Raw genomic sequence first — 60,948 nt, 5'->3', positions numbered from 1 at the left:
AATAAATAAATAAATGAATAAAAAGACCCTGGGGATGTGGCTCAGTGGTTAAGCACCACTGGGTTCAATCCCCAGTACCAAAAAAAGAAAAAAAAATTGTTTCTGTTACTTGCCAAGTTATTGATGGCAGATAATATTACTCCCATTTTACAGATGAAAATAAGGAGAACAAATGACCTGTATGAGGATACACAACTGCACAATTGGCCTATGAGCAGTCCCAGACCCAAATCAGGATTTCTGGTTTCAAATTCTTATTCCTTTCAATTCATTGATTTACTTAAAGTTTATTATTGGACCTTTAGGTGCAGTATATAAGGATAAAAATGTCAATCCATGCATGGTGGTGCAGGTCTATAATCCCAGTGGGCTGGGGAGGCTGAGGTAGGCAGATTAGGAGTTCAAAGCCAGCTTCAGCAACTTAGCAAGGCCCTAAGCAACTCAGTGAGACCCTGTCTCTAAATAAAATTTTAAAAAGTGCTGGGGATGTAGCTGAGTGATTAAGCGCCCCTGAATTCAATCCCCCATACCAAAAACAAACAAACAAACATAGAAAAAAAATCAATAATCTTTGTCTTCAAGTAGTATGAGTGAACAGTAATTGAGAACTGCAATAAAGTTCAAGAAAAAAGAGGTGCTATCTTGTGAGCAAGTAACGACAATTAATCAAGAAATCAAAAAAATTAAATTTGGTGCTACTAAAAGATATCATGGAAAGGGAGAAACTGAAGTCCCAGGAAATATTTCTAAATTTGAAAGTAGTCTTGGGGAAGAACCATAAAGGCATCCAAATAGCAGCAGAGGAGTGCTATGCTAGGATAGAGACGGTCATTGAATGAAGAGGGGATGTTCAGAATGTCCACCTGTTGCCATAGTTATGAGTCTTTTAAAATGGTTTGCCATCTTTTAATTTTTGTTTGGGAAGGGAATTGTCTAATTTAAGCTACTGCGAGTATCAGAAATAATAAAATTTGTTCAAGCAGTTTGTGTATATTTTCAAAGTAATCATTTTATAAGATGTGCATTTAATATAGACTTTAGTTAATTTGTAATTACATAACTTGTGCAGCTACGAAGTAAAAAAAAAAAACAAAAACCCTTTCTCTTGGGGTTTTCAACTGAAAAAAATAAGTGTAATACAGGTACTTGGGGGAAAAAAATCAGTACAGTAAATGACACGCTTCTCCAGAGGCCCTCCCGCCCCCAAATCCCTTTTTCCTATTGCTGCTAAGGATAAGTTCCCTCTATCTGGAGCAAGGGCCTGCCTGGAGATGGGGACTGGACTTGATGGCGCTGGCTGACTCAGCTCCATCCAGTGGACGGCTGTGGCACAGGTTGAGCCACGCATGGTAGCAAGGCTGCTGCTCGCGGTGTGGGGGCTGCGGAGCGGAAAGGCTAGACTTATTGGAGAAGGCTCCCACAGGGCGCAGGCAGAGCCAAGTCTGCTGTCCCGAGGACCTTTGCACCCTAGAGGAGGTCCAGCGTAGCTGTCCCGCCGGGTTCCGGCTAGCCCGGCGCGCCGGGCGGGGCGGGGCGGGGCGGGGCGGCGCGCGGCGACGTGGCAGCCGCAGGGGCGCGCGCCGCCGGGGGCCATCTTGGAGGCGGGGACGCGCAGAGGTGAGCGCCGCAGTGCATCTTCCTTGTGCTGTTCAGCTGTCGTCCTACACCTTGACCTTTTTATTCCTCACTTTGCGGCTGCTACACACGCGCTCGCTTGGGACCCCAGGTGAGTGACACCCCAGCAACGACGCGTGTGCATGGGGCGGTGGAGTGAGTTGCTGGCGCCAAAGCCGGACCCGGAGTCGCGCCCTTGGGAGGTGGGCGGGCCGCCGGCGCCGCAGGATGTGAGGGTCGTTTCCCAGCCCCCAGGATGCGCAGGTCTAGCGCCCCTGTGGGAACTTGAGGTGGGCAGCCGGCAGGGGTGCGCATCGCAAGAGGTCAGCCCCTGCAGCGGCTTGCACGGTGCATGCAGTTCGGGGGTCTCTTCCCAGACATTGCTCCTGTCCCAGACCGAGGCCGCAGCCTCTGGGCAGCTGACATCACCATCCAGAGTGGTGGCCACAGGGGAAAGACCGGCGGCTGGCGTCCTCGGACCTTAGCCCGTCCCAGCCTGGCCTGGAGACGTGGCAGAACCTGGGGGAAGGCCGCTGTCTCCTACAATAGGATTTCGGCCTTCGTGGCCTTGGAGAATTTGAGAGTTAACAAACAGGGACAGGCATTGGGAGAAAGCATATTTTTCTTGATGTTTCCCTGTAGGTGCATACCGCCGCTCCAGAGGGCCTTTGCACTCTCTCGACCCTTTGTTTGGTCTTGGAACCTGTTTCAGTCAAGTTTGTAGGATAGCCTGTTTCCAAGATTGGCAGAATTTATACACAGGGGAGTTTTTTTTTTTTTTTTTTTTTTAATCAAAAGTAGTTATTTTGAGAGACAGCATGGACATTTCTGCAATCGTGACACATTTTGACATTCCAGGCCTGTGCAGCCACTATTTAAGTCAGTGAACATTTAGGGCAGCCACTATTTAAGTCAGTGAACATTTAGGGGAGTTTATTTTAGGAACTGAGCTGAGAATACAAAAGAAACACAATTCTCTAGCGCTCACTGTCTGGTAGTAGAAGCAGTCATGTGGCACCAGTACATCAACAGCAATAATTTTTTTTAATGCTTTGAAGTTCATCACAGCTCCATTATTACATTGCTTTTCTTATAAGTAGTTATCCACTTTTTAAAAACAGAATATCAAGACCCAAGCAAATCAGAATAGCAGAATTCGGGCAGAGATGGAGGACTTAATTTTCTAAACCATTCCCATCATGTTGTCTTGCATATTGATATACTACTACTACTTTTTGTCCCCTAAAAGCTGTACCAACTGATGCTTCAGTGTTATTTTATCATAATAGTTTTTTTAGTACAAGATATGATATTAAAAATTTACCCCAGTATTCCCAGTACACCTCTTCTCAACTAGTAAGACTTTTAAAAAGTGAAAGAAATTTATTATTTATTCCATGCAGTGACTTTATATTCATTGTACCAATTCTTTTGCCAGTGCATTTGCTATTGTTAGGGATCGGCATTGTTTTAAAATACAACCTCCACTACTCATTGTAAGAATTCAGTTATGTTGTAGGAAGAGGAATGACTGATGAAAAAGTGATGAAAAATGGTAGGAAGAGATAAGACCCCTGGAGGGGTATTTCTGTCTCAGGTTACTAACCTTTGGAATATAGATATGGAATTAAAGGATTTACCTCCCTGGATCCCTGTCTTCCATTAGTGCCACAGATCTTTCCTCTTTGTCCACAACCAAACTTTGAAAGTGTTTTTCCTATTTGTCTCATCTCTCCCCCACCCTCAATCCTCAGTCCAATTCAAATTAGTTTCTATCCCAACTCTTTCCTTAGAATCAGCTCTCACAAGTTCATCGCTAATTTGCAAATCATGAACCTTTCAGATCGTATCTTTTTTGGCTTTGTGCTGCATTTAATACTGTTGTCCATTCCTGCCTTGAAACACTTGTCTTTTGGACACCACAGTCTCCTCATATTCTTCTTATCTTGCTGCCCATTTCATTTCCTGCATATTGGTTTGCTACCTGACTGAACAAGATTAAATCAAGTCACAGTCTCTTTTCTCTGAGATAATCTCATCTCAGAACCTGATTTTAGATTCTACCAGTACATTGATAACACCCACATTTATATGGTTTCTGCACTCCAGACCAACTCCATGTCCCTGTTTGAATGTGTCAAGGAGTTTGAATTGCGTGTCAATTGTGAATCCCAACCTTCTTCCTCCAAAGATAACATCAACTTTGACCTCTTACAGTGTTCCCTATCCAATTTTGCAAACTGTGCCTCTCACCCTGTCTCCATAGCCAGTCATTGAGTTTTATCATCTGCACATTTCATAAATCTATCTACTCTTATCCATCTCCATCATCATCTCCTTTGTCTAGGCCAGAGTTTCTCAACCTTCCACTACCAACATTTGGGACCAGATAATTTTTGTGGGTAGGTTGTATATTGAGAGATTTTTCACAGTATCTGTAGCCTTTACAAACTAAATACCAGCAGTACTCTTCTGGTGATGACAACCAAAAAATATCTGCGGAAGTTGCTAAGGAGATACTAGGGTAGGGCATGATCACCCCCTGCTTGTTATGAAAAAATCATTATTCTGTGTTACTAGCACCTCCTGTTTGAACTACTTCTGTGTCTCTCTGAGTAGTCTCTGCATTTGCTTTGTGAGATGACCCAGAGAAGGAATTTTTTCAGTGTATAAATAATGAATTGTCTGTAACTGGAATCAGTGTAAATGACCTTCATGGACAATTTACTTGGATAAACAGTGACACATATATACAATGGAATACTATTCAGCAATGAATAGAACCAACTATTGATACATGGCAACAGCTTGGAAGAATCTTAAAGGCATTATGCTGAGTGTAAAACAACCAATCTCAAAAGGTTACATGTTGTATGATTCTGCTTATATTTATGAAATGAGAAAGAGAACAGATGAGTAGTTGCCAGGGTTCATGTTTGGTGGGAGGATGTGAGAAATGAATAACATGAGGAAGTTTCTTTGGAGTGATGGAACAGTTCTGTATATTAATTGTGGGGGTGATGATATGAATCTGTGCATATGTGTGTGCATAAAAACAGGCAAAATTGAAATAAGGCCTATAGGTTAGTAAATAATGCTGTAGCCAATTTCCTGGTTTGATAATGTGTTTTAGTAACAGGATGCTGTTATTGAGAGAAACTGGTTTGGGGATAGTGAAGAACTCTACTATTTTTGCATCTTACTGTGAATTTAAAATTTCAAGGAAGTTAAAAGACAAATATGCTACCTCTAGCTTGAATGTTTTACAGTGACATTCTATTCTTAAAACAAAACAAAATAAAGCTTAGTTTCTTAACCTGTCTGATAGGGCCCAACAGAATCTTGGACCCTGCCTCTCTCTCCAGTTCTCATTCTTTTTTTTTTCCCTTGCCACATAGGTTTTCTTGAATGTGTTTTGCCTTTTTGGCCTTATCTTGTATTTAGACCTGCTGTATGGTCACTGTAAGCCACTTTTCATGTCCCCTTTCATTGCCCATTATAGTTCTGCTTATTCTTCAGATCTTAACTCTGTGACTTTGGGGGACCCTTTCCTGGCCTGCAAGTCAAACAACTATTTTCTTACCTCATAGCACATAATTCAGACTACACTAGTACATTGGTATTATTATAGAGTATAGGTATCATTGTATATTGGCATTATTGTTTGATTGTTTTTGCTTATCATTGTATTAGAGATACCAGTATAGTGCTTGGAAAGCAGTTGACTTTTGTTGAATATCTGTTATGTTAATAAAAGCATTAAAAACAAATTAGGCATATTTAGAGATTGGTTTTGTACTTGAGATGAACTTTAAGATTTGTGAAGGAAGTTTTACCATGTTTTATAATCCACTATCATCTGTTGGGAGTCTGCTCTCTAGTGGTGTTTTTTTCTGAAGTTAACATTTCTAAAACCTGAGACGTGTAATTTAGTTGTTACTAGGGGTCCTTTAAAATGTGAACTAGGGAAATGAGAAATTAATGCACTTATCAAGTTGAGCACTTTATGATTTTTTAAAATGTTAAGAGGTGTGGGAAGAGATTAATACATTTATCAAGTCAAGCACATTTAGAAATTTTTATGTTTAATGTTTAATTAATACATTTATCAAGTCAAGCACATTTAGAAATTTTTATGTTTAATGTTAATAGGGGCAGCCTAAATAGACAGCTTTATAAGGGAAGAGGATGGATTTCAAAGTTACATTTTGTTTTATTTTTATTTTAAATAAAATAGTGACTGGAATGTAGGCAGAACTCTCATATGCATTCATGTGGCAGAAATCAGGATAATGGTGGCAATTTGTATTTGAAATGTTGGTTAATTATATAGTTAACATAAAATTATTTTCTAATTATAAAGTATACATGGAGATATCACAGATTGTTTGCATATTAGATAATTTCATAGACCATGTTCTTAGGAACTTTGATAAGCCCTTCATTGGCAAAAGTTACATTGCAAATAGTAAAGGCAGACATTTGTCTTTTAATGATGACTGTATGCAAGCTTTAAAAATATAATTTTGGTTACTGTGTAAAATTCATTACTTTTTTATATTTTTGCAGCATACCATAATTGAAGAAAAATGATGGAAGAAAGTGGAATAGAGACAACACCTCCTGGGACTCCTCCACCGAATCCTGCAGGACTGGCTGCTGCCACCATGTCTTCTACCCCAGTTCCTTTAGGTGTGTGTGTTTCATACCTAGTGTGTTTTGAGGATAGTGAAGATACTGTTATCTTGTCTCAGTCAATTAAAAGAAGAATATCTATACTACACTTTCTCTACTGTTTGTCAGGATGAAAGGAAATAGCTTTTTAAACTTAAAAATGGAAAGAAATAGTCTTTATAGATATTTTTGAAAATACCAATGTTTTATTTTAGGTTGGCTTTTGTTCTTTTATATTCATATTGCCTACAAGTCATCTTTTTTACTATGACAAAAGTGTCCTAAAAAGCATGTATTTTATTTGTCTGGTGTTCTCTGTGATTTTTTGAGCTTTCTGTGTGTAGGTTTTCATCCACAAGCCAGGGATGAAAAATAGTTTTATTTTATTCAAAACACACCAAAAGAAGCAAGAAAACCAGATCTACTTATAAATAATGCCATAATTCATTTCAATATTGTTGCTGCTTTTAGTTAAGGGAGTTGACAGTCATTTGCACTCAATCTTATTTGTTGCATATCTGAAATTACACATTTTAATTCTTGGGATATGGTCTGTTAAATTAAAAAAATTTGCAAGACACTAATGAGAGTTTGATGAATAAATGAAAAGCATTTTCAGTTTTGTGATTTTTATCCTCTCCACTTTTTTCCAGCCGCATCCAGTTCTTTTTCTTCCCCTAATGTGTCTACGGTAGAGTCCTTGCCACCACACGTCTATCCCACTCCTCCACCAGCCCATCCTCCTGTGCAGCCTGCGGCACCACTACCTTTTGTGCCTCCTGCACCAGCGCCTTCGGTTCCACCACTTGGTACTTCTGGGCCACCTCCTGTTTCTCCATCAACTGCTGCTGCCTTCACCGGTCCTCCTTTACCCCACTTTCCACCTTCAACTTCTGCCCCAAGTGCTCTCTTACCTACACCTCCTTCGGGTCCTCCTATATCAGGATTTTCTGTTGGTACAACTTATGACATCACAAGGGGACATGCAGGAAGAGCTCCCCAGACACCTCTGATGCCGTCATTTTCTGCACCTCCAGTAACGGGTAATTTTCTCTTATTAATGCTTTGAAATACAAGGTTTTAGTAAACATTTTATTCTTTTTAAATTTGCAGCTTTATTGAGATATGGTTCATATAATCACTAGTTTTTGTTTGTTTATAAAATTTTGCATTCATTGCCGTAATCAGTTTTACAACCTTCTGTCACTAAAAAGAAACTTCATATCTATGACTAGTCACTCCCTGCTTTTCTGTAGTCCTCACAGCCTAGGCAACCATTGATCTTTTTTTCTATGGGTTTGTATATTCTGGGCATTTCATATAAATGGAATCATGTGATAAGTGGTCTTTCTGACTGGCACCAGTTTAGCTTCAGATATTTTCAAGGTTCCTACATTTTATAGCATGTATCTGTACTGTATTCTCTCATGGCTGAAAAATATAGCCAGTGTATTTTATTTATTCAATTCATCAGTTGATGTTAGGTTACTTCCATGTTTTGGCTATTTAGGTAATGCTGCTTTGAATGTTTGTGTTCAAGTTTGTGGGGACATGATCCTTGTCATCTCTGCCTGTTGTTTCTCATTTTAGGGAAAATAAGCAACATTGCTGTGATTTTTTTTTTTTTTTTTTTTTTTTTTTGTTATCCAACTGTGCTAACCTGCCTTTACAAATAAAACTTATTACAGAGTACAGGTATTATACCTTTGTGTTTATGTAAATTTTCTTTTTGTGTTAAAATGAAATATATGTACTGATTATTGTGTGTTTTTAATAATGGGCTTGGTACCTAATTGTTTTTGTGGATTAAGGAGATTAGAACTACAACTGTCTGTATCCAAGTGCTGAATGGGACAAATATTTTAGGATATTTGGTGTAAGCCTATGTAAAGGGAAAGAATTTTTTTGGAATTGCATAACTTAATCTTGAAATGCTTAAGTATATGGTTACGTTATTAAAATTATTTTGAGCTACTTATTTGCTTTGTCTTGTTACAGGGAGAAAGTTTCTGGAATAAATTAACATATTAAAATATTTGCTGTTGACTAGGTATTTTGCCAACTCCTATTACTCAGCAAGCCAGTCTGACATCTCTGGCACCGGAAACTGGAACCACATCAGCCATTACTTTTCCAGAGGAGCAAGAAGATCCTAGAATTAATAGAGGTCAAGATGAAGCATCTGCTGGTGGAATCTGGGGTTTTATTAAGGTAAGGAATATTTACTTATAAAATTATATTTAATTTTCTAATTATAAAACTGATAGGTGTTCATTAGAGAAATTTCTGAAGTACAAAGTGGCATAAGGAAAGAATAAAACTCTTGTCAGTTTTCTGTGGTTGCTGTCATCTTTTGTGCATATTTATGGAGATGTACCTATTTTGTTAATAAAAATCAAATGGATAGTGATGTGGGCATTTTTTGTTTTTTGTCTGTCTTTACCTACCTATTAACATCTTCTCATTCATAAAATATTCTTCAGAAGTGCATTTTTAATGTCTGTTTTACTATACATGCTATTGCATTTCCCATGTTTCATTTTACAGATCTGCTACTGACATTTTCTATTGTAATTATTAAAAATAATTTTAGTTCTGAAACAAATTATACAGATTTATCATATATAGCATGATGTTTTAAAATATGTAGGCATTATAGAGTGACTAAATTGAGTTAACTAACATTTGCTATTACTTCATATACCATTTTCTTATGAGCAAACTTGAAATCTATTCTGTGATTTTTCAAGAATAATACGTTGCTGTTAACTATAAGTCACCATGTTGTCAGTGATCTCTTCTAATTGTAATTCTTATTAATAAAACTATGATGAGCATTCTTTATGTAAATCTTTATGGGTATCTGTTTCAATTTCTGATGAATTTCCAAGTGGAATTTTTAAAATCATGTATTATAACAACATATACTGTGCAGTATTTCTCATTTGGCAGCACTAGCTGTAATTTTAAATAGAATATTTCTGATTTGATAGGCAAACAATTTTGAAACCTCATTTTAATTTGTATTTCTTTGCTACTGAATTTGAACATATTTTCTTGAGATTTTATGCCATTTGTAGTGTGTGTGTGTGTGTGTGTGTGTGTGTGTGTGTGAGAATTCTGTATTCATGTTGTTTACCCACTTTTAAATTGGAATAATTTTCTTCTCTTAATGAGTTTGTAAGAATTCTCAAGATTTGTGTGTGTGTGTGTATATGTGTGTGTGTGTGTGTGTGTGTGTGTATGTATGTGTGTGTGTGGTGCTGGGATCCAACCCAGGACTTCCTGCATGCCTGGCAAGCACTCTGCCTCTGAGCCATATCCTTAGCCCAGTAAGAATATTTTTTATATAATATCATATGTTGCAGTTTTCTTTATTTTAATCTTATTATCCTTTTTTGACACAAAAGTTCTAAAATTTTCAGAGGTCATTTCATTGAATTTCTTTTCAATATTACATTTTCTTTTTTTTATTATTATTATTGTATACAAATGGGATACATGTTGTTTCTCTATTTGTACATGGAGTCAAGGCATACCATTTGTGTAATCATACGTTTACATAGGGCAATGATGTTTGATTCATTATTTTTTTTCCCTTCCCCCCCACCCCTCCCACCCCTCTTTTCCCTCTATACAGTCCTTCTTTCCTTCATTCTTACCACACTCCTTATCCCTAACCCCAAACCTAACCCTAACGTTCCTGGATAGGCAGAATTAATATTGTCAAAATGGCCATACTACCTAAAGTGCTATATAGATTCATTGCAATTCCAATTAAAATCCCAATGATGTACCTTGCAGAAATAGAGCAAGCAATTATGAAATTCATCTGGAAGAATAAAAAACCTAGAATAGCTAAAGCAATCCTCAGTAGCAAGAGCGAAGCAGAGGGTATCGCAATACCAGATCTTCAACTCTACTACAAAGCAATAGTATCAAAAAACGGCATGGTATTGGTACCAAAATAGACAGGTAGATCAATGGTACAGAATAGAGGACACGGACACAAACCCAAATAAATACAATTTTCTCATACTAGACAAAGGGGCCAAAAATATGCAATGGAGAAAAGATAGCCTCTTCAACAAATAGTGCTGGGAAAACTGGAAAACCATATGCAACAGAATGAAATTAAACCCCCATCTCTCACCCTACACAAAACTCAACTCAAAATGGATCAAGGACCTCGGAATCAGACCAGAGACCCTGCATCTTATAGAAGAAAAAGTAGGTCCAGAGCTTCAACTTGTTGGCTTAGGATCAGACTTCCTTAACAGAACTCCCATAGCACAAGAAATAAAAGCAAGAATCAACAACCGGGATTGATTCAAACTAAAAAGCTTTCTCTCAGCAAAGGAAACTATCAGCAATGTGAAGAGAGAGCCTACAGAGTGGGAGAATATCTTTGCCACTCAATATTACGTTTTCATGCTAAAAATAAATGACGTTTTCTTACTGTAATATATGGTAAATGTTTTTCTGCAGTATCTTCTAAATCTTTTATCATTTCATTTTTTACGTTTAACAGTTTACTATACTATATGAGGTAGAGCTCAGTTATTTTCCAGCTACTTAATGGACTGTTTGAACCTCATGTCCCCAGTGACTTGAAATGTCACTTTATTTTAGTTATTGAGTTATATGTTAATGTCAGCTTCTGAACTCTGTTCTACTGCCCTCTGCTTTTCTTTTCAGTAGAAGCATACTGTTTATTTTTTTCCTACATGAATATTAATAGTAGCCATCTTAAACATCCACTGTATTCATCTACTGTATGTTGTTTTAACAAAATACCCATTGCTGGGTACTTTACAAGGAAAACGGGTTTATTTAGCTTATAGTTTTGGAAGCTGAAAGTCCATGATTCAGTGGTTCCATCTGTTCAACCTCTGGTGAAGACCTTCATCATAACACAGCAGAGTAATACACGTAGAGGGGGCTGAGCCAATGGAATGGCCTTGCTTTATAACAACCTGTTCTCACAGGAACTAACCCACTTTATGAGACCAGTATCAATCCCTTGTGAGGCAGAGCTGCCCTGACCTAATCACCTCCTAGGCCCCAATTCCTAGAGGTTTTACCATTTCCTTTCCATTGCACTGGGGACCAAGTTTCTAGCACATGAACCTTTGGAAGACAAATCACTCCAAATCATAGCATCTACCAACTGCTGAATGGATTGAGAAATTGTGTATCCATACAATGGAACACTCCTCAGTGATTGGATTCTTCCAATAACAGATGAATTTCAAAAGCATTTTGTTAAGTGAAAATAAAGCCCTATTTTATTTCATATATGACATCCTAAATAGGACAAAACAATAGAAAGAAATTAATACAGTAGTTGACAGAGGCTAGGGTAGGGGCAGGGGTCCCAATAAGATGATATATATAAGAGGATCTCGCACAATAATAAATAACATAGTTTTAATTTAACTCTCAGCTCATTTATTATACTAGTATGTGCTGAAAGCCTGCTGTGTGCTGAGGTGGGCATGGGGAGCATTCAGTGACGCATAAGATAGAGCAGTTAAAGTCAGTATTCAGTTGCATAAGCTTGCTCATTTGCTTCAAATATTTTGTCTTGTCTGTGCTCAGTGAGACAAAGCATTCATTCATTCATTCAAGTCTTTCCCGCTTATTTTTATCAATGAATTTTGGAATCATTCTGCCAAATTTCTCCCAATATTCTGAAGACTTATTTACAATTTCATTACATATATTAAATATTTTTAAATTGGTAAGTGGTTAAATGAAATTTTGCATTATTTGAGCTTCATATTTTAAGGATATGGTGTTTTTATAAGCTTATTTTTTAAAAAGTATTTTGTAATTTTAAAGTTTTCTTTGTACATAGACTAGCTTTTTTACCCCTTGCTAAGAGGGTGTCTCTTTCCACTTCTAATATCCAGCTTAGCGCTCCAGGGCTTGGGATAGTAATAGCTATGCTGTTCCTAGCATGCAGCTGGTAGGTAGTCTTAAATTTTGGTCTCAGGAGCTCATCTTGTCTGGAGTCACCTTAGTTTAATGGTAGGTTGGAAGAAGGGGCATCTGGCTTGTTACTCACATGCCATCTCAGGAGGCCCTGCTTCCTCAGGTGCTTTCATTCTTGGAGGAGCAGAAGGCAGGAACACTCAGTGTGGTTCCTCTGTCAAACAGTGTGGTTCTGAGGTTCCAGAGGAAGAGGTCTGGCTGAGAAGAAAATGGGAATAAACAAAATGAGAAACTGGAAGTAGGAAAAAAGGAAACTTTAGAAGCACATAGCCAAATGTTACATATTAAGGTAATAGGGAGCCATTCTGGGGGATGCAGATGAAAAGTATTTTTTTACTTTTTTTGTTTATTAGGAAACACAATATGGATATATATAGACCTCTGATTCCAGTTTGTATTTGAGAACCTAGGATGTTTCACCTAATATTTTAGATAAATAAGTAGAGACGAAGTATATAAATATATTTATAAATGAAGTGTGCGTAGGATATCGTGTATGCTATTATGCTATTCAAAGTGTGGCCTGCAGATTGCTGCTGGTCTACACACTGCTATGGATCTGTGATGCAATGGGAAGAGAACTTGAGAGGACCATTTAGACACATAATAACAATTTGACCTTGCTCTGGCCTCATTTTTTAATATTTTACAAAACATACTGGTCTGAGATGCATTGGAAACTTAAAAATTTTCCTTATAGTCACAAAGATCATGGTAGTAGTCTTTGCTTAGAGTGAGTATCTATGAATTTATATACTAATTTGTTTTATGCAGGGGGTGGCTGGAAATCCTATGGTGAAATCTGTGCTTGATAAGACAAAACATTCAGTAGAAAGCATGATTACAACGCTGGACCCTGGCATGGCTCCATATATCAGTATGTACTTAAGTTAAACACGTGTCTGCCATGTTTTAAAGTGTGCATGAATGTCAACCACTAATTGTAATTCTCAAGTTCATTTCCATCGGTCATGTAATCAGTGGAAATTCCTCTTATAGTCTTGTATTAAGCAGCCAATCCTAGCTTTAGTGTTATTAATTCATCCTTTTCTTAGTCACCATTAAATAAGTTTTGAAAACTCTGCAGAATGGACTTTGGAGCAGTAAAAATAATATGAATTATTAGTATTATTACTGATTTACTTGTAAATATGGGTTAGTATGCTTTATACTAATTTGCTTTATTCACTGTTGACATTTGGTCAACATTTAGTAAGATTCACTATGATGCTTTTGTTCATACTTGGTTTGGGGATTTTTCCAGTTATTTTAGTTAAATGTATTCATACTTAACTCAGGAATAATATTTTTAGAGAATGCTAATCTAGTTATTAATAATAAATGTTTACTAGGTGTGTTGGGAGAACTATTTTAAACTCCTTTGAGCTCCTATCATCAAGAATCCTTCAGATAGTTGGCATGGAGATACTGTCAGTTATTTAGCTTTTCATGTTCAGTATGTAAAAGAAAATATCATCACTTACCTAGGTCAGTGACCAATTATTAGTAATACTGTAGAAAATCTTTGGTAAGCCAGAGCTGTGTTACAGATACTTGAACAGAGATTTGGGGTTTTTTGTTTTGTTTATATCTTATATATTATTTAACTGGTTATTTTTAGTTATACCTGACAGTAGAATCTATTTTTATATAATTATACAAGCATGGAATATATCTTATTCTAACTAGGACCCTATTCTTGGTGGATGTACACGATGGTAAGATTCACTATGATATATTCATATATGTACATAGGAAAATTATTTTTAATGTTAATATAAAACCAAAAGTGTTCATAGTTCTTAACTCTGTTGCTAGTTCACTGTCTAGTACATGTCAGTGGACAAGACCTAGCAATGATTAAATACCATTTATTGAAAGCTTATTCTGCCTGGTACTAATTCTCCTAAGAGCTAGGTGAGGAACTTGAGTTCAAAGAGTGTAAGTTATCATCCTGGATCACATAACTTGGTGGAGCTAGAGCAAATCCAAATTTGGTTTTTTACATTTTAGCCACTTTGCAACCCTTGAAGATGAAAATTGAATAAAAAATTAGATCAATTAAATTGTTCTTTGTTTCTAACAGTCCAAGAATTGAGAATTTGACTCTACTATATATATATTTGGTTTTGTATGTTCATAATAACATTATTATGTTTGACATACTTAATGTATCATATATATTCTTTCCTTTTGAAGTACATAATTGAATGAAGGACAGAAATGTTGGAGCTTTTGCTATTTTAATGGATGTACTCTGTGTTAGACTGTGAAAGCAATTCTTTAATCCTTACAGCAGGCTCTGTAAGGTGGCAGGTAGTTTTCTACAAAGAAGCTGAGTGACTTCCCCAAAGTAAAAAAGCTAATAAACAATAAAGCCAGGACTCAAACCCAAGGTCATTTCCCAAGCTAGTAGTCTATATACAACATCAAGAAAAAGGCATAAAATCAAGGGGGATATACAGAAATGAAACATCTGTTATTATGATAACATATAATCAATTACCTTTAATATGTAGTGAAACTGTGTAAAAACGGACACTTTACTGACAGCAAAAGCAGTATCATTCTGATCTAACAAAACTCAATAAAACAGCATTTTTATACAAATTCTAGAAATCACTTCATATGAAATTTCAAATATATCAAAGAATTCATAAGAACTATGAGAAATAGATTTCAGTTGCATCCCAAGTGGATTTTTCTACATTCTTTTAATTAGTACTCTCTCCATTATCAGTAAAAGCTCATCACACATTGAAAAGCCTTTGAGCTGCAGCTGAACAGATCAGTGCTTAGCTAGGGTCAAGATATTTCAATTATATTGATCTATCGTGTACATGTGTGAATATATAATAATGAGTCTCACTATTATGTATAATTTTCACTCACCAATTAAAAAAAAGATATGTCCCACATGGAGGAAAAAGTAAGAAAGAAATATATTCTCCCTCTTTGCTGTGTAACCCATTGCTTGTAGGTTCTGATAATTGCTGAAATTCTCAGTTGATAAGTGATCTGTGGAATATTATGTAATCAAGGAAAAGGGGTCCATGATAAAAAAAATAACCTCCAACTGTTCCACAGATATTTAGTTGGGAAAAAATAGTCTTGCTTTTGAAGGAAAATGTTTTATATTACAAACAACTTTCATGAGAAATCTCTTTTACCAAGGATAGCCATTAATTGCTGTTAAGTATCAGAATATGCTTTGCTTAGAACCAGGCCTTTGAATTCACCATTCTAGTTGATCATCACTAATCCTGAAATCTGAAGTCTAAAATGCTCCATCTGACACTTTGAGCACTGACATGATGGTACATGTAGAAGATTCCACACCTGATCCATGACATGTCACAGTCAAAATGCAGACTTGGTAAAAATAGTATATAAAATTACCTTCAGGCTGTGTTTATAAGGTATATATGGAACAGACATGAATTTTTTGTTAGACATGGTTCCATCTACAAAATATCTCATTATGTATTGGCAAATATTCCAAAATCTGAAAAATTTTGAAATCCAAAACACTTCTAATCTCAAACATTTTGGATAAGGGATACTCAACCTATATCACAAAATATTAGGTTAAGATTTTTAAAAATAATGAAACATACTTGGTCAAATAGTTCTGTGTAGAAATAATGCACAGATTTTTAAAATAATTGAAAGTGCTGATAAGTAAAATGTGGTACATTCAACTTTTTAAAATTTCGGATTTCAAAAATGATTTCAGTTTTCAGATATGCTTAAATGTTTTTATTAGGACAGTAATGCATGCATAATTTACAAATTAATGTGTGATAAATGTTCTTTGTTTAAATGATGAGGATGTAGAATAAAAAATTTGACGGTCTCCACACTTAAACTATGTTGTCAGTAAAAAGTATATTTCTTGGTAGTCCTTCTTTGGTCCATAGTTTTTAGGCAACTCTTGACACATCACTTGCCATCAGTAATAGTTTTTATTTTTATTTTCCAGAATATCACAAATGTGTAACCTACTTCACAGGCTAGAAGTTTAATTCTAGGATTGCTCCATAACTGAAGGACTACAAACTGGCACATGGTGTTAGACGTTTGCATATAATGAGAATCTGTCTTTATTAACTAGCAGCAGAATAGTTATTTTTATTTATATTCTTAAAAATGCAATAAGTGTCTCCACCCAAAATTAAATTAGAAGAAACTTAGCTAAATTAGTATAGTAGACAAATAAGCTGTTTTCATATCTGTTGTGTCATCATTTCTGAAATTGATATCTGTGGAATACAGATTTAAGAGTAGGAAGAATTGGTTAAACTCATAATCTGACATTTCTCAGAATCTCTACTATGTCAATATATGTTGTGAATTTCCTAGAAGGGAATGCAGTTTGCAGTATCTCCCATAGTGTTTGACCTCAGAATACTGTTTTCATGTAAACTACTATTATATTCTGGAACATTTCATAGAATGCCAAAAAATACCCTAGTTGTGACAGATATGATGCTCATAACTATTAGAAGGTGTGTACCATCTAAGACTTCTTCAGATACTATATTAAATTCCCATTTTTAGAACTCAGAATAAGAATCACACATTGGAATGAGATTCTTTTACACTTGATGAGAGGGTGGAAAATGTATCTGGTTACATGAAATGGTGTAAAAAGAGGGTTCAGGGTCTGACAGGCCTTGGTTTGAGTCCTGACATGAGCACTAAACATCAGCATTGCCTGTGGCAAGACTTCGTCAGCTTCAGTTTCCTTAGCCATACAAAAATGGTAATGATTTTTATCTTGCCTGGTTTTATGAGGTTGGTAATTATAAATGTTAGCATGTGGTTTGGTAGTAATTATGAGAATTTCATTATTTTAATTTGGAACTGTAATTTTCTTTTGGTCTTTGTAGAATCTGGAGGTGAGCTGGATATTGTAGTGACCTCAAATAAAGAAGTAAAAGTGGCTGCTGTCCGAGATGCCTTCCAGGAAGTCTTTGGCTTAGCTGTGGTTGTAGGTGAAGCTGGGCAGTCTAATATTGCCCCACAACCAGTGGGCTATGCAGCTGGATTAAAAGTGAGTAATAACACCTTTTTCAGGATATGGAACCTGGCAGTTAATTTTTCATCATTGTGATAATGATTCTGTGATTTATATGGAGCTAACTGTATTTTTATATACTGAAGTAATGATTAGCTTCAGTTAGAAAACTTAGGTATTACGAAGATATAGTGGAGTTTTAATTTAAGAAATCTCAGATAGGTTTTAATTATTGGAAGAGGAAGGAAATATACTCAGCACAAAGAGAATCCTAGAAGAAATCTTTTAAACTCAATATTAACATTCAAATCAGCACCTAGAATTATAATATCTCTTGAATTGCATAAATTTGTTATTATCAGTGTTAATAATCCTAAAAATGTTAAAGTTCCAGGAATTTTGCCCTTTCTTTTATACATTTTTTTTCCCTTTGCTCTGTGTTGTACTGTTACAGATGAAACAGTGGCATTCAAACATCTCTTTCAACTTAAAAAACAAATAAGCCAAAGGAAACCCCAGCAAATTCTTTGACCTCATTCCCCTATACCTTGCCACTTTAATTTGCTTCCTTTGAGAGTTGCCAACACTTTTCTCTAATTCCTCTCTTGCATTCTCTTAAACCTGCCCCGGTCGGGTGTTTGCCTGCACTACTCTCCTGAGAATCCGCTCAGTCACCAGGGTTCTCCATCTTGTTTGACTTACCAGTGACTTTGAGACAGTTTTTCCATTTGTCTTAGTGTTTTTTCCTGGATACCACACTTCGGCTTCCTAATTCATTGTTTCCTTGTTGCTTCTGTGCCTCTCCTCAGGCTCTGCTTGGTCCCCTTCTCTGTCTGCTCCCTTCATGATCCTGTGCCTTCCTTGGCCTTAAACCTATTGGTGTACCAACAGTTCTGTTTCTGTCTTCACTGAGACCTAAACTTCTGATTTATATCAAAGTTGCCCTTTTGATAACTTTCTTGAATATCTCAAATTTAATGTCTACAATTAAACTTTTTATATCCTCTAGCCTTGCTTCCCAACTCCTATCTCATTTGATGGCATTTCTGTCTTTCTGTTTTCTCAGGCAAGAAACCTTGAAATCATTCCTAACTTATCTTATTTCTCATTTATAATTCATTAAGAAATCTTGTTTTTAAGACAGACAGTTCTTGGTTTTTGCTCTGGTTATGTCTTAGGAGGTTGCCTCAGACACTGAATTAGGGAATACTGAACCATTGTTTGCAAGGCCTATCAGTACATGTTTTATGTCTTCTGTTTAAATACATCTTTATAACATTTTTTTTGCTTCACTATATTGAAATGTTACAGCCAACAATATTAAAACTCATGCTTGAATGAAGTTTATTTAATACACACGTTTTCTCCATAAGTTACATCACAACCTCCTTGTGCTAAGGAACACTAGGCAGCATATCAGCACTACACTTGGGGACCATTTGAAACAGAAATCAACAACAAGCACAGAAATGCCAAACCAGGGCACTGATATAAAAAATACACTTGTTTCCAGTATATAAACTGAAACAAGAATGCATAGTATCTATCCCTCGTTCATGTAGCTGAAAGTGTGCATATCAGGAAATGTGCATATCAGGCAATTCAAATTTCTTGTACTTCTATGTATGTTTGATTTTGAGATTACAAATAAATTTTAATGATAGTAAAATTCACCAATGAAGGATTCACAAATAATGAGAATAAATACATTCTGGCATGACATGCTGGCATAAGGAGTATGTAGTAGTGTACATTACTGAGAGCATCCTGAAAGCCACTTTACCTTATTCACTCTTTTCTTGGCCGAATGAGGTAACTGGCATAGCATATTTCATCGGGCAAAAACTCAAGTTTTGATTATAATTAGCTACTAAATATTGCTTATAATTAACCCACATTGATACTAGATTGTTTTAAATTCTACTGGATAGTGCTTTATGAATTTGAGATACTTTTCCAGTTATGTTTAGTGCTTTATTTAAATAGAATATGAAGCCCTTTTACCACCCCCCCCCATCACCCAAAGCCACTTTTCTGAATTTGGGGCTGTCAGGCAATAGTTATACTATATCTAATAGAGTAGATTATATATAATACAAATCAAATTACTTTTCATAATGATCTGTTTTTACAGAAGAATGCTATGAAGAATACGTGCACTTTAAAATGTTTCTACTTTCCAAGGAATTTCCCTTGAACTTGACTTTCAGTACACATTTTCAGTAAGACTTTCTATGGTGGTAGAAGTTTAGTCTTTATGAAATAGAGCAAAGCTAACTATTGACTGTAGGGTTTATATTCAGTCTAATCTAGAAAAAAGTGTGGTAAGTTATATATATACACAAAATAATTGTACATTACCAGTTATGCACAGGTAAATATTAGCATTTTAAGGGTGATATTTACTTTAAAGACACAAGTCACATACCTAGACTGAGTTTGTACTTTCAAAAATTTCAAGAGTGCTTTTGCAAGTTGGAAGGTGTTAATGAATCTGAGGTGGAAAACTTTTCAGATATACTTTTAGAGGATATCTGGAGAAAAATCCTAAAAAGAATCACATTATTGAACAAAGAAAATGGTGCATACATTTCTTTGAACTTTGAGACTAAAGCAAGGGCTTTGTGTATTGTGAAGCATTAAATAAATATGGAGGTCAGTTCTGGTATTACTGCATAGGTGTGATGGCAGGAGAATTTATTAATTTAATTCTGTAGTAGGGTTTTTTTGAATTTGGGAGGTTAGAGCTTGATGTTGTTATATTAAGCAGTGAGAATGTATGCCTTTGGGTTTCATGGCAGAGGTGGTAAAGATTATGGCGGTTAAAGCAGGAATGGATGCTGAGATTGCAGATATTCAGAAAGATGACTGGGTACTGAAGTACGAGCTTGACACTGGGAAAAAGAAAGGGAGCAAATATGCAGCATATTGGGCTGGAGATATAACTCAATTGGTAGAGTGCTTGCCTTGTAAGCACAAGGCCCTGGGTTCAATCCCCAGCACCACCCCCCCAAAAAATTATATACATATGTATATATATATATGTATATAATTTAATAATTATGTACATACATATATATATGTATATACACATAGCATATTTAAAAAGATGACATGAGATGTATTAATGATGACAACAAGGGGACGGTTTAGAAAATTTTAGCAGTACAAAAGAAAATAAATTTAGAAAATTGACTTGATTATGTGAAAAGCCTGCTTTTTCATTATGGTTTTTAACGGGTCTCAAAATGTTTTGTTTCATTAGATATTATTACACAGAAGATGTTTTTAAAAGATACTGAACTTGAAAGGCTGATGGGGAGTTTTCCCTCAAGAAAAACCTAATTTGATGGATATTATTGGTAGTTTGGTTTATTTTGTGATTTTATTCATATTTGACAGATGTACTTCTGCTCTTGATTTTCACCTTTAAAATTTAGATATATGGATTTTTTTTCACAATCTTCTAAATAAAACTCAAAACTAAAATTCTTATAAATTTGTCAGGTGTGCGTGTGTGTGTGTGTGTGTGTGTGTGTGTGTGTGTTAGAAACAGTAAAGGGAGTTAATGAGAATAAAAATAATGTACAATCTTAAAATACAAAAATTTTAACCAGTTTTTTTTTTACCCTATCAGATTTTATTTGGAGTGAGTGGTTTTTCTGAACTAAACTTAATTTGCCCTTTAAACATATGAAATAATTTAAGAAAATAAATCAGTTCAGCCAAAATTAAAGTTAGGAAGCTTCTGAAACTTCTATGCCAGATATTAGTTTTATCAAAAAGCAAACCATAGCAGTGATTAGTGTTTTATAGCTTATTTTCAAAAATAAAGATGTAGATAATATCTACAAGCCCTTTGAAGATGTGTAAAAGCTTAGTTACTCACCTGAACCAGGTTGCTTAGTATAAGTTCTCAGAGTACAGTGTAAGCCCTAGGGCCCCTCTGTCTCATAGCTCACAGTTTGATGATTATTTCATTGTGAGCTCTAACTTACCTAATTCTTGATCCCCTATAAAATATAAAATTCCATTCTCAAAGTATTTGTAAAGACTGATATTAAGGTGTCTTGTAACTCCAATGAAAGAGGCCACATTTAATTAATGTATTAGTCAGAGGAAGAAAGAGACCAGATATGGCTCCATTTTCATTTTCTCTTCTTAGTTCCACAAACAAAAAAGAATTAAACTTGTCTGCTTAGTTCATTATCTTGTAGCTTGCAGGTACCAATTAATTTGATGAATATTTTGTGAATCATATTAAGTATAAAGCCCTGCACTCTGGAATAGTAAAAAGTGAAGAGACAGATTGCATTCCCTGGAAGCATGGCATCTGGGTTTAGTGATGAATCTGGAAAATCCCACTAATCTATTAGTTTTTACTGAATTAATGTGTATTTGAGTTTGTTTTTAATAAAAAAATATAGCCATAACTCCCTCCTGAGAGGAGTGAATCAGGCAAATTTATAATGTCTACCATAAAGAAATAGGTTCATTTTACCAATGTTTTTTCACAGTCAATAGCTGCCTCCTTATTTCATTAGATTCACATTAGATTTAATGGTGCTGTATTTACACTATTTATATACTGAACTTTTGCCACCTAGGCCTTAGGAAGCCTTTATTTTCTTCCCTTTTGTTTAATTTTTCATGTAGCAAGTTCTTACTGAATGCTGGTTAGGTTAGGCTCTGTGCTAGAGCAAGCTAAAATAGATGGTCTTGACTTTATTGTAGTTTAAATCATTTCCTCTTTCCAAGGTAGTGTCTTAAATTGTTGTACCTGTTCTCATAGAGTGATCATGTTCTCTTCATTTGAAAAAAATTCTTTTGTCCCTAGAAGTGTTCTATCCTTCTTAATTTTCATTTGAATGAGAATTGACCATTTTTTCTTATTTTCTTTGTTTAGCTTTTCTTTCCTTAAAATTGATATATTATCCATGGCTAATTTTGTTCAGGATTGGAAAGATTTTGAACACATTGCCTTATGATCATTTTCATCACTTCATTCATGATCCCTATTTGAAATGATTTAGATAAAAGTAGTAAACATGAACTGTTCCTCACTAATCCAACTTCTAATTTTCTTATAGTGAGATATATATTTAGTGCATGATTTTGAGTTATCTGTACAGTGTTCCCAACCACTCAGTATTGCTTCATTAATGGTAATTATTTCACAAATAATCTTTGGTTTAATGTGTATCAGGTTTTTATTTTAAATAATGTCATTTTGATGCATTTATAGCTAAAGGAAATTAGTAAAAAAAGAGAAGAAGCATTTACTATTGATGTGATTGCCTACATAAAAAAAGTCAAGAGAATTGACTAAGACTAGGACTGATAAAATTTTGCCAGATGAACATTTAAAAATACATTTTAATTATATTAGTAATCAGTTAGAAAATATAGTTTGAAGTAATTAATTTAACAGTGGTAGCCAGCATAATAATGCACAAGGAAATAATTTGGGATGTACACCCCAAACTCAATATTGAGGGAATGTGATTGGACTCTTTCATTTTTCACTCTATATTTACTTATGTATTGTTTTAATATTTATAGTAAGCATATGTATGTTTGTGTGTAAATGCTTACAAATATTATGTGTGTAATTATAAATTAGTATATTTAAAAAAATGTTTTCCAACCTATGCTGTTGATTTTTAGGGTGCTCAGGAACGCATAGACAGCTTGCGACGATCTGGAGTGATCCATGAAAAGCAGACTGCTGTGTCTGTAGAAAACTTCATTGCAGAATTGCTGCCTGACAAGTAAGAGGCTTATTTGTCTTAGAAGCAAAATATAGTTGGGTCTGAGAGTTCACACTGAACGCCTATCAAAAAATATCTCCTATTGAAGAATCAGAGGGAAAAGTGTGTTCTGATACTGGCGCCATCCCTTACCCAGCTGTGTCCTGTGTAGCTTAGCTGACACTTCTCTCTGCTTCACTTATTGTCATTACAAATGGAGATAGTGATGCCTGCTTTCTAAGATTGTGCTGATAATCACTTAATAGCACTAAATATATGATAGAATGGTGTATTGGTTGTAAATGACCTTGGGTAGGAAACAGTCCTTTACACAATGAATTCAGAGTAAATGAAAACACAAGCAAGACCACTTGATGGTAGTCACTGAATTTGAGTTTCTGCTGAGTACTCTGAGGTATTTAGTTTAGAAAAACCTTCAAACAGCATAATTGGTCATTGTTTTTGAGGACTTTGTACTTTTAATAAATAGTTTTTTTTCCAGTGGAAATATCTTTGTGGATATGCTGTTACTTTTTGTTATAATAACTTCTCTTTGTTAAAAAATCTACCTTTTTTAATTGCATTGTGATTTTTAGAATTTTAAAATTTTTTTTGTTAATTTGATACAGAACAACAATGGGTATAGCACTTTCTGGCTATAATATGCAAAAAAAACCAACCAAACAAAAAAAACTCCTGATTTTGAGGGCATATTAGATAGGCCAGTTGAGAGAAGATTCATGTACAGATGAACTGCTTTATGTGATTATATAAAAATTATCTGATTTTTTTTTTACTGATATGTTATATGAAGTATCAGTGGAGGTAACTCAGTGTGGAGGTAGAGTTACATGAAATTCATGAAAGGTTAGGACTGGAACTGGAATTCGAAGAGTAGGTAAAATTTGAATAAGTGGAAAAAGTAGGTAGGACATTGTGAGTGGAGGAAATGTGTGAAAGGTATTCTGGGGTTATCGAAGGTTTCTCAAATAGGAAATCAGGAGGTAGGGACAGTTTGTGAAGAGCTTTGCATCCTAGGTTGAAAAGTTTGAACTTTCTTTGTGAGCACAATGATGATTACTTTATTTTCCCTCCCTGGTAACTTTTACTATTTGTTTAATGGTTACCTCAGAGATTACAGTGTGCCTTTTTGCTGTACTACGTCTAATAAAACTTATGATACTACCAGAATCACTTTTAATGCTCTTCATCTCTTTTTCACTTTTTGCAGTACTTTTGTCAAGTATCTTAATTCTGCATATGTTTTAAACTCCTAAGACATCACTAGTATTGTTCTCTTCATTTATTATGATTCTGAATTGCTTCTGTACATTTTTGCTCTTCTGCCTGTAATCTTCCCTCTGGCTGAAGAACCTCCTTTGATACTACTTTATAATATAGGATTACTCACTGTGAATTCTCTTAGCCTTTAATTACCTGAAATTGCTTTAATTCATCTTTATTCTTGTTGAATGTAGAAGTCTAGTTTACTAATTCTTTTGGCACTTTAGAAATGTCATTTCTATTAAGAAGTCAGCCATGCATCATATTATTTCTGTAAGGATAATATGTTCTTTTCTCTGACTGCTTTTAGGACTTTGTCATATTATTTTTTGTAATTTTTCTATGGTATGCCCATACCTGTGGTATGTTTGTCTTATTTGCTGACCTGCTTTTTAAATTCTTTTTTTATAGGCAGGGAGGGTTGACTGAGCTTGTTGATTCTGTGGATCGATGTCTTTAATCAGTTTGGGATAATTCTTAGTCCATCTCTAAGAATTGCTGCTGGCCCATTTTCTCACTCTTGTCTAGGACTTGAATTACAACTTGTTCACCTTTTGACAGTGTTGCAAACTTTCCACATTGTCCATTTTTTCCTCCAACCTCTGTTTCACTCTTTTCTCATTAATTTCTTCCTTCTCTAGTCCACTGACCCTGCCTTCTGTGTCCAGCCTGTTGAGAAGCTCATATGTTGAATTCTTTTTTAAAACTGAATTTCTTTGTTGAGTATCTTCATATCTTCATCTCTTTTGCATATCTTTCCTCTTTCTTCTTGGACATATGAATCACTTATTTTAAACTCCTTGTTTGCGAGTTCTAATATCTGAGTCTACTTTAGTCTCCTTTTCCTTTTGCTCTGTCCCTAAATACAATGCCGTCCCTGATGGCTACTAATCTTCAAACCCAGATGTTGTTTATAAAACATTCCAGAGTCTTCAGGTGGTATTGAGAAGTTCATACCTTCCTCTGATAAGCAGAGCTGTGTGAAGAAGGGGCAGTGTATGCTTTAGTCACAAGCTTTGAACAGGGTCAGCTTAAGGCTTCAGGTTACCTGGGGAAAGTTTTTTCTCATGTTTTATCCTTGTTTCTATAGCTCTTTGATGCCTCTCAGTATATGATGTAACTCATCTAGCTTTTCATTGGGAGCACTGACCTGTCATAAACTCCTCCATCATACCTTAATGCGTTATTTCTTCCCTTAAATACCTTTTAAGCAAAAGAGTAGAATACTATAAAGACCAAGAATACTAAATACTAAATAATATCAGGAAGTCTGCTGATGGGTGCTAGTACGGATTTAAGGAGGAAAGAGGACAGAGGGTTATGACAGTAGAGTATGGAGTTCAGAGAGAGGGAGAAGACAACAGAGACAAAGCTGTAATCCCAACACTTGATATTTTCTACTGTGGCTTCTTCTGTCTACAGAGCTCCTGTGGGAAATAAATGCACAGAAGATAAATTCAAGAAAATGCATGCTTAGAACTAAGGCTGGAAAAAGACAAATTCAGGGAGAGCAAGGCACCTAAGGAAGAAATTCCAAGTGTGTTTGGACCCTAAAAAGGAATAGAGCTTGTTTAGGATGGGGAGAGAAACTGAAGGTTTCCTTAAGAAGCAGCACTAGGGATAGAAGTGGAGGAGTTATTGGTAGGGATGATGGCGATTGCAGTTTCATGCTGACTGATTTGAAGAGAATTGGGAAGCCAATCTCTAGGTTGAAATGTTCAATAGCATGATAGTATTTTAAAGAATAAGGGGACCTTAAAGTTCTGATGTGTATTCACTGGCATGATAAGAGAAATTCTCTTTACGCTTCAGTGACTATGCTTTTCATGCCTAACAGTTTAGTCAGTACACTGTTCATGATAGACATTATTGTACACAAATTATGTAGAATGATGCAAAATAAAATTTTAACTAAGCTTGGTTTGTGACTATTTCACAAATAAATTTTCTTGACTGAGAAAAATTGTCATAATAAAATATGAAATATTGATTAGTATACCAAATAAAATAAGTCACTATTATTTAGTTACTGGGGATTGAACCCAGGGTTGCTTAACCACTGAATGACATTCCCAGTCCTTTTTTATCTTTTATTTTGAGATAGGGTTTCGCTAAGTTGTTTAGGGCCTTGCTAAATTGCCGAAGTTGGCTTTGAACTTGCAATCTTCCTGCCTCAGCCTCCAGAGCCTCTGGGATTATAGGTGTACACCACTGTGCCTGGCCCTTTTTAGTTTTTATTTTGAAACAGGGTCTAAGTTTCCCAGACTGCCTGGAACTTGCCATCCTCCTGCCTCAGCCTCCCAAGTTGCTGGGATTATAGGAGTGGTCTACCATGCTAAGCTAAATGGGTTGACCTTTTATGGGATTGTATTTTAGGATAAATTAGATAACTTATAAATTTCATTTATGGATAATAGAGCATTATAAAATATTTGTATTAGTGTTCTCAATTTGGAATAGTTTTAGGATCTGAATACTATAAGCATTACAGATTGCCATTTTAATATTCAGCTTAGTTGCTTATGTTACTCCGTATTTTACTTGTTTTTTCCTGAATATGTAAATATGTCTCCTGATCCATTTTACATTTCACTGCACTTTATTAGATGTGCATATTTTTTAAGAATAGAGATTATTTTCCTGTTCCTATGCTTTTGTGGCTTAACTTCTTGATTTCAGGGTATCTAGTTGTTTCATAATTCAAGTAGCTGAGATTCTGGTGTTGCTTAATTATCTTAAGTAACTTGAAACTCTGGCTTTTTTTTTATCACTATCTTTAAATGGAAGAAAATGTCCTTGATTTCTTAAGGGTGTTTTCAAAGTCCGACTCAATTAGAATAACTCAGAAAATGTGATCATTCATGAGGAGATTATTTGTTGTTATTTTCTCTAGATGAGCTTTTTAAAAAATTTGCTAATAACTTTGCTAATTGACTGAATATTAATGAGAGTTGTTAATATAAACTTTCCCGTATTGTAGCTAGTAATATTTTTTAAAGTATCACTCATGAGAAGCTGTTCTCCTGTTCGAATGAGTGTTAAGTTCATTTGTTGCATATTTGAGCACCTCTGTTTCCATTATTTCCCTCCATTTTAGCAAGGGGACCTTTAAACTTTTCCTTTGTTGTTATTCTTCATTCTTTTTCTCCTCTTGCAATTAAGCCAGCCAGAGAATTTTTTTATCTGTTGTTTTTATGGATTGTCTTCTTACAGATTAATTTTTCTTTTAATTAGTTTGTTTTTCCTTGTTTGTTTTTTCACTGTAACTCATTCAGCAGGTAATCAGTATGACACTCATGTTCTGTTACAGATGGTTTGACATTGGTTGTTTGGTAGTTGAAGACCCTGTCCATGGCATTCACCTAGAAACTTTCACACAAGCCACGCCGGTACCTTTGGAATTTGTACAACAGGTTGGTTTTCTTGGCTTTTTCATTATGCTCCAGAGAAACTTGCAATGTTGTTTTCAAAATGAAAATTGAGGCTCGATTTTCTTGTTAAAAATGTTTTAATCGTGTTTCAGTTTTATTTCTCTTTTAGCCTTTTTCTTTATTTTTCAGATCCCTGGTCTTTCCATGTTTTACTACCTCCCTGTTTTTGCTTTCCACCTGTTTTTGAAAGGTATACATTCAGTGGCCAATTGTCATTTTTTTCAATTTTTTTTTGATTATGTTCCCTACCTTGAGATCAGAAGGTATACTTTTCTGCTTATGTCCACATTTCATTTACTTTCCCCTTTATTTCACATCTTTACTTTCACTGTTATCTCCATTTCCTTTTTCTTTGATCTGATCTTCCTTTTTAGTTGTTTATCTTTAGTAACAAATCAGCATTAAAAACTTTAGGTGATGAGCACGTCTTTAAGGCTTTTGACTGAAAAATAAATTTAACCGTGTTACCTGTCTATGTAGTTTCCAGAAGATTGTAAGCATAAGTAATGATTCCTCTATATTTTTGTATAAATTTTCTCTAATTCTCTAATGGACAAAATGGAACATGTATTTATATTGAAATCTCTGTACTGTTAAATGGTATTTAGACTTTTTTCTATCTTACAATTATTTGGAACTTGTAGGCATTTGAGAATCTGAAACTATTGGCATTTGAAACCATTGGGTTTTCTCCCAAGAAAATGCATGTATACAGTTACATATTAATTTGACATATGAGTTCATCAAATTGCTGAAAGCAACCAGTGACCTTTTATAGTTTTATGGTTTAGAAAGGGGAGTAAGAATTTATGCTTGGATTTTTGAAATTTTGCTGAAACTTATTTATATCAGTTTCTTTTCAGAGGGTCAAGAAAATGTTTTTATAGATGTTAACTGAATTCACTCCAGTATGAAGGTGATTAAAAGATTGTAAATGAATACTAGATTAATGGTGTGCCATTAAATTTTAAAAATCAGATAAAATGATAGATTTGTCTAGGAAAATATAAATTCTGCTTGTTGAATCATGCAAAGTTGCTGTCATTCATAGTCAAGAACAGTCAAATATTGTCAGTTCCATATGATTTAACCTAATTACTTCAGTGCAGCAGTACAGTGAAACAATTCCATCTAACCAAAAAACCTCTGATTTCTAATGGTGTTATAAGTGAGTTCTATAGAATATTAACAGTGATTCTCATGCTGATAGAGTATCTCTTAACACCATAGAAAATTTTAGTCCTATATCAATTAAGAACTAAATGTCACAATCATTAGTAAAATTAATAGACAAAATTTAGAAATATGTTAGAAGAACATGTATCCTGACCATAAAGAATTTATCCTAAGAATCAAAGAACCGTTTACCAATAGCAAATTAGGTATTTCAACACATGAACAGAATAAAGAAGGAGAAGGATTTCAATAGAGTTAAAGCTATTTGCTAGAAATACCAACCATACTATTAAATAGCCTTAGTTAATTAAGATTAGAAGAATAGAAGTGTACCTGAAAGTCAAAGTAAACCTCAGGTCTAATGATAAAACATTAGAAATCTGATAATTACAAGAATGTTCCTGTAACAGCCATTGTTAACATTGCTATAGATTGAGGTCAGCACACAGTGGCCCACAGCCAAATCTGGCCTGCTCCCTGTTTTTGTGAGTGAGTTTTATTGGAACACACCCTGCTTGTCTGCGTACATATTGTTTATAGCTGCATTTGTACTGCAACAGCAGAATTGAGTAGTTGCGGTAAAGACGTTTTGGCTCCAAAACCTAAGGTATTTACTGTTGGGCTCTTTACCGAAGAAGTTTGCTGACCCCTGTGATAGATGTCTGACCATTTTTAAAAGACCATTTTTGTTTCACTTTTAGGACTATAGATTGGAAAGAAATAGACTTGATACTCAAAGAACAAAATGGATCTACATATCCTAGTATCTAAAGATACCTATGACATATTGCTAAGTAAAAGTCAAAACCAACACAGCTAGTATGATCCTACCTATTAACAGGTACATATATACCCTTTAAAGTATATATAAATGAATAGAGGGAAAACACCTGGAAAGATGAACAACAGGCTGTTAATATGGTTATTCTATTGTCTTTTTTTATTTTTTGCCATGTCGTTTTAACATTCAGAAGATACAGACGTGTGTGCATTGAAATGCCTTCCTTTTATTTCTGGCTCTTCAGCTCTTTACATTCCTTTTTATCTATCTTTCAGTGTTTTGTGTTTGTGCTACTGAATTAGTGGAATTTTTAATTTAAGGGAATAGAAATTAGCCTTTAAAGGAATTACAGTTACATCAATACATACAGTAGTGAAAATATGGAAAAAATTTCATGTAAGTTATGCTTGTTAAACTTGTGTGAATATTATTCCTCCTCCCACATTACAAACCAACTATTCTGGATTTTTGCTAATATTATCAAATACATTGTTTCTCAGAGGTGTGATCCTTGGCCTAACATCTTAAGTATTACCTGCGAACTTGATAAAAATGCTGCTTCTCAGGCCCTACCCAGAGTTACTAAATTAGGATCTGCATTTTAACAAGAACTTTAAGGAGTTTCTTTACATCTAGTAGTTTGCGAGGCACAGTTTTATAGTGTCTCTAGAGACTTTAATCATTTTCCTGCCATTTCTCTTTCGTATAGTCAAATACTGATAATGCAATATATATTTTGAAAAAGAACACTGGAGCCATGGGTTTCCAGATGCTGTGCTGTTTCTATCAGATTTACATGAAAGCTGTTTTATATAATCTTGTTTTGTTTCTCCTGGATCCAGCTATGGAGTTTCCAATTCAGATGTCTTAGTTATGGTGTAAGAAACTATAGTTTTTTGTGGGAGGGAAGCCCCTCAGTGATTGTAATACCTGGCACATTTGGGCCTCACTTTACAGTAGATCCATTCTATGTTTGGAGGTCCTGCTTTGACCACACGTAATGAAAAACCACACCATTCATGACTTGGAAATGGAAGCAGATATAGCTAGGTTGGGTCAAGTATGAATGATGTAATAATGATTGTTGCTGCCCTGGACTGGACATTATTTGATATGTTAATCATGTTTCTTGGGATGCTTTCTGTAGACTAATCAGTTTTGAATGGGTTTTGAAACCTTAATATTGCAGTTTCCTTTTTTTCTAGTTGGATTTTATGACTGTAAAGCAATAACTTTAGCAAAGGTAATAATTAATCTGTAGTGACACTGAATATAGAACTAGGATGTAAGTCCTCCGACTCTGATCTCTGTTCGTACATGCAGCTCTTAGATTTAAGATTTAGACATATGCAGGACCCTAGGTGCAACTCCCTGCAACACACACACACACACACACACACACACACACAGGAGATTATATTTGAGCAACAACCAGAAAAAGAATAATGGGGTTATTTTTAAACAAAGTAGATATGTGGCAATATTATTTTGATTCTTTCACAACCTTGGAACTTCATACCATTGGCTGCATTGCATGTCTCAGGATTTGTCATAATCTTTATTAAAAGTAACCTGAGAGATGTTACTTTGAGATGTCACTTATGTCTAATCCCAACAATGTTGTAATGCATTGTAAGTAATATGGATTTTGTTTCTCTATAGGCTCAAAGTCTAACTCCCCAGGACTACAATCTGAGGTGGTCAGGCCTTTTGGTGACAGTGGGAGAAGTCCTGGAAAAGAGTTTACTGAATGTCAGCCGGACTGATTGGCATGTGACTTTTACTGGCATGTCTCGTCGGCAGATGATCTACAGTGCTGCCAAAGCCATTGCAGGCATGTATAAACAGCGTCTGCCACCTAGGACCATGTGAGGGAAGACCTGTATAGGATACTGAGACTCTTCTCTACTTTTAGCTTGATGTCGAAGAGATTATACCTTCTTAAATTGAATAGCTTCAATCAATTTAACAGTTTTGTAATTTTCCTGTAGACTGTAATTTTTTTTTCTCAAGAGGCATGTTATCATTCCAATAGAAGAAAATAAATAGATCCTTTTTATAATCATGTAATTTCACATAGAGTTCTCAGAAAAATATACAAATATATTTATAGCACAATTTAATATACCAAATTTATATCGTGGAAATTCATGTGCAGAGATGTTTAATTTAAAGATGTGTACTTGATTGTTTTGTTTTTAAAGAAGACATAGTTAATTAAGGAACATATCTATTGAATGTTCTTTAAAAACATTGTTGTTTTTGTTTTTTGTATGTGCACATGACCTCAGGCCTGGTGGAGAGCAGTGTGCTCAACAGTTTACCTTAGGACACCTACTTGTAGGGAGATGTCACACATTTTTATGCATGTTTTATACAAAAATGGGCCAAATATAGAATTGATCATTTCTATCTGATCATCATGTACAATCTGGAAAGCTATTCTTGTTTCTTTTTTTTTTTTAAATAATTTTTGGCATTTTATAGATTTATACTATGAACATTGGGTAATGCATTTTATTTTTTCATTGCTATATGACAACTAAAGGGCAAATAATTTGAGTATATTTTAGATCAGAGTATTCATGTTATTTTTGTACAATCCTGTTCAATACTTCCAAGAATAAATTCTGACAATGGCCATTGTTTGTGCTTCCATTCATTCTCTAAACTTTTACAAAAGACATTTTTCAGAGGTGATTACATTGTTGTTTATGAGATGGTATGCCTCAAATTTTAATTAAGGTTGCTGCTTCTTTCGTTTGCCTTAAGCACAACGTTTCTAACTGTGCCATTCTGCCTTTATTTTTTATGGACATTTTCAAATAAACTATTTTATATTCAATCTTGTTTATTTAGTTCATTATGTTTGTATTTAGTGAAAGCTTTTTCCTCCCTCAAGTAATATGCTTTACTGTTTGAGAAAATTAAGTAAATGTTTTTTTCTTATACAGTTGAACTCTATGCAACTTCAAATAACTTTGAAAATAGTTTCATCTATAATGTAATTTTATTTACTCTTCTATACAATTATTTTGTTGTAAAAGAATTAGCACAACCTGGCAATTTTATAAAGGGTGATGAAGCTTATATCCTGCACTGTCTTCATATGTAAGGTTTGCTTTATATTAATGTTATTCCAAGTAATTATTTCTTTTCTGTCCTTTTTTACTTGAGAATGAGAAGAATTAAGTGTTCATTTTGAAACAATGATATATGTTAATTTCTGAGCACCGTACAGTGGAATTCTGACTTTTAGATCATTCAGAATAATGAGAAAAAAAAAAGGAGACATAACTAGTTGCTGTGATGCACTTTTGTTCGGGATAATAGGGCCAGAATACTTTTTTTCCTCCTTTGTGAGTGAAAAAAGAAGCCTTTCTTACTATTTTCTTGTCTCCTTTAAGTCCATCCTTCTCTCACTGTTTTTTCAGGGCTTTGGCCCCATGACATAAACATGGTCTCCTACTGCAGACTGAAGGCAAGTATGCCCATACTTAAAATATTTCTGCTACTTTCCCCCTCCTATTATAGGGAAATTTTACAGAGTCTAAAAGTCTGAGTTTTCTTTCTTTCTTTTTAACCAAGTCCGAAACATCTTACTTGATGTTCTTGAGGGCTGTTCTAATAGAAGCACAAACATGTTCGTTTCCTGGAATCCTCAAACCGCAGTGGCAGAGCTGTGCCGTGGCTGGATTGGAGCTTGGTAATGTTCCTGCACCTAGTTACCAGTGAGCCTTCTGCTTGTTGAACAACATGAGTGGGACAGGTGGTGTAGAAGTAGAGAAGAGCAGATAGAAGAGAGAAATGCATGCTTTGGTCTGGCCTTTCTGTGTTTTTGGCTCAGAGTTCTCTTTGAAAGGCGACAGGGCATGGCTGACTCCATATGCTCAGCTTTCCCAACCTCCTGGAATTTCCCTGTTACACCAGGAGCAAGAAAAGTAACTTGCTCTTTCCAACACCCTGTGGCTTAGCCAGGCGGACTTGCTGTGATCATCAGTCTGAGGCCACAGCCCTCCAGCTCCCTGTGCCTTTTGCTCTTGTCCATTTCCTTCATAACTCTCACGCTAGCATTTTGGGGGGATATGGCGGATAGCTATTTGCTTTTTTCTTTCTCAAACATTTTAGGAAAACCTGTCTTCAACACTGTTTGTTACCATTGTGGTTGTTTTTTTATCTTCTGAAGAGCTCCAGGTTATTGAGTTTTATGTTTTATATATTTTAATCCAGGTCTTTGAATTCTATACACGTGTACACTTATTTATTTTAATTATTGTAGGAAAAAATAGGAAAAATTCAGGAAGAGTAATTTAATATCAACCTAGGATTACTACTCAGATCATTCAGTTCCAAGTTCCTCCTTGTATTAAGTTTTTTTTTTTATTGTTATTGGGTTTTGTTTTTGTTTTTTTGCTTGTTTTTTGTTGTACTGGGGCTGGAATCCAGGACCTCATGCACATGAGGCAAGCTCTCTACCACTGAGCTATAACCCCACTCCCCTGTGGAGTTTTTGGGGCAACCCTGGACCTGGCTGTGCCATGTACTTCTGAAGTTGGAAAGGCTTTGGGCAATGGTGGTAGTTTCCCCTTCTGATTCTCTGGTCATTATTGCTTTCCCATTCTTTGTTCCTTAGTCTCTTGAGGATTAATAAAGTAGAAAAGGGATATAGGCAAAAAAGATAGTATGGTATGAGTATATGAGAGTACAAATGAAATTGTATAATGTACATCTATTCAGAATTATGCAAATTAGCAATCACTCAGGGTCAACTAAATTGCTTTTGACATGCTGTTGAATTTACTGTTCCTTAGCTGGAAAAAAATTCAAAATAGGACTTTGTAACTTATGAAGCCAAATAGATAACATTGTATGTTTAAAAGCTGTTGAATTAAACTCAAATTACATGGATTTTTACTTCTTGGATATGGTGTTCATTTTGTGATATTACGTAGAATGATGTGTTGGATAAAATTTAGTTTTGTAAGTATGTACATATTACGTAAATAAATACTTTTACTTATTTCCCAAAGGTGTATAGTAATTTTTTAAATACTTTTATTGCTACTACATTGGATATAACTTTTTTTTTATCTCAAGTGATTACTGATTGCCAAGAATTCTTATAGAAGAACAACTTCAAACACCATCTTTGTAGTGGAACTGTAGCGTTTAAATACACCACAGTTGGTAGGGTCAGGGCCAGAGAAGAGGTGTTAGGAGATAAATGAAGGTAATAGGCAAGATGTTAAGGCTTATGTTCATGTGGAAACCTTTTTAGTACTGGGTTTAATGTATCCTTGACATTTAGAGGTGTTTTTAAAAAATTGTTTTTTATATATTAATTTTAGGTTCATGCAAAATTAATTGAGGAAGATACAGGGATTTTCCATATATCCCTGTCTCACAAATGAATAGCCTCATCCATTATCAAAGTTTTCCACCAAAGTGGTCCATTTTTTGCAATCAAGAACCTCATTGATGTATCATAATCACCCAAATGTATGGTTTTCATTAGGGTGATCGTGTTCGTTTAATTAGATCACATTACATTCAGTTTTGGTGTTGTGTGTACTCTTTTTCTGGATAAGTGTATAGTGACCTGGATCCATTATTATAATCTGGTAGAGTGATTTCACTCCTTAAACTCCTTGTTCCACTATTCAACCCCACTCCCAAACTCCCAGTAACCACTAATCTTTTTCCTGTCTCTCTGGTTTTTCTTTTCTAGAATGTCAAATGCTCATACATTCTGTAGCCTTCTCAGATTGACTTCTTCCACTTAATAAGAATACACTTAAGGTTCATCCATGCGTTTTACATGGCTTGATAATTCATTTCATTTTAATGTTGAATTAGAGTCTATTGTCTGGATTTATCACAGATTGCTTTTCCATTGACATACTGAAGGACATCTTTTTTGTGTCCTAAGTTTTGGCAATTGTGAATAAAGTTGTTCTAAACTTCTGTGGACAGGCTTTTGGGTGGATTACATTTTCAGCTTCTTTGTGTGATGTACTATATTCCTAGTTCCAAATTCTGCAAAATAGATGGGTTTCTGTTCTGCACATTTTAAAATGAAATTAAAATACTAGATATAAGTTGAGCTCCAGCACCCTGCTGTCATCCATACCACTCTGCCTCAGTACCCAGCATGATAAATATTAGTACATGAAGAAAATGAAGATATTTTTTAAAAATGAATAAATATTTGGAAAAAGTACAATTCTTGATTCCATAGGCTGTAATTTCTTTCCGTATCATACAGCATGATAATTGATGTTTTCATTTATTTTCAATAAAAGCACTTTCTAAAAATGCCACATGCAATTTTAAGTCTTTTAAAAGACTTAAAATCCGATGACAATTTTACATGATGATGTAGAAAGGGGTTTGGATGTAAGGGTGGTCCAGTGGAGCTGTGTGACTTCTGAAAGGAAGCTGTTGGAGGATGGAAGAACTTGAGCCTGGAAACCCTGGGTTGGGACTTGTGCTCACCACTTGGGAGCAGAGAATTTTAAAGCAAGTTTCACATCCCTTTGGGCCTCACTTTCTGCATCAGAAAAATAAAATCAGAGATACCTAAGGCATAGGACCATTGTGTGATATCAACGGAGCAAGATATGTACTCGGCTCCTGTGAGTCTATTATGAACATCTACCTGCTCTGAGGCATTAAATATGTGGACTGTTCATGAAAGGTAGCCCCTGTGGTGGTTTGGATATGGGTGTCCCCCAAAAGCTTCTGTGTTGATGCAGAATATTCAGAGGTGAAATGAGAGCTGGAACATAATCAGGACTACTTACTGTACTGGGTGGTAGCTGCTGGCAAGTGGGGCGTGGCTGGAGGTAGATCACTGGAGGTGTGCCCTTGGGGGATTACATATTGTCCCCCTGGCTCCTCTTCCTCCTTCTAACCCTCCCCTTCCCTTTTCCCCTTCCCCCTCCCTTTCCTCCTTCTCCCTCTGCTACCTGACTGAAAACTTTCCTCCACCATGCCCTTCTGCCTCACTTCAGACCTTGAGTGACAGAGGAATCAGCCAACCTCTGAAACTATGAGCCAAAAGAAACACTTCTGCCAGGTGTGGTGCACACCTGTAATCCCAGTGATTTGAGAGACTAAGGCAGGAGGATTGCAAGTTGAAGGACAGTCAGAAATTTAGTGAGGTCCCAAGAAACTTGGCGAGACCTTATCTCAAAAAAAAAATAAAAAGGACTGGGGATGTAGCTCAGTGGTAAAGCACTCCTGGGTTCAATTTCTGGTTACCATCCTCCCCAATAAAAAAGAAGAAAAATTTCCTTTTTTAAGTTGTTCTTATCCGTTATTTTGGTCACAGCTATGAAAAGCTAACAGCCTCCAAATGCTGGCCAACTACTTAAGATTATAATAACAACTCTAATAGCAAAATTTTAAAAATCTGTTACATTTCTAATGGAACCACTATTTGACCCAGTTATCCTCCCACTCCTCGGTATATACCCAGAGGACTTAAAATCAGCATACTGCAGTGACAACCACATCAACAGTTTAATTCACAATAGCTAAGCTATGAAAACAACCTAGGTGCCCTTCAAAAGATGAATGGATAAAGAAAATGTAGTATATAACACAATGGGATACTACTCAGCCATAAAGAAGAATGGAATTATGGCATTTGCTGGTAAATGGATGGAACTGGGGACTATCACGCTAAGAGAAGTAAGCCAATTCCAAAAAGCCAAAGATGGAATGTTCTCTGATATGCAGATGCGAACTCACAATAAGGGCAGGGGGGCAAAAGAAGGTCATTGGATTAGACGGGATTGAAGGGAAGGGAGGGACAATGGGAATAGGAAAGACAAAATAAATCCGACATAACTTTCCTATGTTTATGTGTGAATACATGACCAATGAAACTCCACGTCATGTACAACCACAAGAATGGGATCCTAATTAGAATAAGTTATATTCAATACATGTATAACATGTCAGAATACACTCTACTGTCATGTATATCAAAAAAGAAATTTTTTTTTAAGTTACATTCCTGCTTCACTTAATCCTGCTCAGGATTGTTTTGGCTATACGAGGTACTTATTCTTCCAGATGAAGTTCATGATTGCTTTCTCTATTTCTATGAGGAATGTCATTGGGATTTTAATAGGAATTGCATTGAATCTGTATAGCACCTTTAGTAAAATGGCCGTTTTGACAATATTAATTCTGCTTGTCCAAGAACGGGAGATCTTTCCACCTTCAAAGGTTTTCTTCAATTTCTTTTAGTGTTCTGTAGTTTTCATTGTAGAGGTCTTTCACCTCTTTTGTTAGATTGATTCCCAAGTATTTTATTTTTTCTTTTTTGAGGCTGTTGTGAATGGAATGGTTTTCCTAATTTCTCTTTCAGAGGATTCATCACTTATGAATAGAAATGCATTTGATTTATGCTTATTGATTTTATATCCTACTACTTTGCTGAATTCATTTATTAGTTCTAGAAGTTTTCTAGTGGAATTTTGTGAATCCTCTAAATATAGAATCATGTCATTGGCAAATAGTGACAGCTTGAGTTCTTCTTTTCCTATTCATATCCCTTTAATTTCTATACCCAAAGCACTTAAAATGAGCATACTACAGTAACATAGCCACATCAGTGTTTATAGCAGCTCAATTCACAATAGCTAGATTGTGGAACCAACCTAGATGCTCTTCAACAGATGAATAAATAAAGAAACTATGGTATATATACACAATGGAATATTATTCAGCCATAAAGAAAAATAATATTATGGCATTTGCAGATAAATGGATGGAATTGGAGAATATCATGCTAAGTGAAATAAGCCAATCACCAAAACCAAAGGCCAAATGTTTTCCTTGATAAGTGGATGATGATATATAATGGGGGAGGAAAAGTGGGGGGATGAGAAGAATGGAGGAACTTTAGATTATGTAGAGGGCAATGAGAGGGAGGGGGGTATGAAAAATGGTGGAATGAGACAGATTCATTACCCTATATGCATGTATGATTACACAAATGATATGAATCCACATCGTGGACAACCATAGAAATAAAATGATGTGCCCCATTTGTGTACAATTAATCAAAATGCAGTCTGTAAAAAATTTTAAAAATTACATTCCAAATCCCACCCCGGTACACCGATACACTAGAATAATGTGCATGGAATGTTTCGGGCAAGACCTAAACAAAGGTAGTCTATTCATTTATCATCAAACCATGTAATAAAATATTTATAAGAAATTAAAAAATTACATTCCTAATAAATACAACAATACAGACCTTTACCTTAATGGGGAAAAAAAACAGGATGCTAGCTTGATGGAAAAGGAGGGCAGTCATAAAGGGTCAAGTATACTAGGTTTTTTTTTTTTTTTCAAAGATAAAATACAGAAGGCTCAGGGAGAACTGTCAATGAGCTCTTCCAGGATAAGGTGGGGAGCTCATCTAAGCCAGCGCCAACACAGATGGCAAGCATCATCAGTGGAAACCGCAGGACTTCCGGATTCACCTGCGTTTGTGATTGACTTTGCAGTTCGATGCTGGATTGCTTGGTCACATGAACCGACGTGGTCTGGGCTGTACAGACATCCACCACCTATCGATCACGATAGTGAATCGTGGCAGAAACATGGACTGTTGCAGGACAGTCGGAACTTGCCATTCGTCTAATGCTTACTAGAAACTAATGACCACTATGCCTAGAAGCTCTTTGTAAACTAACTGTAGGCAAAGTCAGTGCCTGCAGGGGTCAGGCAAGCCACAGGGAGTGTGGTGGGAGGGGACCTGGGTGACAAGCAGCAGAAGGCATGACCCATCCAGAGGCACAGGTGTTCTCAGTGTCTGCCAGCTATGGCCATGGGGACTGCACCCAGTGTGGCCAAATCATTTGATTTTTTTTTTTTTCAAGAGAATCAAGATGTCTGGATTTTTAGATAAAATTTCCCAACTCTTATAAATAACCCTGACAAAAGCAGTTACAACAGAGGGTTGGGATTCAACCTTTGGGCTCCCTGTTGTAACCTACTGGAATATAACCTCTCTTTAAAATGAGAGGTTTGTGGTGGTTTGATGAGTTTGTACCAATGGGACTCTATATCTGACTATCGTCGAGATTGCTGGGATGCTATATAATGTGCATCCTGAATATTAAGATTAAATTTAGTAATCTATCAGGTTACCGTGTTCCCTTTTATTTTCCTGGAATCAAGCTGTTTCATTTGTTCTTTCTCCCAAAGGGTGGAAAGGCAAGTTTCCTTTTGCGTGGGTAGAGTTGGTTACGCAGGATGCGTCCCAACACCTGGTGGAAAAATAGAGCCTAATGCAGTAGCCTAAAACTCTTCCTCTGATCTTGCCCATTATCAATACAAAAATAATGGGAAAGATTTGAGTGTTTCTAATAAGCATAGCTAATTGGATTCTTAAGTCTCTTCTGTAACATAAGAACTGAAATAGTTTTGAGACTGAACACCAATTAATAGGCCTGGTCATGGAAAGAACACTTACAGGGACAAGACTTAATACCACATTTTTACATTTGCGTAATGGTTTTTTGGCAAGCTGGGTCTTTTTCCCCTGTACTCTTGGATATGTTAAGTGCTCTGAAAGAGTGGAGGCAAATATTCTCATCAGCAGGGACTTGGCAACCAAGGTCTCCTCCCTGGTCTCCCTGTGCCTTGCTTTGGCCTCAAGACAGTGAGCCAGCCCCCCAGGCGACGTTTTATGAATCCGATGCTATGGAGAGAAGGGCAGTAAATTAGGGGGGTTGGAAACCGTGTATCTCTTTCAGATCGACCACTTTAGGTATGTGACACTGTGCTGCCAGCAGGAGCTGCTGAAACAAGATGAAGTGGTGCTTTGCTTACGTGGTTTGTTTTTTCAACTGACCTGGCCGCAGAGCATATATAGGAGGTGAGAAGGGAAAAAATATTAAACCACCTATTAGTAAAAATACACTTTCCCCCACTTCTCAGTATGAAACTGAGGAATGGTAGACAAATATTTCTATGAGGTAATACTTGACCCTTGAATAAGCTTCCGTTGGTGTTTTGTTTTGTTTTGTTTTTTAAATCAGCCTATGCCCAGTGCAGGTGAAAATGTACAAGAAATCATGGTGTATAGGATAGATGTATTCAGCATGAAATCAGAGACAACCAGATTCTCTGAACTTCTGTTCCTGCAGGAAGAGCAAATCTACTTTACCATGCACATATGTATGTTATGTATCAGATAGATAGAGCATGAAAAGTACTATTATCTCCATTTTACAAGTGAAAAATTGAGGCTCAGAGAGGTTTATTACTTGCCTCAGGTCACACAGCTAGTTAAGAGGTGGCAAAAGGACCCAAACCTTGTCCTGTCAGAACTGAATTCCATACTCTCTCACAAGACTTCCAAAACTTATTTTGATAGATGAGATGTAGATCAAATGAAGCTGGCCTTTAAGAGTGCATATAAATCTTTTATTGACATACATGTATATTTACACGTTACTCTGTGTGTGTGCATACTACTGCATGCCAGGCAGCTCTGGGTGTATGAAAAACATAAGCCTGGAGTTTTGCTCTTAGCAGGTTGACATGGAAACAAAGGCATAAAGGAGTGATCAGGACTCCTGTGACCAGCAGTGCTATCAGAGCACAGTGCGGGTTCATAGGTGGGAGCCACCATGAAGTTTGGGGATGGTTTCTAGAGGAGATGACATTACAGATCTTGCAGGGTGACCAGGGGTCTCCACGAAGAGTGCAAAATGTGTGAAAACCCGGATGAGGGTGTGGTTCATTCTGAGAGAGACAGCGCGTTCTATCTGAAGAAATGGGAGGACACAGGGTCATTTCATGTTATTACTGACTGTTTCATGATATCGCTAGATAAGAAAATGCTTTTTTGGAAAAGAAGCTAGTAGCATTGTAGAAGATGAATGGTGGGTGAGCAAATTCAATTTGGAAGGGAAAAAAGTAGTCTCAGTGGGAAATGGTTCTAAGCTCTGAAGTAAGGCAGCCGTGTCTGGAACAGATGCAGAGAAGATGTCACATAGTTTGGGGACCATGCCACCAGAGAGAAGGAACTGAGAATGACAGCATGGTCTCTCCCTGGCACTAGGTGGATCTTATCAGCAGAGATTGTGCTGTGGGCTGAGGAACCATTTGGGGGAATAAAAGGTTTGGACAGCAAATGTGTGTGGGGGATACTGAGGCACTTATGTCCTCCACTGATCTGAAAGGATCTCAGCCCATGAGAGGCCCCATTCTGTTCTGGCTTGACTTGTAGAACATTTGAATGCTGCTTTTTAATGGATCTCCTGGAGCTGAGAGATTTGTGTGATTTGGGGTGTATAACTGAATACCTTGAAAAGTTCAGGTCCCACACTTCTTTGGAAGTTTCCAAAGATATAAAGCAGAAACTGTCCTTTCTCTTAAAGAAATGTGAAACTTAAAAAAGTATTTAGGAACCCTTATCTGATAAACCCAAGGTTACCTGCTGATAGGTGCTTTCTCAATTATAACAGGACTCCAACAGCTGCTGCTGCTTTTTTTTGTTTTGTTTTGTTTGTACCTGGGATTGAACCCAGGGGCACTTGACCACTGAGACACATCTCCATCCTTTATTCTAATATTTTGTTTAGAGACAGTGTCTCGCTGAGTTGCTTAGGGCCTCGCTAAGTTGCTGAGGCTGGCTTTGAACTTGCAGTCCTCCTGCCTCAGCCTCTGGATCCAACAGCTTCTTGACTTTTCCAGTACGTCTGGGTAGGTTTAGGAAGAATGAATGGATTTCTCAACTTCAAGCCTTTAATGTTACCAGACACTCCTCACCCTGTCACTAGAGGGCACCAGGTGCACACAAAATACCTAGGCGTCTAAATCCAGCCATGTTCTTCAAATAACTGCAAAATGTCAAATGAAAATGGCTTGTGAAAAAGCAGCTTCCCCACTGCCCCCGTCTTTATTGACTCCATTTCCGCTACTGAGTGAAACAAGCACACTAGATTTGACTTTGTAGTGCTTTTGGAATTTTCTTTTGTTCAGAAATCTAATAAGTTGCAGACTTGAAGACCAAGTGTTTTTTCACAAAATTACATGACTGTGCACGAACTTTGCTACCAGTTATCTGGCTCTTACCCTGCGCTGGTTAATGTCTGAATCTTATATGAATTTTTCACATGGCTTTATTTCTGATCCTGCAACACATGAAAATGGTTGATATAAACAGGGAGTCTCCTCTACATGGCAAAACTATAGTGTGCCACCCTGTAAGGCCCACGAGTTAAGATCTATGAAAATTTTAGAAAGAAAAGTGGCTCGGGCATTCAGTTATGTTGCACTACCTGGGACTGTGCAGAAACGAAGTGTCACGGGGAAGCTGCCAGTGGCGGTTTCTCTGGCTTCGCCTCAGGGAACTGAACCCCTGTGACAGCCATTGCTTGAGTTCACACGAGCAAAAACTGGGCTCATTGTTCCTCATCTGTGATGTTTTCCCCAATCCATAGTTATTTTTTGGTCAAAAAAAAAAGAGGGGAACATTCACCACAGAAACATTAGATTCTGCTGAATGCTGACAAGAATTCTGTATGGAGTAGAATTACAGAGCCTGCCTACCCCGTATCAGGTTGGCTACAATGTCCACCTGAGGAGACGTCCCAAAGTTGAGACCGTGGGAGCAAGAGCATGGGGTTCTGCCGTGTCAGTTGCTGTCAGGTGTCAGATCAGATCTGCAGTTGTGCGCTTCGTGATGTCCATCCTAAACACAGAAATGAATCCAACAACTGTATACCAAAATGCCTGTCTTGATGATGGAGCTTCATGATTCCAAGAGAAAGGAATTGGTCCAAATAGAAGGTGGAAAGAAGGAATCAGAATTTGGAGTTGCAACTGCCTTCAACCTGTGCACGTTCTCTAGGACTGAGGCAAGCAAGCTGGAGGTCGCTCCCCGTGAGGCAGGGCTGGTGGAGGAAAACAACTCGACATCAGACAGTAAGAAACTGCCATGTGCCTGTCGCTGGACTGAGGCTTACAGCATCTCAACAGCCTTACAATACAATGGAGAACCTCTATTTCTGTTTCAAAGGGGACGAAATGGGCTTTACTAGATTTCAAATTTTTCCCCAGGTCATGATGAAAGAGGTGATGGATGATGAATAGCAGCCACACTGATGGCACACGTACTCCATAGCACACTCAGTCAGCATCTCTCACGTAAGACTGCTAGGGAGACATTATCACACCCATTTCATGGGTTAGAAGCCCCAGCCTGGGAGAGGTTCAATCACTTCCCCAAAAGGCCCCCACCTTCAGCACCACCACCCCCTCACCCGTCAGTCCTGTCATGACCCTTTGAGTACCCCTGCAACTCCATCTTCCCAGATCATCTATCTTCTGTTTGTTTTAGAATAAGAGAGAGAGAGAGAGAGAGAGAGAGAGAGAGAGAGAGAGAGAGAGAGAGAGAGATCCTGATGGACTAATTTATTTACTGGCATACCCTGAGAACATTGTGCTAACAATCAATCAGACCACCAACCCCAGTGTCTCCCAGCCCATGCATGGGAAAACAGTGGCTATGAGATTCTGCCTACACATAGGGTCCTTTGGTCAAAAATTTAGGAAATTTAAAATGCTCTATCTTCCTCTGAAATTCTTAGTAGACATTACTGTACCGAAAGTCTCTGAGAAATCCAGACTGAAGAAACTGTGAATTCGTGACTCCATTTCATCTGTAAAACAAGTTAATGTAGATGAAAGCGTTTGGAAGTGTTGGTGCTTAGCAGATCCTACGTAGGCAGTCCCTCATGCTACTATCGGCACCACCTACAGGCCCTACAGGGTACTTGTGGGGCTAATGCAAGGTTGAAGGAATGTCTATATGTACAGATGTTTATGAACAGACAGCCTTTCAGAGCCCCACAGTCCCTTGGCACATGTGAAATGTATGGTAAGATAAGGATTTTCAATTGGACAGGTGTGGGCCATGCTCTAGCTTCGTGATTTAAAAAAATTTTTTTTAAATTTGTTCTAATTAGTTCTACATGACAGTAGAATGCATTTATACATTTTCATAAATCACACATAAATGGAGTGTAATTTCTCATTCAGCTTCACTATTGACTAGTGGTATAACCTAAGAAGTCACATAACCTCTCTGGGCCTCAGCAGCCTTATCATAATCAGAAGGTGCAATACTCCATTCCTTTATGATTGTAAAGAGCAAAAAGTCCAACAACCAGGAGCTGTTACTATCCTTAAAGCCAGGGAAAGTTTGAGGGGGCAATTCTTACCAGTAAAACTTAACTTCCCCTCATGCAACTTAGAAGCTATTTTGGTAAAAATTATAAATTTCTTCACCGTAAAGTTTATTTGGCTGAAAGTATATTTGAAGGTTGATTTTCTTTGTTCCTTTTCATTTATTTATTTATTTATTTGTTTAGGCACTAGGGATTGAACTCAGGGGCACTTCACCACTAAGCTACATCCTCAGTTCTTTTTAACTTTTATTGTGAGGCCAGGTCTTGCTAAGTTGCCCAGGCTGGCCTGGAACTTGTGATCCTCCTGCCTCAGCCTCCTGAGTCTTTGGGGTTATAGGCATGCACCACCATGTGACCTGAAGGTTGATTTTCTTAGTTCTTCCTGAAAGAAAGTGATGAAGCAAGAGAGGAAGAGCTTGGTGGGTGTGGGAAATCATGGAGAAGAGTGAACACTTTTCTGGGAAAATGCAGACCTCCCCTGCAAGGAGGAACATGTCTGGACACAACATTGGGTCGCCTCTGTTGGAAGCCATATGCTGCTCTCAGGTGTGAGGCAAGCATCAAGATGGAAATGGGTCAAATAAGGGACATTATCTATTAATTTCTCAAGATTCCAAGTAATCTTTTAAATAAATTCAACTTCTTTCCATTTGAGTAATTGTCTCATTCCACAGATGTTTAATTGGAAGGAATTTTCCTTTGGGAAAATACTGGGCAGTGACAGGTCTCTTCTCCCCTTCCTTGGTCCAGTTTCCCTTCCTCAGCCGTAGGTCAGCATTCTGGAGGAGCCAACGGGGGCAGAGGGGAGGACAAGGAGGCTGCAGAGGAGGGACGAGTCAGGGAAGGTCAGAATGGTGATGGGAAGGGCAGAGGGACTTCTTTTCTCAAGACTGTTCATTTGCCTTGCACTCAGAGGCTAATCAAGGCATTTGAGAAGTAGAGAAAGAAGAGGTAGAGAGAGGGGGACAGGGAGAGGAAGAGCCAGGGACACAGAACAACCAGCAAATGAAACCTTTCATACACTCCCTGAATGAAGAGGAAGAGTGTGATTTTGTGTGTACTTGTGATGTGCATGTGTGATTATATTACAGAAATTGTAGACTTTGCAGATCACACAGGAGAGCAGGTATCTAAATAGATAATGGACATATTAAGGTCTTGGACATCTTAAAGCAATACACTTAATAAATTGCCTTTGCTACTTTAAAAATCAAATCTATTAAAAATGGACTCATTGGAAGCGTGACAGGGTTTTTTTTTATCAGATTAAACCAATGGGAGGAAGCATGGTTGCTGTGAGGCTGCATAAATACTTGGAAAGTACTTGTCAACAGAGTGGGTGCTCAATAAATAGCACTTTTTCTTCCCATATTTTTCATTAAAAAAAAAAAGAAGGAGAATAATAAAGGCAGAAAGGAGGTAGAAAAAATAGGGGAAGGAAGGAAAAATGTAGAAAGGAAATGAGTGAAAGAAAGAATAAAATCCACCCCACCCCAGAAGACTACTCCAGCTAAGACGTAGGAACTGTGCATTTACATAGTAATAATACTTGTGAACATTTCTGGGAGTTCACCATAGTACGTATCGAGAGTGAGTCAAATTCTGCAGCACAGGAAGTGTGTTTGATTAGATTTTATAGCTAATTCACTATGTAACACCCATTGCAGATTTTTAAGAGATGCAACCACCATTCAGATTTGATATTTCCTCTTATGCTTGTTTCTTATCTTTGACCATTTGTTTTCAAAGAGGAAAAATATTTTTAGCAGCAGTTGTGAAATGTACCTTTAAAAACTAACTTCTGAAATCAGGCTGTGATCATATCGTTGACCTTGGTTGGACCAGAGGATTCGCTGAAGCCCAAAGGCATGAATGGATCTCTTTGTGTGCTCAGCCCTCATGCAAGCCAAGCTAGCCTGGGTTTTGTTTTGCCATATCCACAAAAACGCCATAGACAAATAGGTTTTGATTTACAGAGATGTGTAAGTAGATGTGATTTCCTCTCCAGGAAAAGGGCACAAGGGGGCTAATGCACTTTAATTCATATACTCAAGGGCTCCCAGGAGGGGCTTGGTTAGAAGGAGTCCATCAGCAAGAAGCACTGCTCTCAAATACTTACTGATGGAAAGTAAATCTGGAAAAACACCAGGGCCAGAAATTGACTGGGAAGACTTGAACAGAAGGATTTGGACAGAAAGGTAAAGTTTTCATAAATTTCACAAACATCCACATTTTGTTTTAGTGGATCTTATTTTCCTTGTTTTAATTTCTTTCTGTTTTTCAGGCACAGGTGGACCTTTTGCCTGGAAACACCAACAACTGTGTTTTACCCAGTTATCTTTCTGTTCCATAAGATTTCCATAATAAGCGATGTTGATTTAGTCTGGTCAGCTTGGTGTCAATTTTCCAATTGTGTTAGATGGTTCCTTTTCTTCTTACAAGCAAAGGTTATAACTTAGCTGTTCTCAAAGCTCAATGACATTTACAGGGACCCCAGAACAACTACTTTCTGGATCAGCAAACCTTAGGATGTTTGGCAGACATAGGTCCCCCTCCAGGATGCTTCTCAGTGGTTCTGTTGACAGGGATAAGGAGATGAAGGCTGCTTCAGCTCCTCAGCCTGCTGGTGAGCTTGGCACTGAGAAAAATCATTGCCTGCTGCAGGTGAAACCCGTGGGACTAGGGACATGTGTTGCTCAGAGGGGCAGTAGAGACTGTCCTCTGCAGCTTCCCAGTGCCATTCTACACATTTGTCCTTTGTTCCCTCACAGCCCAGAGACAAAGACTGCTCTGTGCTTTGTTCGCCTGGTTTGCAGAGCTTTTTTGCTCTCTCATTTCTAAGACTGAGCCTGTGACCGGAAGGTGATAAAAGAAACACATTTCAAGTAGTAAAAACAAGTGTCCAAGAAGGAGCTTTCCATTCGGTGGTAACAAATGAAAAGACCAGGCCTCCTGTTTCTCCATCTGGATCTGGAACGGATGAGGGAGAAAAATCAGAGCGCGTGAGCAGCTGTCAGCAGGCGCGGTGGGCTTGGCCTGAAAATGTGTCCTTGCTGCCTAGCATTCAGCCTGAGCAGCGCAAGGACACATTTTCAGGGCAGGTACTCTGGTCACTGTGTGGATAGCTCTTGCTCTCTTTTGTCCCATTTCAGTGGTTTTCCTTTTCTTTTCTTTCTTTTTCTTACTGGTTTTTCACTTTTGCTCTACCTTCCTTGACTTTTCACCTTTTCCTTTCTGCTCATAACTCTTGACGACTCCTTCACCTTCCATCACCCAGCAAATCCCCTCAAGTCCCAGTTCTGTAGTGTGGTCCTTGTGTGAATCATGGCAATGATAACAGCAGTAGTGGCTATCAGTTACTGAGAGCATTTCATGAGCTTTTTATCTCATTAAGTGTTCCGGCAACCTTTGAACATTGAAGGACAGGCTAGTTGTTGGAATAAGGAGTTCCAGCACTGCAGGGAGACGGAGCATTCTGTGTTCTTAAGTGAGTCTGAGGTGCATGTGCTTGACTGGGCAGCTCTCTTGGGCAGTGTTATGGTTTGTATATGGGGGGTCCCCTCAAAGTTCCTGTTAATGCAGGAATATTCAGAGGTGAAATGATTGGATTGTGAGACCTAACACCTAATCAGTCCATTCTAGTGTGAATGGAATAACTGGGTGGTAACTATAGACAGTTGGGGCATGGCTGGAGGAGGTGGGTCACTAGGGGGGTGCCCTGGAAGAGATGTTCTTCCTGCAGCCTCTGCCCTCTACTATGCCCTTCCCCCCTTATATTCCGGCTCACCTAGGACCCAGAGCAATGAAGTCAGCTGTCTGCACTGAGAACTCTGAAAGTGTGAACCCCAAATAAACTTGGTCTCCTCTGAGTTGTTCTTGTTGGGTATTTTGGTCACAGTGAGAAATACTGACTAAAACTTGTCATCAAGTCATTGAGTGCTGGATTCTAAGATTCTTTTATAACATGGCTCAATCATCCCAGAGTCTTTCCACAGAAGGGACAGAGCATTTGGAGGATCGCACAGATGTTTTAGGGCCCCAACTTCCAACTAGCATCCAACCAGTTCCTCCACATTCTGATGCCCAAAGTCTGACACATGTTCTCTTCTAGCTGCAGGGGAACCAGGAAATGGAGCTTCCCTTTTGTCCAGGATAAAAACAAAAATGTGTGGCACATACAGCCTGGTCTTTACTGTAGATGGTTCTTGTCAGTACCTCCAGGTGAAGGAATTGAGCCTCAGAGATTCTGGGTCCCTGGCTTATATGTGGTAGGGCTAGGATTCCATTTCTATAAATATGGCTTCTAGAACTTTACTCTTCACCTTGTGTTCTGCTTTTTATGTCTTCAAATGAAGGCAATCATTCCCTCTTTGGTGTAAGTACTTTGCCTTTTATGAATCTTTACTCCAGTACCTACGGCAAGTGCTGACTTGCCCTACGTCTTGTGCCTGAGAGAGAAAGAAAACTGTTTTTCCTGTTTGCATCGTCAGCAAGTAACACAGTGCCTGGGACATACTGGTGCTCAATCGAAGTTTGATGAATGAAGAATATCTGTGGTCTGCGCGGAGGTTTGCCCAAAGGCACCCTGAGGTGCCGCATTGTGAGTTATGTTATTGATCAACTTTCCTAAATTAAAGTTAAGGAGTTTGGATTATTACAAATAGTCATCTCCATATAGCTATTTTCAACCAATCAATAAGATGGATGCTTTAAATTCATAAATCAACAGTGACATCCGCGAGGTGGTATCATTATCGCCCTGCAGAAGGCTGTGCACTGTGACAGTTACTCAGAGAGAAGATCACCTTCATGGGAGTCTGGGAGTCAGCAGAGAAGTTCCAGCACATTGCTGAATGAAAAAAGCAAAAGCAAAAGAAACCAAAACAACAAGAAAAAAAAAAAACCAAAACCCAAGAATAGATGCATCGAAAAGGGTTTCACTTTATCCAAATCACTCTTTCTCCGAAGGGGGCACAGCTCAGTTCCAAGATACACACCTTGAGCCTGAGATTTCCCCATGAGGGAAAGTGGGTGTAGCTGTGAGGGATACTGTGCAGGAGGCCCACTGATTTCTCATCCCTCCCAGAATGCTCAGGTGATGGAAATGGATGAGTGGTGAGGAGAGTCTGGGAGCAGGGATGGGAGGCCATGGACTCCACCAGGTGCTCTGCAGACTCCACCAGGAAGCTAACCGTGAACCACTCAAAGTACCTCAACCATGTAAGCAACGGCCCCTGGGCACTCTAATGATGCTCAGGCCTCAACCCCCAGTGCCCCCACCCACCACATACACCAACTCCCTCAGACCATACCTGCAGACAGCAACAGAGAGCATAAACATCTAATATGGAGAGCTGACTGTAGTATAAAAAATGAGGAGAATACTAGAACTTGAGTCTTTGGGGGTATCACTAAAAGAAAATAAACAGGAGACTCTTAGGAGCCTATTGTGGTTTGGACACGAGGTGTCTGCCAAAACTACTGTGTCAATGCAGGAAAAATGAAAAAAAAAGGTGTAAATTATGACATCAAAAACCCAAGTAGAGCTTTTGTATGCTATCACTTTAATTTAAGTCTGTTTGTCTTTAAAACTGAAGTAAGTGTCTCCTATGTGGTACATAGTTGGGTGATGATGTTTCAAAGTGAAACATCAAAGGGAAGTCATCATTAATTTAAAATAGATTGTTATAATTATAAGTTGTTTATTTATGTAAGCCTATGTTAATTTCAAGGGAAAAACCTATACTAGATACATAAAAGATAATGAAAGAGCAAACAAAACAACCACTATAATAAAATCATCAAGTCACAGAAGATGACAGCAAAAGGGAAAGGAAAGAACAAAACATCCAGTAAAAAATTAATAACATGGAAATAAGAAGTCCTTACCTGTCACTAATTACTTTAATTGTAAATGGAATAAATTCTGTAATCAAGAAAACATAGATTAGCTGAATGGAAGAGAAAGCATCAGTCAACTAGATACCACGGACGAGACACTCACTTCAGCTTTAAGGGCAGATTAAAAGTAAAGGGATGGGGAAAGATTCCAATCAAATATAAAACAAAAGAAAGCAGGGTTGCTTTACTTATATCAGACAAAACAGACACTAAGTCAAAAACTTCAACAAGAAACTAACAGTCATTACATAGTGATAAAAGAGAGGATATAATAATTATAAATATATATGCACCCAGCATCACACCAACTATATATGTAAGGTAAATATTTAAAGAAATGAAAGGAGAAATAGAAAACAATACAATAATAGCAGGGGACTTGAAGATCCCCCTTTCAACAATGGATGATCATCCAGACAAGAAATCAATAAGGAGACATTACACTTGAACATAACAAATGGACATAGACCAAGTGGACATAACATAAGCATACAGGACATTCCATCTAAAGGCAGCAGAATGCACAGGCTTCTCAGCTGCACACAGACATTTTCCAGGATGAAATATGCACTAGGTCACAAAAAAATCTTAACAAATTTAAGATTGAAATCTTATCAAGGGCTGGGGTTGTGGCTCAGTGGTAGTGTGTTTGCTTAGCATGCGTGATGCACTGGGTTCGATCCTCAGCACCACATAAAAATAAATAAATAAAATAAAGGCATGTCCATCTATAACTAAAAAAAAATTTTTTAAATAGAAATCTTATCAAGCACATTTTCTGACTACAGTGATACAAAACTAGAAATCAATTGCAAGAATAATACTGGAAAACTCACAAATATGTGGAAATTAAAATACATGCTCCAAAACAACCAAGAGAGACAAGAAGAAATCAAAAGGGAAATTTAAAAACATCTTGAGACAAATTAAAATGGCAACACAAGATATCGGAAATTACGGAATTTGGAAAAGCAGTTCTAAGAGGGAAGTTTGTAGTGAAAATGCCAACATGAAGAATATAAAAAGCTCTCAAATAAACAACATATTATACATTGAGAAACTACAGAAGAACACATAAGCTCAAAGGTAGCAGGAGAAATTTAAAAATCACAGAAGGAGGAATGTAAACTAGAAAAATAATAGCAAAGGATCAATGAAACTAAGAGTTGGGTTTTAAAAAAAACATTTAGCTAGACTAAACAATTATATGGTAGTAAGTTGGGTCACCTAGAAAAATGGATAAATTTGTAGAAACATGCAAGCTACCAACTCTGGATCTGGATAAATAGAAAATATGAACATACCAATAAAAACTAAAGAGATTGAATGAATAATGAAAAATCTTTCAAAGAAGATCCCTGGACTCAATGTCCTCACTGGTGAATTTTATCAAGCACTTACTGAAGAATTAATAGTGATTTTTCTCAAACTCTTCTACAAAATTGAAGCAGAGGGAACAGTTCCAAACTCATTTTGTAAGTCCTGATACCAAAGCCAGATAGATTATATAACAGGGGGAAAAAGTTCCTCAAACTACAGACTAATATTCCTAAATGGTGTAGATTACAAAAAACCTTGGCCAGACACAGTAGTGTATGCCCGTAATCCCAGCAATTTGGGAGGCCGAGGCAGGAGGAATGCAAGTTCAAGGTAAGATTCAGCAGCTTTGAGAGACCCTGTCTCAAAATAATACTCAGTAGTAGAGTGTCCCTGGGTTTGATCTCCAGTACCACAGTAAACAAACAAACAAATTTATCCAAATTCTAGAGTATCAATTCCAACAGTACATGAAAATTATCATATATCACGGCTAAGTGAGATGTTTCCTGTGATGAGATCATCAACATACAAAAATTAATTAATGTGATACACCACGTGAACAGAATAAAAGATAAGAATCACATGGTTCTCTCAATAGATGCAGAAAAAGCACATGACAAAACTCAACACCCTTTCATGACAAAACCTCTCAACAAACTGTTAATAGAAAGTACTTCAATATAATGAGAACCATGTATGAAAAACCCATAGCTAACATGATATACAATTGTAAAAAACAAAAATTTTCCCTAAGCTCAAGAACAAGGCAAGGTTGCCCACCTCATATACTCAACAGAGAACTAGAAGTCCCAGCCAGAACAATGAAGCAAGGGGAAGAAATGAAAGGCATCCAAAATAGAAAGAAACAAACTTGTCTGTTTGTAAATGACATGATCTGACAAAAATATCAAATACTAAGGACTCCATAAAATAATTTCTAGAACTAATAAACTAATAATACAAAACTCAGTTGCATTTCTATACACTAACAATGAACTACCTGAAAAACAAATTAGGAAAACATTCTTATTTACAATAGTACCCAAAGGGATAAAATGCTTAGGAATAAACCGAGGTGAAAGACTTACATACTGAAAACTACAAAACTATAACACATCAATAAAGAAATTAATGAATACATAGCAAATGGAAAGATATTTTATGTCATGAATTGGAGGACTTAATAGTGTTAAAATATTACCCACAGTGTATAGGTTCAGTGCAATCTTTATCAAAATCTCAATGACCTTTTGTATAGAAATTGAAAAGCATTTCTATAATTTATTAGCCAACCTGAGAAAGAACAAACTGGAAGCATTCCATTTCCTCATTTCAAAATATATCCTAAGACTACAGTTATCAAAACAGTATGATATTGTCATAAACACAGACATATAAACCAACAGAACGGAGAGCTCCCTGTAGTCACCTATAGTCAACATATCCTGAACCAAGGACACCAGGAATACGCAGTGGGGGAAAGATGGTCTCTTCAACAAACAGGCTTAGGAAACTGGATATCCACATGCAAGGGAGTGAATTAGACCCTTATATTATACCACAGTTATCAATTCATGAAAAATTAAATGTAAGATCTGAAATCATATGTTTATTGAGGAAATCAGAGGAAAAAAAATCTTCCTTACAGAATAATCCAAACATTTAAAGCAGAGGTACAATGAGGGAAAATGAAGACACCATTAGGACACCTCTGGCTGCTGTCAGGGTCTATTTAGGCGTGCTATCATCAGTGAGCATCGCTTCAAGGAAAAGAGGGATATTTTCATTGTCTCAAGGTACCTCCTCCAAAATTCTAGTTAACAATTGTAGTAGTTTTAACTCATGTCCAAAAATCCTTTGATATTCCTCACACCACAGTATGGAACTTAATTCTTCCCTTGAGTGTGGCCTGGATTTATGACTCTTGTCAATGAAGGGAGTATTGAAGGGAGAAAATGATAACTGTGTAGTGGAGAAAACCAGCAGACATCATCTTAACCATGTGACCATAGTTCACGTCACCAGTAGTAAGCCAGGCCAAGGCCTTGTACCCTGTGATATAAAGTGATGAGGACATTCCACCACCCATTACTCCAGAAAAGTTGTGAGAACACATCAGGCAAACCCACATTCAGGAGCATTTTACAAATGTCCTACTTTAAAAAGAGGCAAGGTCAAGAAAGACAAGAGAAGAATAAGAAACCGTCACACATTGGAGGAGACTAAGGAGGCCTGAGGACTAACCCTGAGACAGAGAAGGACATCAGTGGAGATATAATTGTACTACAGAAAGGCTAAAAAAGAGTCAAGGTAGCCCCAGAGGTTCAGGAGGCTGAACTGAGAGCAAACACAGAGAGCAGATACAAATGCAAGAGTCACAGCAGATGGTCAGACAGGATTACTACTAACTAGGAACCAGCTGAACCAGCTGAGGAACTTGCTTAGGGCCCAGAACTGTCAAAACACCACACTTATTCTGGGCCATGGTCTGGATGGACATCAATCAGAGTATCAGCTTAGTGTCAGCTAGGAGTGGGCCAGGTGTTGTCACCATGGGCAGGAGAAACCGTACTGAGCTCAAGCCTGGGGACAGAAGTGGAGGTTCATCACTATGGCAATTTTCCTGGGAAAATTTCGTGACAAGTGACCAGGTTTTGGGGTCAGTGTACTGCTCTTCCAGGCTTGGGGTGCTCTTCCTTTTATGTGTCTTGGGTGAGGGGATTGCTTCCTTTGCTGGCCTGGTGTGGTCAATAAGCTCATGGGTCTGACTTTTCTGATAGGGGTTTGATCACTGATGCATCCATCTGCTTTTGGTTACTTTGATAAACTCACCAGTGGCCATTTTATTGGCATGAATAATTTAAAGTAGTACTCTTCATAGTCACTTAATATACTTTATTTGGTTATTTTTTTCCCCTGTCTATTTTCATGTAGAAAACAGAAAATTGGCCATCGAAGATGTAGATGACTCCTCCCTGGAATCTGTGAATATACATAGGAAAGGCGAATTAAAGGTGCAGATGGAATTTAGGTTGCCAATCAGCTGACCTTGAGAGGGGAAGATTATCCTGAATTATCTCCGTGGGCCCAGTATAATTACAGGGAACCTGAAAAGTGGAAGAAAGAGGCAGAAAGTAAGTTGAAGTGATTCCATATGAGAATGATCCTGTCTGCTATTGCCAGCTTTGGAGCTGGAGGTGAACTATGAACCAGACTGTGGGCATGCTCTAAAAACTGGAAAAGATGACAGAATAGGTTCTTCCCCAGAGCCTCCAGGAGAAGTACAACCTTGCTGACACCTTGGTTTTAGCCAAGGGAGACTTGTGTCAGATTTCTTCTTTATAGAACTGTAATGTAATAAATTCATGTTATTTTAGGCCCTAAATTTGTATAGCAGCAGTAGAAAACTAATTCATAACATGAACCAAATCACACTGCCTGTGTCCACAGGGGATCTCAAGTTCAATGGGTATAGGACTGCAAATGCTAGGACAGTTTCACCATAAATTTCCCCTGTGGTGATTAGCAAGTCAGAGGGATGTTGTGAGCACAGTGTGTCAGGGTGTGTGTGAGAGTGTGAGTGAGGGACAATTGTGTCTACTATGTGAAGCATTCCTACCATGTGCTCAGAGACCTCACAGGCAATGTCCCTGTACTGAGTTAATACTATGAGCAAGGTCTTCATCCTCTAGTGTTCAAGAATAAACCCTTCAGGTGGACTTAAAAGGCATTTCTGAATGCTTTACCTAAGCACCCCATAGCACCCTATTTGTTCTGAACAGCAGATACAACAGTGGTTACCACATCTCAGAGTTTTCCATCTAAGACTGACCCTGCAATATTAAAGAAATTTTACAAGAAGAGGTTGATTTTTGAAAGCGGTTACAAGTGCCTCTCCTGTTTTTACTTAGAGTCCTTCTCAGCCAGAGTCAGACATTTGAAGGGTTATAGATTGATGGGTGAACTTGCTTGTTTTTATTATGTAAAATAACAGAACAGCCACAAGCAATATAACCAAAATACAAGAGCACTTTATAAGTAAACTAGGAATAATAGATACTTAAAAGATAATGTCCTCAGGCCATTTAGAAATGTCTAAAGTGTCCTGGAAATTTTTAGATGAATGACTCTGAATTCATTTTGGAATGGACTTTGGTTGTTAAATTTCCTTTTCTGAATAAGTCAGCAGAAGTTTTAACTAGATATAAAATACAAATTGAACACCAAAAGCTTCCACCATAAAATGTTCATTGATGTATTTAATATAGCTATAATCATGTCTTATCAGTAGAAGACTTTGGTTTGCTTATGACAGGTTACCCCAACTCTACCTGGTTTACACAATCATGGGAATTTACTGGCTTTCATAACCGTAGAAGTCTCGAGGTAGGGTAGGCTTCAACAAAGCTGGATGCACCAGGACTGCGCTGTTCTTTACCATGCTCTCATTGCTGCTCTCTGAAGTTTGTTGACTTTTTCCTTGGACAGGCTGTTTTCATTTCTACTGGATCCCAGGGGAATTAACTTCCTCACATTGAAAAGACAGGGTCACACTGGCATTGCTATTCTGACCACAGGGGAAATCTGAGTTGATAATAGTACAGCAGACATCTCTGTAAACCCAGGCCTGCAGGAGAAATTCATCCAACGTCTTGTTTATGAAAATAAAGTTTTATTGGCACCCGGTCATGCCTGTTCCTTTCCATACTGCTTATGACTGATTTTGTACTATAATGACAAAGTTGAGTAGCTAACAAAGAAATCTTATGTCATGCAAGGTCTAAAACATTTACTATTTGACCTTTGATAGAAAATGTTTGCTGAGCTCTGTAATAGATTAATAGGGAATAACTCTGTAAGGTAACACTCATCCCAGAAGCAGTTCTCTTTTCAACAAAACTAGTTAATTCATTCTTCCTATTTCTTCTCTTTTTCTAATGTGATGCCCTGAGACTCTGCCAGTAAAAAATTCATCTACCAATGAAGTCCCCAAGCCTCACAGCTCCAGAACCAAAAGCCAAAATAAATCTCTTCTCTTTATAATGTACCCAGTCTGTGGCATTGTGTTATTAGCAACACAAAACAGATGAATACAGTAATTTACATATATTAGCTTCTTTAAAAATCTTATGAGGTATGTGCTATAATTATTTCTACTTTATTGCTGAAGCACTGAGAGTGTACAAAATTTCTCTACTTTACACAGTTGGTAAGTTGTAAATCTGTAATTGAAAGCTGGGCTGTGGGACTCCAGAAACCATTGTATTAATTAGTATTGAGTCTGCCTCTTTGAACTGGAATTCAAACAGAAAATGCAGAAAGAGAATTAAGAATCACCCATAGTTGTGATGTGGCTCAATAATGAAGATGAAGAAAGCTGATACATGCAATAAAAGAGCAAAGAGCCTATATACAGCAAGAACTCAAGACACAGATAAACTCAGAATCAGAAAACAAACATTTCCTGGAGTTGTCCCTTGGTTAATGTTGAAGCAAGACCCTGATGAGGAGGGTGCTGGAAGGTAGCACCCCAACCACACCAGTATTGGCCAAAAGATTTCCTTGGAATGGAATGGCCCTGTGGTTAGTTTAGTTGGCAAAGTAGTGTGTACACTAACCCACTCGGGGACATTTCCTGTGCACATGTTGGAGACTCTGAGCAATGCTAGATGGAAATTTGTTTATTTAATCCACTACTTACTGAATTTATATGACCACTGAACATTCTTTGTGGATGTGTATGACATCTATAAATGTCCCAGAGTACAAATTTTCCATGCATTTTGTTGTATAATTTAAATACATCATTTAAATGTTCAGTAATATAATTTATTCCATAGCCCATAATGTGAAACCATTGCTTCTTAAGTTATCTTTTCCCATCATCATTTTATAATCTTAGTAAGAGCCCTTCCAAGACAATTAAAATAAGAATCTGAAGCAGATGGATCTTTGGGGACCAGATGGACTGATTATTTCAGCCAGGTGAGATTCTGTGTCAGAACCACACCCAGGAGGGCCTGCCATATTAGCTCACTTATTACAATGGCAGCATCAAAAGAGAGTTGGGTGAACATTCCTAATCTGAACATACAAGATCCAAAATTCACCAATTTCAAACTTTTTTAGCATTGGAACTATGCCACAAAAAGAACATTTGATATCCTGAAACATTTTTTTCATGCCTCAGATTATTAAAAACTGCATAAATTACTTTCAGGCTAGGTGTAAAATGTGTATATGAAACATAAATGAATGTCATATTTAGATTTGGATCACATCCTCAAGCTATCTCATTATGTGTATGTGAATATTGTAAAATCTGAAAGAAAAAATCAGAGACACTCTGGTCCCAAGCATCTTAAATAAGGGATGCTCAACCTGTGTCATAATATATTGATACACTAAAGGACTGAATTGTGCATAACAAATAAGAAGGGATGAGAGCACAGATAAACCACTGAAGACCAAATAAGTAATAAATTAAAGGGATCTAAAGATTGACGCTATGGGCATGGCAGGGACCATGGCTGATAAAGGAAGTTTTGATTCTCTGCTTCTCCTGGCAGGTGAGACTGGAGTTTCTCTCCTTCTGCTGGTGGGTGGGGTCTGCTTACCATTGTAAGAAGTCTCGCAGCTCTTAATGGTGGGCCATGCCCTCCAGTGTTGCACAGACCCCCAGCAGCTCACCGTCGATTTCTTCTTTCTGGATTCTTCTCTGGTGAATTTGAAGAATGAAATTCAGAGCCCAGGATGAGTAAGAGTAGGATTTATTCAAGTGTGCATAGAAATGGGACACCTGCAGAAGAGGGGACCCAACAGGGGGTGCTAAGTTGCTCGTCTAAGGGTTTACAGAGCTCTTGGGTCAACACTATTTGTCCAAACTTATGCTAATTAGAGTTTGGAAAAGTACTAATGCTATTGGTCCAAAATTATGCTAATTAAGGTTTGGAAAAGTACTAATGCTATGGGTCCAATATTATGCTAATTAGGGTTTGGAAAGGTATTAACACTGTTGGTTAGACCTGAATCCCATCCAAGTTTGCCTTACTTCCATGCTTTCCCGGCTTCCTGGGAAACCTGAGGTTGAAGTTAGTGAATCATGCATGCTCACTGGAGGTCTGGAGCTGCAGCACTGTGTGGAGTGGGTGTTTGGGCCAAGTTGTGGTGTGCCTTGGTTCACCTGTGGCACTGACCCACCCACCTCAGGCCTGCCAGGTCTCAGACCCACGTTTGCTACCTGCACTCCAACTCACCTCTCTACTCTTCGATGACGCTGTTCAGCAGGGACTAGTAGACCTGCTGTGCAACCTGGCAGCCAGGGAGCCATGTCAACATTGGGAGCTGAGAGAGGGTGCATGTGAGAAGGAGACACCTGAGCTGGACCTTATAGGGACTTGTGGATGTGGGGAACCAGGAAAAGGGTGGTTGTGGGGTTCATACAGCAGGGGCAGAGGTGGCCTGAATGAGCAGGACTAGGGCAGGCTCTGTGGTGGAGCAGGGGCCGGGCTGGATTTGGATTAGGGCAAACGTGTCAGCTGAGGTTGGTGAGGTCTGAGGAAAAGTGAGTTTGTTTATGAATGACTTTGAAAACCTGGTGGTCAAAGTATGTGTTGTTTGATGTGGGTGGAGTGAGCCATAGTATAAGAGTAGATTGGGAGGGTAGCTAAAATGTAGATTCCCTTTATAATAGAGCAGAAGGAGACAATAATATACTGTTCAGTCTAGTTTCATGCTTCTGGGAAGGCTGACTTCCAGGTTACCAAAGTCATTGACTTTAGTTTTTAAAATTATCTAGATATTGATTCTATAAGCAACTTTGCAACCTGACCCATTTGTTTAAGCACTACTATAATCAGAAGGATGATTTGCTTGCTTGCTTCGAAAATAACCCTTGTCTGTCAAGGGACTATAGCCACTGGGAAAACACACTCTTTCTTCGTATCCCCATACCACACTTCTGACACCAGGTGTGTGGGTTTTTCCACACCACAGTTCTCCAAATCTCCAAACACCAGTTGAGCATCCTATAATTTAAGTCAGTTCTGGCACTACCTGGAGTAAGCATTGATCCCACATGTAAAGGATTCAGTTCCATAAGACTGTGCTCACTTTAGATGCCAACCACAGGTCCAGGCTGGGGTGCTTCTGATTAACCAGCTCTAAATTGAGGATTCCCATGCTTCCTTCCTTCTGCTTGTTAATTTGCCAGAATGGCTCACAGAACTCAGGAAATACTATGTGTAGTAGTTCATTATTTAGGATATAATCCAGTAAAAACCAGATATAAAGGTATAGGGTGAAGGTGGGGAACTTGGAGCTTTCTTGGGGGTATACTGCCCCTGTCCTGCTACCCCACATGGGCACATGTTCAGCACTTGGAAGCTCATCAATTCTTATTTTTGTTTTGTTTTTGGGTACTGGGGACTGAACCCAAGGGTATTCTACCACTGAGCTACATCCCCAGCCCTTTTAATTTTTTTTAAATTTTGAGACAGTGTCATCACATTGCCCAGACTGGCCTCAAAATTGTGATCCTCCTGCCTCGGCCTCCTAAGTCACTGGGCACTCCTATGCCCAGCTTCATTAAATCTCGTTGTTCAAGAATTTTCATAGAGTTTAATTTCCCCACCTTTCTGGAGATTTGTGGTTAGGGCTGAAAACTTCAGCTGGATATCACTTGATTTTTCTGGTGACCATCACTATCTCGAGGTTATCAAGGGCTCAAGTAAGTCTCGTAAGTGTCCTCACCCACATAAACTCAGGTGAC

General features: G+C 37.4%; 1 protein-coding gene across 1 annotated transcript; it reads left to right on the top strand.

Moving 5' to 3' along the window:
- Positions 1-1,594: 1,594 nt before the first annotated feature.
- Positions 1,595-33,053, top strand: Prrc1 (proline rich coiled-coil 1). The gene is made up of 9 exons (XM_047556809.1): positions 1,595-1,726; positions 6,184-6,306; positions 6,942-7,331; positions 8,339-8,499; positions 13,060-13,162; positions 17,178-17,341; positions 22,973-23,076; positions 27,650-27,752; positions 31,390-33,053. The coding sequence occupies exons 2-9, from the start codon at positions 6,204-6,206 to the stop codon at positions 31,597-31,599; spliced, it is 1,338 nt and encodes a 445-aa protein (XP_047412765.1). The 5' UTR covers positions 1,595-1,726; positions 6,184-6,203; the 3' UTR covers positions 31,600-33,053.
- The last annotated feature ends 27,895 nt before the right edge of the window (positions 33,054-60,948 follow it).

The sequence above is a fragment of the Sciurus carolinensis genome, chromosome 6, assembly GCF_902686445.1.
Source record: "Sciurus carolinensis chromosome 6, mSciCar1.2, whole genome shotgun sequence".
NCBI lineage: Eukaryota > Metazoa > Chordata > Mammalia > Rodentia > Sciuridae > Sciurus > Sciurus carolinensis.
Note: the sequence above shows the minus strand (reverse complement) of the source record. Positions and strands in the feature narration are given on the sequence as shown.

Bases quoted from the DNA above. Each gene is read 5' to 3' on its own strand.
- Prrc1 (XM_047556809.1), top strand. From the start codon at position 6,204: ATGATGGAAGAAAGTGGAATAGAGACAACACCTCCTGGGACTCCTCCA. The intron at 6,307-6,941 runs GTGTGTGTGTTT...ACTTTTTTCCAG, and splicing joins TTCTACCCCAGTTCCTTTAG to CCGCATCCAGTTCTTTTTCT. The intron at 23,077-27,649 runs GTAAGAGGCTTA...GTTCTGTTACAG, and splicing joins GCAGAATTGCTGCCTGACAA to ATGGTTTGACATTGGTTGTT.